The 70,613-nt window shown below is 45.7% G+C and overlaps 1 protein-coding gene across 3 annotated transcripts; it reads left to right on the top strand.

Annotated features, from left to right (window-relative positions):
* Positions 1 to 26,564: 26,564 nt before the first annotated feature.
* On the top strand, positions 26,565 to 61,614 carry LOC104280401 (serine/threonine-protein kinase PAK 3). 3 transcript variants are annotated; one of them, XM_009878039.1, is made up of 15 exons: positions 26,590 to 26,764; positions 32,510 to 32,610; positions 36,197 to 36,241; positions 37,369 to 37,522; positions 40,202 to 40,239; positions 41,671 to 41,802; positions 42,722 to 42,884; positions 47,222 to 47,285; positions 50,990 to 51,038; positions 52,290 to 52,402; positions 53,274 to 53,391; positions 54,216 to 54,315; positions 54,722 to 54,918; positions 59,719 to 59,856; positions 61,357 to 61,614. In XM_009878039.1, exons 1-15 carry the CDS (start codon positions 26,590 to 26,592, stop codon positions 61,444 to 61,446), a joined length of 1,677 nt encoding a protein of 558 aa, XP_009876341.1. In that variant the 3' UTR covers positions 61,447 to 61,614. The 3 variants fall into 3 exon arrangements, with proteins under 3 accessions (XP_009876342.1, XP_009876341.1, XP_009876345.1); XM_009878040.1 differs by lacking the exon at positions 36,197 to 36,241 and having other exon boundaries at positions 26,565 to 26,764; XM_009878043.1 differs by lacking the exons at positions 36,197 to 36,241; positions 40,202 to 40,239 and adding an exon at positions 38,324 to 38,329 and having other exon boundaries at positions 37,369 to 37,554.
* The last annotated feature ends 8,999 nt before the right edge of the window (positions 61,615 to 70,613 follow it).

Here is a 70,613-nt window from a genome sequence, read left to right as displayed (position 1 = left end):
GCAGACACGTGATGTCAAGTTGGCCTTGTATGGAGTCTTTGAGCTGGTAGGGAAGTATTGTCGGCTGCTCCTTGAGAGGCTGGAATTTGCTGCAAATTGTATTCCCTGCTCTAGTCCGAAGGCTGTCGTTGCTGTTCATTGCTATAAAAAGTACATTTCTCGTTGCGTACGAGCGTAGAGGGCACGGTAAGCTGGCGTATGGCACTGTTGTTCAGTGCAGGGTTTCCTTGGAAGAGTCTTATTTTTATAACAACTTCAATAGAATATTCATACTCTTAGATGAGTGACTGTTCCCGTGCTGACAAATAAAGCGTTTTGGCCTTCTCATATTCCTGTAGCGAAATGAAATTCGCTTGTTTTCTAAAGCATCGGGTGCCAATTCAGACTCAGAGCTTTCTGTGTCTGCTGTAGGATTTCCACTTGGAAAACTTACCAGACAAGCTTAGCATTCACCACTGGAAGTATCTGGGGTAACTGGAGGGCTTGCTTGTCCTGGAAACAGGACATGTAGCAGTTGCCCTTGGCAGGCTGAGACTTGCTAAATGCCTTTTATTTCCTGTTGGAAGCCTAGTTTTACATGGAAGGACTATATTACTTACACAACTGTAGTGTCTGCTGGTAAATATTGGCTTTAATAACACACGCTTCACTTTAGCAGAATAACAGCAGTGAGAGATGAATGTCCAACAGTGAAATAAGTGTGCTGTACTGGGGCAGTAACATCGGTGGTTTTTTATAGTGTTTTAAAGAGTAAATACCTATTATTTTCATAGCATTTGAAAGTTCATTAGAAACCAGTCCCTGCGAGGAACCTGCAGTCATAAATGTGATTCAATTCACCCGTGGAGTTTTAGTCATGGCGAAAGCTTCACTAAATGCTGTCTAAACAGAGAAAACAAGCCTGGCCTCGAGTTATTCTTTCATGGGATTGCCTCATATACAGGCAGCATGTTGTCTTCCTCCCTCCAGTTGTTCTGTGGGGGAAGAAAACATTCAAAGAAAGTAGAAACCCGAAGTCTTCGCAGGGGGCAGCTAAAATGGTTGGCTCGGAAGTAGCGTTTTGCCCCTGCAATGAAACACTGAAGTGGCTCTTTTTGCTCTGCGCGTTTGTAGGGGACAAAGGGGACTCTTGGGTGTTGAAGATGCAAAGGCATAGAAAGCAGAACAGCATCTCCTTTGGTTCAGTGTGATATGTGTGTTGGGAAAGAGGTTATACTGAGGCCAGTTGGGCTGAAGTTTGCTCTTTCTCTCTCCAGTTCACTGGACAAGTGTTTTACGTTTTCTTCAGCATAACTTTAAATGGACATTGTTTTACCCTGTTCTGGAAAGGAGCTGGTATTTCTACAACTCATGCTGTCATGTAAGTAACCTTTTTCTTTTCTGAACAAGGTCATTACATCATGATGCGGTAATCCTCTGCCTGTGGGATAAACCATGCTCTTTGTCTGTGTCTCTGTCTACTGCTCTTATCTGTGTTTGTTCTTTCTTAAAGTGTGCACGGAGGGGGGAGAAATGAGGGGAGAGCAAAAGTTTTGGCTCTGTCCTGTTAAAACCATGTTTAGAGAGAATAATGCATGGGTTGTGAGATGCAAAGGGCTGTTGTCTCACAGAGCGATTGCTTTGATACTTTATCCACAAAGAGAAGCTCCAGAGTCTCAAGTCAGGAGAGCCTGGGGATGAAATTACACCTTTGCCAGGCTCTGACAGGTTAAACTTTACAGAGATGCAGGTAGCAAATTATCCACAGACTGAATTGCAAAGGAGGGCTTTAAAATGGGCTTTAAAAACCTGCCGGGGAGACTGAGTGGATAAAAATAGTTAGTTCTTGTATCCCTCGTTTTGTCTGTAGAGCTAAAAGCAATCTGCAAAGGGAAGGACAGAGTTATCCTCTTGGTTCCAGCCCAGAGGAAGCCGAGGGACGGAGCGATGCTGCTGTGGGTGGCGCGTGTGCCGGCAGCAGGACCAAGACGTATCCCCCTGCCTGTCCCGTTGCCTGGCCATTCAAGTCCCCTCCTCACTTATTGCAGTTTCTAATTTGTCTTGAATACGTCAGTTTGGTTGACACCACAATATATCATTCACAGCCAGCCTGGGGTGTGCCCAATGCGGTGTAGTTCATAACTATTTTTGATTCATTTATAAAAGGGATTGGGTGACGTGGTTGCCTGGGCAGCGGGGACTGTACGTGGTGACCCGGCGGGTCTCTCCCAGCCCTGTGTTTCTGTGTAACCTGAGGTGATGCCATCCAAGTTGCATCAAGATGCCGGTGATGTAATTTCAAACTGTCTGGCCTGAGAGCCAGTGAAGTCGGGGAGACCGCGCGTGTGCAAGATGGGATTGGCGTTGATCCTGTCTGTTTTGCCCAATAAGTAGCAGATAGGCAAGGCTGGATTCAAAAGGAAACCAGACGACTGAGCAGAGAGGGTAGAGCAGATGTTATTAGTGGCTGATTCCATCTTTCACCTGCTCCAAGAGGAAATAGCCCGTCGGATTCTACTGTGCAGCTCCCAGGTCTGTTGCAGATTAAGACAAATAACTAAGTTGAGTCATCAGGTTGTAGTGTCTCAACAAACTACTTAAAAAGATGTCAGGCCCTCACCGTGGGCGGATGTTAAGGTGGCAGAGCGATCCAAGAAACGCATCTAGAATCACGTGAAGGCTTCGCTGTTCCTGTCGTGCCATACTTTATAGCTGTTCTGAGCACTGCTGTGATAGAGCACGTGTCCCCCAAGCTGGAAGTGATAGACTCCCGTAGCTGTCAGCAGGACGGGACTGCGATGGACACCTTGCAGGGCGTGCTGGCGTGGGTACAGCCCCGCGCTCACGTGCCTTTACAGCTTTCCAAACGGACACGTGCAGCAAGGTGCTTGGAGCGCAGGCAGAGGAGCTCAGATTGGGCCGTGCCGTCTGTGGAGACTGTGCCATCCCTGAGGAGGCCCTGTTCTGGTGAAAAGGGATGCCAGGAACAGCCACTATATCCTCATGATAATATTTCTATGCCTAGTAGTTGTTGCTAATTTATTATATGCTCAAATCCAAGAGGTTGTGTTGCTGACAGCGTCTTCATCCCTAGTTCCTTGGTGCTGCCCCCGTTGATGAGGAGATGAACTCCACAGTTGGGTCCAATGTCAGAGTGTTTTAATGGAGAATGGGAGATTTCTAAATTAGATCAATTCAATATGCTCTTTTGTCATTGTCTGCTCCTAGAAAAATTCTAGCAAATGAGTTTGTACTACTTCATTTGTGCGTTATTGGTTTGCTTCTGCTTAATTCTGGCAGAATCTTTGGACACAGATTCCACGGGGATGACTGTGTTGTAAGGGAAAACATGGTCACAGCAGAACTTCCCAGCCATTAGTTATGACAGCTTTGGCTTTTCTGCTGGGCTAAATTTCAGAGCAGCATTGATTTTTGTTTCTTCATGTAACTTGTGATTTACTGAGTTACAGCTGATAGCAGCTTTTCCCTGTGCTTAAGTGGTCATTCTGCATATATATATATATATGTGTGTGTGTGTGTGTTTGAAAACTGCAGGACGACATCTAAAAAAGCAGGTCCTCTAAACATGCTTAGCTGAGTGTAATACCTTTCCCTTTACACTTAAAGTCAAATGTCATAAAAACAACTTCCAGGGCTTTGATGTGGGCTCATAATTTTCTCATTGATGCTATTAATATTGCATGCCCACTTGCTCTGCAGTGGGTGTCAGCGCTCGCTACCAGCAGCCGTCTGCGAGAAAGGAGCTGCTTCCTGACACGGAGTAAAATTTAGGCCAGCTGTGGATGCTGGAACGACATCGGTGTCTCTGGGCTCTCCCTTCCCTGTGCTTTGCCTGAGACACCGCACTGAGCAGAATTTCTGGTACCCAGGATCCCACAGCCTGTGGAGCTGCGTTTCTGGATTAACGTCCACGTTGCTTCACACGTGGTGCGACTTATTACTGCGTTGGGCTCGTGCTGTTGTCATTCCAGAAAGCTGATACCCCTCAACTCAAGGGACTCACCCGTTTCAATCCATTTAACAAATGATGCTCTTGTTCAGTTTGGGCAACACATGAAATTCAATGTCTCCCCCTGCAGCCGTTCAGCACGAGTGGGGTTTTGTGGGTCTAGTGAAATGAGTGAAAATGCGATTGCAACCTTGGTCTGATAGTTTAGGGGAAGGCAATTTTTCCTGCATTTTTTCATATTTGTTGTTGGAAAAATCTCTCTTCCCCTTAGCTTTAATTCTTGGAAATATAAATGGTTAGAATTGAGAGAGCAGGGGAAAACGACAGACCCCAAGCAGCATCCCAGGTAAGTCATACATATAGAGGATATATGTTTTGAATTGTTTTACAGTCGAGCTTCTGGGGTTGGAATGGATTTTCAAACCTGTGTCAGAGCTCAGTGGAGAAACTACTTTCAGCAAAAAGTAATCTGTCAGTATTGTTCTGTTAGTATGCGTTAACCATCTCACTAGGGGTTTCATGACGCACCTGCTATCCCGGAGGCTGGTCGTTATGAAAAATAATAGCCTTCGGCCAAATCCTGCTGCCAGTTGTGTGATCTGACCTCAAGTTTTCATTTAATTTACAAAACTGAGGTTTGTAAAATAGTTTAATAATTCTCACATCAAGGTGAGACCTGATGCACTTGCAGCACGAACAACAGTCTGAAGATTTCTGCCATTTTCCAGCACACGTTCAGCCTTTCTATAGCTCCCTTTTAAAGTCCGTCCTTTCCCTCTCACAAAATTCCCTTTCTCCAACAGAGCTCCTGGGATGGCAGTTTTGCAGAAGGCTGCAGGCATAGACCAGCTGCTCAAAAAAGGGCTTCTGCCCTGGAGGTGCTTCCTTACAGGCAGGGAGAAGAATGCACGGTTCTTGCCGTCCAAGCGGCCTTTGTAAGAACGGGAACTTGTTTCTTTGAGGGCAACAAACCTTCTGCAGAGGCTTAGGACGTGATTCTTCTCCATTGACACAGTCTGCAGTGTCAGCTTGTCAGACTGGGATCATATGTTGCAATTTATGATATAATGCCCCCGAATGTGAATCAGATTAAGGCACTTTTACAGTCTGCAGCAGCCAAAGCTATGTTAGTGCTGGTGATAATTACTAAAAGAGCGTAATGATCTACCCGTGACTGAGTTCTATCAGCAACACTGAACGCTCACCTTCTGTTAAAGACCCTGACTTTGAGCTTTGCTGTGATGGGAATGGTACAAGCCCCCCAAAATGGCACAAAATTGGCCTTGGTGGCTGGTCACATACTGGCCACGTGTACGTATTGTGTGGTATCAGAAGACAAATTAGATTAGGACTGGGTTTATGCTTTTCTTCCTCAAACTTCTTTGTCATAGAAATCAGTGGAACTAGTCAAAGGCAAAGGGGCAGAGAAACTTCCCTCTTCGACTCACAAGCCATCAGAGATTTGTATTATCGGATATGAATCCTGTTTCAGGCTTAAAGGAGTCTTGGATACTTCAGCAGCTCCCAATCTTTCCACTGCAAATACAAAAACAACTGTTCAGCCCCTGCTGTGGTGACCTGTGGGGAGAGGTGAGGTCCCGAACGGGCTGTAGAAGCACCAGTGGCTGTCTCGGTCATGTGGGTGGGTTCTTGATATTAAAGACGTTAACTTTGGCCAGGCCCTGAAGGTAGTGCACAGGAGTATGTGCTCGATAAGCGTAAGTAACTCCTGTTTGGCAGGTGAGTAGGAGTATTTGCTCTCCTCGAGCCACAGCTTGATTCTCACGGGGGCTGAGCGCTGCCTTGTCTGTGCACCTGAGTTACTGAATCCCACCATGTCTTTGAAAACAAATGAAGTTGTGGCGAGAAATTTATGGATAAGATGTTCAGCACAGGATTTTGTTCCGAGGAAGTCCAAGGAGCAAATGCAGGGGGAGCCTTGCAGACAGGCTCTCTAGTGAGGTCTGGTTCTGTTTTCTGCTCAGGCTGACATTTCTTTCTGAATGAAGGTTGAGATGAGCTTTGTTTAGCCAAAGACAACGTGGAGGCTTTCTTGTTTCGTTGGTAGGTGCAGTTTATCCTCTCCTTCATAAATCCTTGACAGAAGAAAGAATTCTTAATGGTGAAAAGTGCTCACACCAAGTAACACAAGAGGTGGTGGCTTGAAATAGAGTTCAGTATTTCTAGAAGCACAAAATGTATTCTGTTTTCAATGCATGTCTTAATGCCACATCTGAGATTTTCATTGATAGCATTTCTAATCAGCAGGCCCTTATCCATTCTCCACCAGTATTAGCTGCAGCTTAATGACTTATAATTATGTTGGTTCTTTGTCAGCTCACCAAGTCATTTATCTCTTGGAAGGAAGGATAGAGAGCAGAATTCGTTGCCTTTCTATCTCTTGACATTCCGCAACGCAAATGTATGTTTTGCCAAAGCCTTGGGGAAGGTACATTATCTGAAATTGCCGGCGATCACACACCTAGAAGCTGAGGTGTTACATGCTGCCTGCGCTGATAATCCAGCCAAGTCCTTTTAGTACTACATTGCCCTGTTTCCACAGAGTTTCGTAAAAAGATTAATGAGATGGCTGGATGATGAACAGTAATTTCCAATGCATGCACATACAGCACTCACATGCACAGAAATTGGAATTTTGACAGCTGTTGCCAACAAGTTGAGATTTTTTTTACTGAGGATGGATAGGTAAAGGGTAGAGGTATGCAAGTCCTGCATCAGCAGAACAGCTGCAGCGTTCCTTGCAGGGCATGAGGTGACACTGTAGCTAGAGGAAAGGACTTCTCGAGCTTCTCCATGGAAGCCAGCGTGGGCCGGTCACTCGCCCAGGCACTTGCTGCTGGGATGGGGCCATGTCCTGTGCTGATGTGCCCGCTCGAAAAGCAAACTTGGGCGTGTCTTTGTGAACTGCAAACACAGCTTTGGTGCAGGGTAGATACTTCTTTTGTCTTTTGACTTACAAAGAAATGAAAATAATCTGTCCTGTCAGTCTGGGTGGAGGAGGTTCTGGGTTTGTTGGAAAAGTGGCAGTGGCTTAACTGATTCGGCCATAAATCACCTGCTTCGAGTGCCGTGGACACCCAGTGTAAATGTGCTGGTGCAAATTCCAGCCTTTGCTTCGATCGATTTTGTGCAGTTGGACTGTCAAATTAAGTAATACTGGCTGTTTTAAGTGCTTTCATGTTAAAGTTTAGGTTGTAACAAATCATTTTCTAAGGAGAATCTGGCCAGTGTCTTCTGTGTTGTCAGCTGGGGTGAAGAAGCTGAAGGGAAGGCTGATGAGTTCCAGTAGATCTGAATCGTGGTGTTCCTTTCCACCCCTCAGGTGAGAGTTGCTGTTCTTAAAGCCGAGCTGCAGGAACGTGTGCCGCAGCCCTTGTCACTTTGGGGCTGGAAAGTTACCCCAAAAGCCTAAAATGCCGCTGCAGGGGAAGTCAGCAGATGCTACATGCGAATGGTTTGGTACAGACGCATCTTCCTTTGTGCCAGCTTTTCTGGGTGAACAGTGGCCCTTGGCAGAAGGGCTCCTTCGCGGGGCCGGGCGATGTCACGCGGCTACATTCGCGTGTTACGAGTGCGTGGCCCCCTGCCCACCTCCAGAGCTCTCTTAAAAGGTTCTAGGCCAAGATCATCGTGCACATGTTATAACTCACATGCTGTGCTTGGAAGGACTGATTCACACAGAGTCCAGCGTCACAGAGCCGTCACAGCTCCGAGTTGCCTGTGGCACGTGTGTCAGAGAGCCACGGCAATCATGGGAAATGACTGCAATGCCTCACCTTCTACCTTCTCCAAGCACTCTCTGCCCATTAACTAATTAATAACCTGCACAGAATCCCTGGGAGGTGGCCAGCAGGCTGGCTCTTTGTTGGAGGGAGGTCAGGTGGAGATTCTAACATCCTCGTACTCTTGACAGCTCAGCTCATGTACACAGCACCACTTGCAGGTAAGTGGAACCTGAGCAACTTCCCTGTCATAGGGCCAGGCAGGAAATGGTTTTCTACATCTTCCTGGCACTAAGACCTTTTAAAGCTTTTCAGAAAAGAGTGAGAGTGGAAGAAATGCTATTATGAAGTTTTCACAAAGGAGTGGAAAAACTGTTCTTGAGGAATCTGGATCCCCTGACAGGCTGCTGCCTGCATTGAACTTGGCTTTCCCACTCCTGTTACCAGCCCCAAGTCCACACTTTCTTCAGCTGGGAACCAAAATGCTGTTCCCCCTCTTGTTTCATCCAGACGTGTGTCCTTCTGATGAAGCCTTCCAGAACAGCGGCATATTCCCATGAAAAGATTGTCTTCCAAGCCACTGACATGTAACTTGCTGAAAAATTCATGACCAGCTCTAAGTCGGAGACCTTGGCTCTCCCCGGAGCGCAGCCCGTGCCTGTCGGATTGCGACGTGCCTGCAGGGAGGCAGAATCCTAAGCACAGGATCAGTCCCAGGTGACCGAGGATTTGTTACAGCATAATTGTAGCCACTGAGAAATGAGGGAATTGAGGCACGTGGTATTCGTGCAGTTGGCCGGAGTCACTGTGGTAAGTCAGCGACAGCACAGAAGAGAACGTTAGATTCCTGACGCTTCCTCCTGTTCTCCTGCTCAGGGAAGCAGGATCAGAAAAGCCCTTCCTGATTTTTCACGTTGATTCGGCTGTATTTTTAAGAGACTTGAGCGCCCCTTAAGAACAGCAGAAATTATGAGGATGTCGGCAGCAGAATTAATCACTTTTTTTGAAGGAACGCAGCCGCTAAGTAATGTAGCCGAAGGGGATCAGAGGCTGCAAACCTGCAGAAGGGATGTGGTCAGTACGTCTCACAGAGGGTTATTCAGTAAGTGGTGTGACCAGGTACACCTGCCCCTGTGACCATAGACAAGTGTTTGAATGTCAGAATCTCAAGGTAAACATAGCAGAGGGTATGCACCTTTACCAGGACGGGACAGCTCTGTGGCAGGTAAGACTTAGAACTGCAAACCTCCTGATGGCTCAGGGGCAGAGTGCTGATAAAACTGATTTTCCATAGACCTTCGTGTGGGCTGGGCTGTTCCGGGTGGTGGATAGCTCACAAGTGCAGCAGTACGCTGGGGCAAAAGATGGTTTTGCCACCGTCGTCTTCAGCTGGCAGTGACTGCTGTTCCCTGGACTACAGGAGACGCTTTGTACCATTTAATTTAGAATATAGGTTTGATGTGTTGGGTGCTGTGTGTGTGTGGTGCAGAACCAAGGAACTCTGGCTGCGTTTCTCGACCGGAGAGCTTGTAACCGCTGGTGGTGAACGCAAGGCAGCACGAGGAGGAGTTTGGACTCTTGGGTGTATATCAGGGACAGGTGGCGGCATGTTTGTTAGTTTATCTCATTTTTACATGCGTAGATTTATTAAGGCAATTTGGAGGAGTAATTTAATCTCCGTGCATTGATTTCCTAATTTGTAAGTGCTTTGCGGGTGGGTGCCTGGTGTTTCTGGCTGGCTCAGGTAAGCTCTGTTCAGCCTCTGATGCCGAGGGGGAGCTTTGTCTGGCATAGGCTGTGTAGTACCCAGTCTGCAGTGTCTGGCTTTAGTGTTTGGGGGTTTTTTTTCCTCATTTCAGCTGAAAGGCTGAGATTTTTGGCAGTGGGAAGTCCAGGATTCTGGCCCCGGCTCTGCAGACAAGTGTGTCATATGTCTAAAAAGAATTCATTTTTCATTCTCAAAGTGCTTTGAGGTTATTTGAGTTAGGGGTGGGTGTTACTGAATTTTGCCTTCATGGTGTCAGGGGGTTTAATTAATTGTAGCTGGTGAAGGGCTTTGTAAACCGTGAGATAAATGACTCTTCAGATGCACAAAACGCCATCATTCTGCACAAATATTTTCTAGATAACGGAAGAAAAACATTTCAAAACACAGAAAGCAGTACAGGAACAAGATCTGTAAAGCATTGGAAGAAAAATACTTCAAAACACAGAAAGCAATACAGGAACAAGATCTGTAAAGCGTTGCATTTATTTAGGAGCTGTTGCGGGCCGACTTGAATCTGAAGATAATGAAATAGTAATAAACCATGATGCATGGCCCACATTTTTCTGGCAGAGGGCTCATTCGAGTGTGCGCACCGTTCTGCGCCCGCCCAAATTAGACTCGTGGGTCCCGGGATGAAACGGAGGAGCGTGACCGCTGGTACAGCAGGGCTTCCTGGCGCGTACGGAGAACGACACCGCGCTGCCCGGTCTGAGCTGTGGGCTTTGCTGTTCCACCCTCCCTTTCTTCCCAGGGTTTGTGCATTTACTAGCCGGCGCCTTGGCGTTCGGCCCCAGTGTGGCAGCCAGCCTGGTTTTCGGCGTGCTGAGCCTGGGAGATGCCCTTGACTTTGGTGGGAGCAAGAGGGAACTGAAGTCCTTTGCAGGATTGGGCCAAGTGTGTCTGAGTCAGAGGAAGGGCGAGCAGCCAGGGCGTTCTCCTCACAAAGGCGAGGAAGTTGAATTCATTTAGTTCTCAAAACGGCGTTTTAGCTCCTCGCGTCGGAAGGGCCCAGAGAAACTTGATGCGGCGTTGCCGGAGTCCGTTGGGTGGCTTCAGTGGGAATTGAATGAGACTCTAAATGTGTTAAAGTCTTTGCACTCGTAGCTGCAGCGGTGATGCTGATAAGCAGAATTGAATTAAAGATAATAGAGGAAGGAGCTGCCTTCCCTGTGCTGTTATCTGGTTTCTCTTGGTAGAGATGCCTGTGTCTAGATAATTTTAGGTTTTGTTTTGTTTCCCCGTGGTATCGTCCTCTCTTTAATAAATAATTTGTGGTTCTTTGTGACAATTTTCTTTGCTCCTGAAGAGAGGAGATCCAGTTTCATGTCCCTTCTGGCTTTGAGGTGTGTAGTTGCAAACAGCTTCTACCATCTCTTTTCTTCTTAATGTTTCCTCCTGTTTACAGTTGTGCCCGCACCTTGGGAAAAGTTTCCTTAACGCAAGGCAAATATTTTCTCTTCTCTGGTGCACAAAGGTTTTATTGTCTTATTTTGTTTCTGATGGCAAATAAAAGCTGTTTGAGCTGGAAGAAACGATTAATTTTGCAAAAGGACCTCCATCTCTTGAAAGCGAGAAGATGCTTTCGTGCAGGTACGCAGAATAAACAGACAGGACAGGTGGTTGTCGTCTTATTTTGTAGAGCCTGCTCTCAGATTTCTCTCTGAAATTTATCACAAGGGGGGAGAAAAAAAACTGAACTAGCCGATCTTTGGTTAATTTTCCACTGTAGCTTTTTGCTAGCCCAGGTCTGTGCATCTCACTGGTGAGATGGATCTCAGAGCTGCCAAGCAGAGCTAGCGAAGATTGGGGTGTAAGCAGGTATTTTTTGTTGCTCTGATTTATTTCGCCTGGGACGGTGTCACTCTAATGAGAATGGTGTGTGTTCGCAACAAAAATTCTGAGGACATTGCTGGCTGATACATCACAATATGTAGTCCTGCAAAGAGAAAGTAAGTATATATTTTTTTCCTTATGATCTGGCCCATCAAGGAGCTGGCGTTGTGTTCCTGTCAGCAGCATTCAGAAATTGCTTGGAGTCTCCTGTTAGAGTTAGGTTTTAATTTGATGTGCTGATCTGCACGTTGCATTCTGTAAAGTTTTCCTTTCTGTGTGTGTTTGCTGCCATTTAGTGACCGACCGGGAAGCACTGCACGCTGGTTCTCTCTGAAGAACATGGGCAATTATCCCTTGGACATGTGTTTTTGTGGGTTTTTTTCTCCTGCCTTATGTCCCAGACAGTGCTGGTGACTAGTAAGGTGTGGATGGAAATGTCACACTCCGAGGAGCGTAGCTGGTGGCTCCTCTTCTGCTGGAGCAAATGTACTTGGACCTGTTGGGCACCGGCTGAGCAGCATCGGGTGGGACCCACCGTCTGTCCCTGCTCCCTGAGGTGACCCTGAGCCCACCCTCTGCTGTTGAGGACCCTTGAGCCCCAGGACGGAGGTTCTTGGTCCCTTAGTGCTGTCTGTGGCCGCAGCGTGCGCTGATGGCCTCGGCTCTTCCCAGATATCATGGTGATGGTGCAGAGTCCGCGGAGCTCCTCCAGCTCAGGATGCTGCACGGTGCTCATCTCCTGTCTTTTGCCCTAAGAATTTCTTCCTAGGGCTCAGGGGTAAATGCAGGATAAGGAATTAACCTCACTAGGAACAGGCTCACTCAGTGTTAGATCACAGTTAGTCTCTGTTACTTAGTGTGGCTTTTAATTGGTTTAGTGTGTTTCTTGTTTTCTTTTCTCTCTTGTAGTTTTTTAATCAATGCCTCTTGTCTCATAAGGCCTTCTAGGGACATAAGTTTCTGTGCAAATGATAATATTTCTCTATCAAATATGTTTATTATTTCATGTTTTCACAGCCCTGCTGGCAACCTTCCATCAACTTCTGTCAAGCTAAAGCGGTCATGCCTCTGGTTTTGTCAGGGGATTTTTATCAACAGCTTGTATTTGCCCATTGACCTCAGAACGTTTATTTTTTTTATTTATTATTCTATGTTTTCAACTTTTGGTGACATTTCTCCAGTCTAAGATTGCCTCTTAGCATTGCAGCTGGCTCTACAACCAGCTGGAATCAAATTGGTCTTTGATTTAACGGCCCAGCAGCAGCGTAGCTGTGGAAGGGTTGGCAGCTCCTTGTGCTGAGCCTCTGTACTGCAGAGATTCTGCTTTTCATTGGAGCATCCTCGGTCACTGTGTTCACTCTTGATATTTTCTGGAGAAGCTTCATCGCAAAGGGGTTCTGGTTTGTGTATGTGTTTGCCCCGTTGGCTCTGAGCTGAGCATTCTTTTTGTTTAGCTTTCTGTACCGTGCTCTCCACCACAAAGCCTGTATTTCCAGGTAGCCTGTCTCTCCGTGCTTCCTGGGTTCCTTTAACCACATTCTTACTTGGTTTTGGACCTCACAGGCTCCCCTTTAAGCCAGAATGGTGCGTCTCGGGCTGTTGTTACCTGTTTTGCTAGGGGACCTCTGGTATCTGCAGAGTTACGCGCAGACACGGTGACGCACGGCTCTGTAACCAAAGCATTTATTCTTTTCTCTGCTTCGTGATTTTGCCTAAACAATAGTGCATTTAGACAGGTTCGTTTTGTCTGAGATCAGACAATGTATCAGCTGTTCTGGGTTGGGTTTTCTTTTTTCTTTTGATGCTGTCCCTGGCAACAGTGTCTTCCTCGTTTCTCGTAGTTCTCTGCCACTTAGTAAAAATCATTTCAATCTCTTTTTTTTCTCGTCGTTTCCCCCTCAAGGGCAGCCTCTCCAGGTCTGTGCCCGCCTGTGGGGGTATGCCTGGGGAGAGCAGTGCACCTCCAAACTTTTGGCCCTTATTTGTAATGACTGGAGGGTAAAGACAGGCAGAGGAGCTCTTAAGATCCTCTTGGGCATCTTCTGTCCTTGGATGCTGCTTCTCTGTTGTCCTCTGGTTGTCAGCATGTTTTGCTTCTTAGAGAATATATAACAATGCAGCTGTTGTTTTGTGCCTCATAAAATCCTCAAGTGATACACCTCGCTTTTCTTTTAAGGCCTAAAGTTGTTGTAAATAGAAAGTCGAGGGTGTCAAGCAGCGGGGTAAATGCTGATGAGCTGTTTTAAGAGCAATTTATTTGCAAAGCTTTTATGCCATGAATCTGATGTGTGCCTGGCACAAGGAATCTATTTTGGGTCCCGTTGTGTCCTCTTTCCTTGCTTTTTTATTTGTTTACCTGTTTCTGTGCTTTTTGATGGTTCCTTATTTTTGATGCTTTCTTTAACCTGATAACGAGATTGCATTAGTGTCAGCTGCTGCTCTGGGGGCTTGTGCTTTTGTAGAGATTTGCATTAGTCCCTCGGTCTGCTTGGAAAACACTGAGCAATGGAGGCATTTCCCATTTAAAGGAGCACGTACAGGCGGCTCCGCACGTTCTGCACAGAGACGTTCAGAGGTGGGAGGACCCTCATGAGTTGGGAACAGGCTTGAGTTGGCTCTCATCTGCCTGTATCTAAAGATTTGATTCTTTTTGCATCAACGACTTGCAAATGTGCTCCCAGGTTCTTCAGGCAAGGCATCCGTGGTTGTAGGGAGAAGCTAAGTGGCTTGTCCTCATGAAAATCTGCAAGAAATGGGAATGAAACCCAGAAGGGTTGCTCTGACTGGGATTTGTAGCTCGGACTCGGTGCCATTTCCAAACCCAGGATGGTCCCTATTGACTCAAGCTCTCTCCCTCCAAGCGATCAGGCTGGGATGTCCTTACTCCTGGATGCCACCACCTTTTGAGGGAGTTGTTTTGTCTGGTGCTGGGCCCAGTGTTCTCATGCAGACTCTGTTCAGGAGGCTACGGACAAGCGCAGAGGAGTTGTGAGTAATTCCCCAACCCCCTTTTACTTTTTTATTTCAGTGGTAAGAGGATGGTGAGCTGTTTCCCTGTTGTAATGCGGAGTCGAGCAAGAGTAGTAGAGCACTACTCCGGAGCAGAAGATTATTTTCTTGAGCAATGAGGCGTTAATTGCTGAATCCCTGTTTTAGCAATTTAAAAATATCAGACCACCGTGGTAGCTGAGAAAACAACAGATTGAGTGTGTGGCTCTTGTTTTGCTTTGTGCGTGTAGGTGCCATTTCTTCCCTGACTTATTTAAGAACAGCGTTTGTACGTTTGCCCTCCTCATCTTCCCATCCTGCTGCTCTGAAGCCAGGGTCTAGTTGGCAACTGGAAATAAATAACTGCACACAGCGACTGCTCCATTTCCCCCTTCTGACTGCTCCAGATCCATAATACCCCCAAGGTAGATATGCCATTACGCACGATAAGATCACTAACGTAGCAGGTGAATATTAGATATATGAAGCTAGTCAGCTGTAAATAAAAGGCCTGGTGAAGAATAAAAGGCAAAACGTTGTCCCCGAGGAAGTAAATGGGGATATGAATGCCTTCCTGTCCTGGTGCCTTGAAGAGGTGATGCAGAATGTGGGACGCATCCACCTCCCGGGAGAAAGGCATGTGGCAGCCTGGGCTTTGCCCTTCCCTTTCCTGGAGGCAGCAGCTGTGTCCTTCCAAATGTACCCATACGCCTTGGGAGGATCGGTCTGGCAAGTCTTCCCATGTAGTCTTAGTGTCTGTCACTGCTTATGGGATTTCAGAGGAGGCCACAATTATGATCCAGGGGCGGGAGCACCTCTGCTACGAGGACAGGCTGAGGGAGCTGGGGTTGTTCAGCCCTGAAAAAAGAAGACTCTGGGGGGACCTTATCACTGCCTTCAATACCTGAGAGGAACCTACAGGAAGGCTGGAGAGGGACTTTTTACAAGAGTGTCCAGTGACAGGACAAGGGGAAATGGGTTTAAGTTAGAGGAGAATAGGTTTAGACTGGACCTTGGGAAGAAATTCTTCAGTGAGAGGGTGGCAAGACTCTGGACTAGATTGCCCAGAGAGGTTGTGGCTGCCCCTCCCTGGAGCTGGTCAAGGCCAGGTTGGATGAGCAACCTGGTCTAGTTAAGGGAGGTTGATCTGTAAGGTCCCTTCTAACCCAAGACATTCTATGATTTGGAGACCTCAGGTCCATCCCACGCTCTCGTGGTTAGAGATGCTTGTCTTCAGCCCCAGTGGCAGAGCTGGAGACATCCAGAGGACTTCTGGTGTTTTGTTTTTTAATTCTTGGATTGGGTTTCACCTCACAACTCTGCCTGGCAATCCTGGGGTGGCCTTGAGTTAAGTTTTCTAATGTCAGATTTGTCCTTCTCCTCTGTCGCAAGGTTTTGGTGGTGTTTACTACAGCAGGTTTCTCAGCTCCCAGCCTGAGAACTCCAAAGGCAAAATGAGCTAAAAGGTGACTGAGAGGTGCTAGAAAATGGCCACTGCCTGTAATTCTCAGTTACTGCCCTAATATTGCTGCTTCCTCATCTCTTCTGCTGTTGGGTATTTATCATGGCACGTCTTCTGTATGTCAAGCAGAGAATAAACTGTGAAAAAGCAGAGAAAGCACCAAGACCTGCGGAGAATATGAGGAGCAGGAAAAATGGTCCTTGTTTCTTTTTTTTTTCCCCCTGCTCTTTCTTCTTCCAAACCTTGACTCTCTCATTTTTTTTATGTAAACAAAATGAAAAACGTAATAGGCAAGATGCCAAGTGGTTTGTTAAAAGCAGTCTTAATGCGCTGGCTGGAGTTCACTAGTTTAGAGTGCCCCAAAAATACGAACTCATGGTCTTTTTTGTATGGAGAATTTTAATTATGGAAGTCCAGGCAAGAAGAGGCTTCCTTTTGATACTGTTTACATGGTAAGAGAGAATCTCTTGTGAAAAACAGACCTCAGGTCTCGGGTCTGTTTTAAGATGGTGCAAGCGATGGTTGGTGGACAAACGTGTGTTGCGCTGCTGAACAGATCTGTGGTGCTGTGCATGTAAGGTGGAGAGAAACCTTGCACAAGAAGAGGTAAAGAGGTGGTAAAGAGCCTCCCAAGCTGTCCAAGGACAGTGGAAGAACTGGCAGTTCGACCTGCACGTCCTGAAGCTGCTTGAGGACAAGAAAACAGCATCTTCCTGCCGGTATGAAATGATGACATCACCCTTCAGTGGTTCCACATATTTGGTGTAAGGGAGCTTTGTGTCGTCTTCTGCAGAAAAGGACATGCATGATGTGTGAAAAAAGAGACATTTGCATTAATGCAATACCACGGCATGAATTTTCCTGGGGTATTTCTCAGCTAGGAGTGAAGCGTACGTGATAGCCTGGTACCTTGCTAGGCTACTGTAGATTCACCTTAACACATCTTCACCAGAAAAGATAAGAGGTGAAATTCTTGTGCTGAGTTGCAACAGTTGTGCTCTTTGAACTTGGTGGTAGTGTGCTCCCCACCATGTAAATGCGATATTGCTCAAAACCTGTCAGATTAATATTTCAAGTGTGTAGGTGCTGTAGCGCTCTGCTCTAAGGAGCAAGCCCAGCAAGAGGACGATGGCTAAAATATAGATAAGTGGAGGCCTGGCAGGTTGGTTATATCACACTCAAATTCTCAGGGGGATTTTATTTTGGGTGAGAATAGACAATAATTTGAATTTTATGGCATTAATTGCTATATAATGCTGTTGCTATATGCCGTATCAATGCTATTAACAGTAGAAATTACTCCAATTAATGAAGAATGAATTCTGATGAAACCAAGCAAAGTGCAGCGGAGATGGAACCAGAACTGGCTTCAACCTGCAGCAACCCAGTACCTTGCCCCACCTCTCTTGCCCAGGAGCACTCTTAGGACTGGTGGCCTGTCATACCAGAAAATGTCGGTGTCTGAAGAGCATAGATCCTTCTACTCTGTACTGGGGTTGACTGGCCAACTAAACGAGCCACCAAGTGTTCAGCTTGAACCTGCAAAAAAACCCAGCAATATGTTTTATGGAGCCGTACTTTGGCTGAAGGATTACTGCCCGTCAGTTGAGCTGGCGGTCAGCAACTGGTCCATATTAATTGTCAGGTAGAAAGCATTTAAATTGCTTTCAACATGGAAGAAGAAAAGGACATGAGGAGGCTTTGTTGTGATACTCAAAGGACTCGTTAAGTCACAGCGAGTGGATTGCTTGTGACTGCCTCTCCGTGGGCAGCTTGCAGGAGGGGCTGGCTTGTCCCACCTGATCTGGACACAGCTCCAGGGTTGGCTTCAAGTTGCCGACTCAGATTAGAACACAAACAAGTTGTCTTGGCTGTTTTGATCCAAATTCAGGTCATGACATTTCTATTGCTGCAGTTGGGATCTCGGTGTCTCCAGTAAGTAGCTTTTCTGGGTTTACGTTTGACTCCTGGAGAACAGAAGTGAACCTGAGGCTTAAGCTCTGAACTAGGAATAACAGAGTCCATATGGAGAGTTATTTCAGTCTGTCTCCACTACCTGAAAGCCACACTTCATTTCACATGGACACTTTCATGTGTAGACAAGGGCGAGGGATGCAATCCTGTGGAGTGTGAGATTTTTGATAGGCACAGTTGATTTTGAGACTTCCTTTTCTGCTCTGTGGAGTCCTTTGGCTGTGTAAATAAAAAGCAAAAGAAGGGCTGATAGGATTTTTGTTTGTTTTTCTCTTGCATAGGAATGCCTTTTCTGGATACTTTTTAATTGTTTCTTATCAATCCCAGAGAAGTGTTTCCCACTACACAGTGATCCACCACGTTTTGGTGTCTTTCACTTTTTCCTCTTTTAGCTCCTCCTGGAGCGTGCATTGCTCTGACAGTTAAGGCATGTATCCAGCTGCAGGGGCTTAGAGCACAGCCATTCTGTTTCAGACCACGATTCAAAAAAACATGACAAAAATATAAGTAGAGCTGTCTGAGATTGGGTGTGAGTGGGTGGAGATGCTGGTGGCTCTTCCCAAGGCAGCCAGGGGCATGGAAGCTCTCTGCTTGCTCTCTCTGGGTGGCAGAAATGTCCCAGTGACCCAGCTGCCTTTTCTGCGTTGTCAGGGTGCGGTGTGTCCTTTGGCAGATGAAGTTAAGTCACTTTTCCTATCCAGAGTGGTTACCCAAAAGTGTGGGGTTTAATGGTTTAAAATCCAAATTTTAAAAATCATAGAATCATTCAGGTTGGAAAAGACCTTTGGGATGATCGAGTCTGCCCTTGCTCCACTCCAGCACCTCGAGATCTCTCTTGTATTGAGGTGCCCAGAACTGGACACAATACGCAAGCCGTGGCGTCGTTGCAGGGGGTTGTTGTGGCCCAAGTGCAGGACCTGGCACTTGGCCTCGGTGAGGCCCATCAATCCTTGGCCCATCAATCCGATCTATCCAAGTGTCTCTGCAGGGCCTCCCTACCCTTGTGCAGATCAACGCGCCCACCTGACTCGGTGTCATCTGCAAATGTGCTGATGATACGCTCTATGTCCTTAATCAGGATCATCAGTAAAGATGGTACACAGAAACGATCCCAAATAATAATGACCAGGAGGTTGCCTGGCACAGGATTAGCGCAGGGGCTTTCCTGGCAGCCAAGCTTTGAACGTGCCCCCCTTTCCACGCTTCCTTTGCCTTTTTCCGTTGTGTGACCGCGTGCGTTGGGTGGTTTTGCAACTGCTTTGCAGACCGTCTTGTGATGCTGTGAGGTGCTCGCTTAATCTAACTCATAGGAACGTGCTTCCTTTCCTTGCTGTGCTGTTATGAGGTTTAATTATGGGATGCCTGGACAAGGTTTTGCTGCCCCACACCCTCTCTACACCCGCTTCTTCCCCTCCCAAGTCATTTCACCATCTCAATGCTTGAACGGTTCCGTGAGCGGCCGGGATCCTGGTGTGGGCGCCATTGGGATGGATTGCTTTGGTTTTGATGGGATTGTAAAAACAACTGGAAAGAAAATACCTTGGGCTGGGGGCGTGCTCTGGGGCTCAGCTCTGTCTCAGTGGGTTGGGGGAGGAATTCTTGCTCTCTCTGGTTTTTCTTTGACGATCTCACAGTTACGCTGAAGCCTTGGCATCCTCTTCATGTTGTCTTGTACGTTAAGAACCGATTAAGCACAGCCCTTAAATATACACCTAAATTTGAACATCGCCGGTTTTAGTGATGCAAAAATAATCCCATGTTTTGCTTTTTGGAACCACTGCCTGAAGAGCTGTGGCTTTGTACAAAGAGGGAAAGTGAGAGGTGCTCTGTTAAAACCTGGGCAAGTCTCAGTACTTGTTGCGCTTGGAAAAATGAATCTGTGCGAGGAGCTGTGAAGATTTTGTCGTGGTATTGGGAGTCTGTGGAGCAGCAGCAAGTTTCCATCTCCTGGGAAGAGATGCTTAAAGCAGGTGGGTTGGAGGGTGTTTGGAGATGAAAATCAAATACAGTTTGTAAGGAGTCACTGGTGGCAGCATTTGCAGTTTGCAGAAAAAGAGTTGTGGGAATAAATGTAGTTAGGTAGTCTAAGCATTTGAAGAGGAGAGATCCTTGAAGGGTGTTTACTGAAAATGCTGTCAAATGTAAATTAAGCAAGGTAGGGGGGGAAACCACATTTTCAGGTTACTTTTATCACTTGTGACAAGCTGTGTCGCTTCAACCTACTCCCAGCTCTCAGCAATTGAACTGGGTGACTCTTGAGGTCCAGACAAAGGATGTAATAATTTAAATTTGAATAAATATTTAGTCCAAACCATTAAATTCGTGGCTGCTGCCTTCGCATCCCTCCCGTAATCGCTTTTTGATGCCATCGCTGCAAGTTGACTGTCAAGAGCGGGTTTTAAACCCCTATTAGTAAGTCACTTAGTAAAACTCTTAATGTTGCGATTCCTAACAGAAGCTTATTTATCCCGTCTCAGAAAACAAACAGTTGCAAGTCCTTGTTGACCCAGGGTGGTTTTGCTTGGATACAACCTGAATCCAGAATATCCTCCCCACTCAGGGAGCTGCTCGTGAAGAGCTAGTTCAGAGGCCAGGAGTTCTTGGAGCAAGTTTCGGAGGATAACTTCTGAATAAATGAATGCATTGAAGGAAATCCTAAGCTGCTTACAGGGTGTTTGCAAACAGAAACAGAGAGTACATTCATCAAAGAAATTACACAGTTTGAATAATTTGTTCGGCTCAGAGCGTGTTTACCTGCCTGTGAGGGGGACGGGGAGGCTCTGCTGGCAAACGCTGGTGTTGTGCTTTGAGACAGTTGTCTGAAAGGCAGGAGGAAAGCGCGGCGCTGTTGTTAGGGTTTCTAGGGCTGTAATTTCCTCCCGTGGTTTGCCGTTTTGCAGCATTTTATGAAGAAGGGACTCAATGGTTGTTCTGCCACATGAGGTCCCGGGAAGGCGCCCGTGCTGGCTCTGCCCTGGGGCCGATGCGGATCCTGAGTGTCCTGGCAGAGCTACGTCTGCTTTAGCTGATGCTAAATATGCCCCCCCTCTTTTTTTTTTTTTAAACAAAAAGGCATCAGTATTCTATTTTAACAAAGTTTTTCAGGGAAGACAGTGGATGTCTTTCATGTAAGTAGTGAAACCGTGGCTGCATCCATTCTGTGTGACTTTCAGACGCTGCTCTTTCAGATGCACTGGAAGAAAACTGCAATTAAACATGCAGAGGTAGAAAAGCAGACGCAGTTCTTCTGCAGCCGGGCTGGGAAGCGCTGTGTAAATACCTCGAGATAGTACTTAACAAACAGAGTGTCTCAATACTCAATATCCAGAGAGAATCCTTCTCAGTTACATCACCATCGATTGCTGGGAAATGGATGAGTGTCACGGGGAGTAGAATTTGGCCCGTGTCACTACGTAATAAAAATCTTTTTGCAGGAGGCATATTTATAAACAAAGAGCCGGCGTCGCGTCGTCGAGTTAGGTTAGCGAAGCTGCTGCCTGAAAACTGGCCTGGCTCCTGCCCGTCAGGGGATCTGAGGAGCAGTTTTGGTGCATCACAAGCTGCAATAGGATCTCCGAGGCTCTGAAAACGAACACCAGTGTCTCTGCAAACAGGATACTCTTTGTGAGGTTTAATTGGAAGCAGTCATGTCTGAACGCCGCAGACTTTGAAATAACGTGACTAACCTAAGAAAGCTATTGAAGAGCTCTCCACAGCAGGATTCCCCAGATCCAAGGGGTGAAGAGCTTGCTGGGCTAAAGGCCCAGCGTGAGGTTCTGCTCTGAACTTGAACCTAATTGAGCCAATTTTGGGGGGGCTGTGTGTTGTTGGGGTGCTTCAGATACCTTCCTTCCTCTCCTCTCCCTAGCTTGGCAGGAACTAGACACAAAAATATTAAAAAAGAAAGGCTTTTTGCGAAGCAGGAGATTAAACACACAGCATTCAGCTTCTCCATGACTCAGAGTTTGTCAAAACTGGTGACTGGAAGAGGTGGGGCTAAAGGGCTGTTGGACCACCATCTATAACCTTTTAATAGTTGTGGAGAAGATTTGGCTGAGAATTTGATTTCAGCTTTTGCCGCTTGGCTGTGAAGCCCTAGCTCACACGCTCAAATGAGCTTTCAGGTTTTGGTTCAACAGCCTGTTTTTCTAAAGGCTTCCGTAAAGCCAACAGGCGTTGAAAGGAATTTTCTCTGGAAGCAGGTAGTTCCTGGGTATCTCTCCTCTCCATGGGTGCTGTTACCTTCGGAATTTCTTTTCAAACCATTACAAGCGCTGCCTTGGTTGCACTCACGAGGACGGAGCTGAAGAAGATCGTGCACCCCATCCTCTCCCAAAAGCTGTTCCTGGTGACAACCCGAGCTGTCAATCTCAGTTCTGCTTTGTTAAAAAAAATTTGCTCTCTGGCACTCAGGGCTGCGGGAGGAATCCAAAAAGCGTGATGGGAGTGCAAACCAATGTGTCCCTGCGCTTGCGAGGGCTGGGGAATGTTAGCTCAGAGAGCCTGGAACTGCTCCCTGCCCTTCAGAGCCCTGTGGGTTTTGCAATCCTTTGGGCATAGAATATGTTATTTCAGCATTATTCTCCTAGAATCTGCAATTCTGTTGCAGGTAGGAATTGGAGAGGGCTTTTTTTCTTAGTCTTGTTGAGGGGTTTGCTTTGAGTAATTTCTTTGGGAAGAATAAATAAAGAAGTGACTTCTTTGCGTTCCAGCCTTTCGACCTTCAATCTTATCAGTATCCTTTTATTAAAACAATAACCACAAAAAAGGCCCAACAAAACCCTAAAAAAAGAAAAGAGAAAAGAGAGAGGGCACCTGAATTTTTGACTGTTTGACCAAATATATGGATATAGCATAGTCACTTCCAGTAGACAGAAGGTAAAACCACCTTCTTATGCAGATCAAGACTAGCAGGACCAAGGACTTGTTAGTACAGCAGAAAAACCTGGCCTCAGGATAGAGCTTAACTGTTGACACTTCTCTGCAATGCAAACCTGAGAAGTTCCTGAGCTGAATGGGTCTTGCTGGCCCTCTGTTCTTTACAGGTTTTTCTCTAAGTTAAGGTTGGCGTACAAAGCACTTAAAATCCGAAGCGTCATGTGGTAGTGAATGTTCTTTTGCTGTGATGCCGCGGTACATGGAAAATCTCAAAATTCGAATGAATCGAAGAGCAGATGGGCTCTGCTCAGGAAAACCGTAAATTGTAAGTCTCTTGATGTGTATTGCCTTGCGATTTGCTTTAGTTTTCATTTAGACCAGCTTTAGAAAGTTAATACCGACCGTTAAACCTTTCAGGCTATCTTCCTTTTTTTCTTTTTTTTCCTTCTTTTGCCTTTTTTTTTTTTTTTGCTGGTTTAGAAGTGAATAAAAGAGCTTTGTCCAGTTCTTGAAACCGAGCCTGAAACAGCTCTGAACAAAATATAGTGTTCCTTTCAAAATCTTGGAAATAATTACATCATAGGCAAATTGGGCCAGAAACCGTTAATAGTATTCTTTGTGGAATGAAATCCCATGGGAGGACCTATTTCAGCAAACTGGCATTGTTTACAAATAGATACAGTAGCAGATACAGTTGTCCCATTCTGAGGGACAGCTGAAACTTTGTGTCCTGTAATGGACTTCACAGAATATCCGTCTTGCTTTCCAAAACGAGCTGAAAAAGTATCTCGGTTGCTTCTGCTTCAGCCTCACGCCAAGCAGCTCGGGGAGCGAAGGCTGCCTTTGGCACTGGAAAAGTATTTGGAGGTGGGTTAGGGAGAAAATGAAAACCTCTGTTGCTGCGAGCTAGGCTGGGAGAACTGGTGGTGGGACAAGGAGGGGTGTCCAGGTGTCTCCGTAAGCCCTTGTGCAGAAATACCGGGGCATCGAGCACTTTCCCTTCACCAGGATAACACGCTACCTTGCAGTAGTTTTCATCACTGGCTCTTTTTTCTTTCTTTTTTTTTTTCCCCCCTCATTACTGGAAAACCTCCTGCGTTTCAGGGCAGGAATCACAAAGATTAGTAGTGTTAACTGTTTGAGCTAAATCTGCAGAAGCGTTTGGTTCTCTAGGTCAGTAGGTTAGGCTGCGCTTGGAAGGTAGGTCAGCGCGAGCCCCAGCCTGGGCAATTTCTCTGTTATCACAGTTATCGCTGGTACTGGGTGACACGGAGCGGGTTATTGCCTGCCTACGTGTTCCCAGGGCAGGGTGGACCCTGGGCCTCCATGGCCAGAGCAGGTCTCCCAGCAGGTCTGGGCTGGGTGGCCAGAGCCCTCTGGTGGGGACCAGGCTCATGGCGGGGACCTTGGTCTGCTGCAGTCACAGGGGCATTCAGGTTGGAAAAGAGCTGCAAGATCTTCGAGTCCAACCGTTAACCCGGCAGTGCCAGGTCCACCACCAACCCGTGTCCCTGAGCACCACGTCTCCACGGCTTTTACATCCCTCCAGGGATGGGGACTCCGCCACTGCCCTGGGCAGCCTGGGGCAGAGCCTGACAACCATTTCGGTGAAGAAATTTTTCCAAATACCCAACCTAAACCTCCCCTGGGGCAACTTAGAGCCCATTTCTCATCCTATTACTTGTTATTTGGGAGAAGAGGCCAACCCTCACCTTGCTACAACCTCCTTTCAGGGAGCTGTAGAGAGCGACAAGGTCTCCCCTCAGCCTCCTCTTCTCCAGGCTGGTGAACATCCTCTTTGGCTGGTGGACACTATAGTGATGTCCCAGCAGAGCAGTTGTTTGCTGCAGGTAAAATATGCCAGAATAGCTCAGATCACTAATTTAACACAAACCAGTTGAGGAAGTCAACTGGGAAAGGCACTCATACATGGAGGTGAGCAGCTGGGGCCCGTGACATCTGTAAGTGTGCGTTTATGAATCAAGATCTCCAGGATCTCCTGCTTCATGCTCTGTCTGCTAAGGAGAGGGCTGGGGTTTTCAACCTGGGGTGGGTCCCTGGAATCTTTTGGGGATCCAGATGTTCAGGAACCCCCACTTTGTGGACTCAGTGACCAATGCAGAACAGGGATGTGGTGGGATATTTTCGTTTATTGTTCTTGTTGATGGGCAGATGCTTTGAATAACAGATCTGGCATTTTGGGATCTCGTTTAGATGAAATTAAAAATGTAAGTCAAGTAATTAAAAAAAGAAGAGCGATCGTTTGATGTGTGGTAATTTGAAAATGGTAGCAAAGAGTAAAATGCCCACATCGTGAAAAACACTCTAGAGTGAATGTCTCCAAATGTTTCAGTTGGTCATTTAATGTTTTACATGGAAGACATTGTCAGTTAAGGCAATGTGGGTTTGGCTGTCTCCTAGTCATATATCAGCTGGAAATCCTGGCAGAATTCCAGCAGTATCAGAATAAATGCATTTGTGAAAATGTGGTCTGGCCCGTGTGATAGTGTTGGGTCATAGGCTGGACTTGATGATCTCAGAAGTCTTTTCCAGCCTCAACAGTTCTGTGATTCTGTTAACCTCAGTTTTTAAAAAACAACCACTGAACAATCCCCAAACCCCTCAACCACGGCCGCTTTACCTGACCAAAGGCTCTTACCAGCTGAGCTTCAGGACCTCTTGGCGTAAGTGACGGTCACCAGGTTTGGCTGGTACTACTGAAAAAAACCCAAACACCCAACCCTCCGACTTCCCCAGCTGAAAAACATAAGTCACATCAGTTTAAATTTAAGAGAGTAGCTGATGACCGCAATAACTCGGAGGCTGTAAGAACAAGGAGAGATCCAGAGCCTGTGCTCAGGGGCTTGCACGTGCCTTCTGTTAAAGAAGCCCTGTTGATTTTAGGGGATTGGAAGGCAAGGTGCCTGTGGAATTGTAACCTTTAAAAATGCTCAGTATAGCCCACATCACACCTGAGCTGTCGGAAATCATGCTCTGTTTTCAGGTCTTGAAATAGTTTGTTTTACCAAGTGCTGCTTGTTTGCTAAACCAGCTGCTTAAGCCAGACTTGAATTTGAAATGTTTAAACTACACTGGACAGATCGGGAATTTGAAAAGTCTTACCTGCCTTCTGTTTTCCCAACTTAAAAAAGTTTTGTAAGAATTTCTAAGTATTTTTTTTTTCTTTAATCATCCCTACACTGGCCAGTCCTTGCTGAGCAGCCACACCTGGCGCTTTGTGGTGCCGTTCTTCAGAGCTGCGCCACAAACAGCCCTGCAGGTAACAGTCAGAAAGAGGAAGGCTTGAACTGTTTTTAGGATATCATCATTTTTCTGCTCACGTTTTGCTTGATTCTGAAAGCGAACATATGGCTCATTTTTATGTGCAAGGGAGATAGTGTTTTGCTTTTTTTTAATTGGTGTTTCTGAATGAATTTCCTTTGGGAAGGTCATTCCTTTTAAAGTCCCACACTCCCCTAACTAAAACCTCCCCAAGTGCAGAATGGGGAGGGCACAGAGATCTTGATGCTTGCTGTCCGTATCCCCCCGCCAAGCACCCCACTGCTTTGCTGTGATGCCGGGGAATTTCAGGAAATGGTTTAAATTTTACTTTGGAAATCTGGTTTTAGACGAAAATTTACATTGTAAACAACTACAGGAAAAAATGGAAATAAAAACATAGAAAAACCCTTCAACGGGGATTAAAAAAAAGCGCTTTATTTTACTGGTAACACGGCGACTGGTTGGACTCGATGATCCTAAGGATCTTTTCCAACCTGAGTGATTCTGTGATTTTTAGGAATTGGCCACTGCGTTTATTTCTAGCGCCGGGCAGTAACCTTATTCAGAGCCACCTTCTGATAGAGAGGCTTTCCTATTCCACCAGAAGGCTTTCCTTGTCCTCTTTCCTCCCCAGGACACCAGCATCCTGACTTGACAGGGTTGAGTTTTTTTTATTCTGCTTTTTTACAGGAGGCTGTGAGGGCTGCTGAAGATGTCCGATAGTCTGGATATTGAAGAGAAACCTCCAGCCCCGCCGTTGAGAATGAACAGCAACAACCGCGACTCTTCAGCGCTAAACCACAGCTCCAAACCGCTCCCCATGGCCCCCGAGGAGAAGAACAAGAAAGCCCGGCTCCGCTCCATCTTCCCAGGAGGAGGGGATAAAAGTAAAGTATCAGCAGCGCGAGCGGGTGGCTCTGCCGCGGTCGGTCGTTGAGTGCCGCGTTTACTTTCCGCCGCCGTTTTCTTTCTGTTTTAAGTTGCAGAGCGTGGTGAAGTCCTTCCAAAGCTCTCTGTTGCAGTTGCTCTAGTAAGATGTTTCAGAAGAGGAGGAGGTGGTCAGTTGGTTGCTTTCTTGTCTACGAAAAGCCAGTATAACACGCACACATCGTGCGACTTGCCTTTTAAAAATAACTTTATCATTAAGCTGGGGAACCCTTTCCTTTGGATTTTGCTTCGCGTTTGCAAGAAAAACAGAGGTGGCATTGCGTGCTTTTGAAAATATGTTTGCAGAAGTGAGGAGGCAATGTGCCTGACACCTTTGGGGTTGTTTTTTTTTAAAAAAAGCACTTATATGCCAGGAACAGGAGCAAGGCATTTTTTGCATGTGACCTCTGCAGTGAGGATGGATGTAGAATGGCTTGGTTTGAAACCTGCTGGGTGTGGTTAGAGCAAGAGAGGTTTTTTTAAACACGTATTTCAGTTCCATTATTTGAAAACCGTTTGCAGAAGGGAGTGCGTTGGGAACTTGTGTATTTACAGAATTAATTTCTGCTTTGGTAAGGTGTTCTCCCGGGGTGTCCTCGCAGACCAACTGGTGGAGTACAGTCTAGATAAGTGGGCAGTGAGACGGACTGAAACACTGGGCTCAAAGGGTTGTGGTCAGCAGCACGAATTCCAGGCAGATTTCCAGGGGGATTCTGCCTTCCGTGTGCTTCGCTCTTCCTCCGGGGAGAGCTCAGAGCTCCTTCTCTCACAGCTCCAGCTCAGCCGCGCTGCTTGGCTGCCCCTTTCACGAGTCTCTTCCACAGCAGTTGGAGGTAGTGTGAGGCCAAAACTCCTTCCAGACAGCAGTGGAAGGCACAGTTTTAGCCTTGGTCAGGGTCAGTCCTGATGACTCTTCTCATGCAAAGCCTGTGAGCGGATGGGGCAATTCCTCAGGAAGACCTGGCTGGTTCACTCGGCAGAGCGCTTCACAAAAAGTCCCCTTCAAGGAAGAAAATTAATTTTCAATTGATTCTTTTTAAAGGCCAAAATTAAAATCTCTCCCAGCTCGTTTAATTCCTGCAAGGGGCTGGGTCGCTTCTTCCCCTGGCTGCCAGCAGGATGGCATTATCCTTCTCTGAGGGAATATTTCTGAAGTAGGAGGTGCTGTGTGAAATGCCTGCAGAAGCGGGGAGATGCAGAAACAATCCCTGCTGGAAATGATCAGTGACATTAAAAATATAGTTCACCGCCAGTCAGAGCAGTCTTAGGAAACGTGCAAGTATCGTGATTTTAAATGTGATGTGAGAGAAAGAAAGCTTCAGATTTATAGCTTAATTTTGTTGGGCGAAATAATAAATGGAAGAAGTTCAGCCTGGCTGGCCAAGCCCCTTGAGGTGGTTTCATCTCGGGCTTGGTTTGTGGGTCAGGGTATCAGCTGGCCTGTGTGGGCTTCACAGACTCAGCGACATGTTTTTGAGAGCCCTGCTTATAAAACACAAAGTGATGGATGGGCTGCTCTCGTCTGCTGCAGCGCTTTGCAGCGTCCCAGCTGTAGATTTAATAGTCCACCACTGGTGCTGGCAAACAGAACGTGAAGAAGACACTGTGGCACCGTGTTTCTGCCCAAACCTGCAGGAACTTCGTTGCCTTTTGAGTCGCTCGTAGATTTTGATAATCACCTGGATAATATCCGGAATGACTGGACAAACCCCGAGATCAACAAAGCTGTCCTCCACCTCTGCTAGAGGGCTTTCTACTGACTTGTTTATGGGCGTTCCCACTATGTACTGAAGAGAGAAAAATGCTATTTTTGAATGTAAATAGAATAATATTCGGTACCTTGTGTGGAAACCCAACTGATTAACAAAACCCAACGAACAAGTAGCATGTCACATGGCACAGTGACGTGTCCATAAGCTGTTGAATCTTTTTTGTGAGGTTCCTTGGAAGAACTGCAAACTTCCCTCATGGACGCCTTCCCAGTTTTGTAGTGAAAGTTGCTGTTCTTTCGAAACCAGAACGACTGCTGCTTGTCCCTACCGTTGGTGTTACAAAGTTTTGACTAAGCTTTTCTAATCTTTAGAGAGATTACTTTATAATGATGTATGGAAATACCTTTCAAAAGGTATTTTCCTCGCGGGATGGGTGGGCTGGATGTGCTACTTGATGTTCTCTCCAGGGCACCAGGAGTGCTGTGCTCGCGGAATGGGAATCTTTCACAGTTGTTCCTCTGTCGGAGTGTAGGGTTTTCAGTCAAGGTTTGAGCCTGTCTGTGTTGTAAACCTTGTTTTAGGAAGCCACTGACGGCTCCTCACCTCCTTGTGTTCCTTGGAATCAATAAGGTTGGAAAAAACCTCTAAGATCATCTAGTCCAACCGTCAACCCAGCATTCCCATGACCACTAAATTACATCCTGAAGTGCCACATCTGCACATTTTTGAACACCTTGGGGTAGTTCCTCTCATCCTCATCTTCTGGGGTGATGCACCCTGTCTTCTGAGGGCAGGAAGCCAAGGCACACAACTGAAATGAGTTTCCAGTGTCACGTGGGTGTCACTTCGCTGCGGATGGGAGCGGAGTCTGGCCTTCAGTCCTTTAGAGAAAAACAAGAACAGAGGGAAGGAGGAAAACCCAGCGGGGTTAGGATTGATGGAGGAGAAGGAAAAGAGCAAAGCTGTGGGGAAGGACAGGAGGAGCAGAGATGGAAGGAGGATGGGAGGACAGTGTGAGTGACAATGGAAGGGGGAGGGGATGGAGGAAAGAGTAGCATGAGATGAAGAGGAGGAGAGCAAACAGGAGGGCGTAAGCAAACAGGAGGGCGTAAGCCTGAAGTCATAAACTTCCTCCCTCTCTGGAGAAGAGCTGTCACTTAGCTGAGTTTTCCTGCCAGACCACTGCTCTTTTAACATAACGGTGATGATGATGATGATGCAGGCTATGGAAGACAGAAAACTCTTTCCTTGCTCTCTTTTAATCTGTCAGAGTTGCTGGGACAGTGTGGGTGGCTGTCGTGGCTGAGTGCTGGGCAGCAGGAACGTGTTGTGAGGGACGGTTGTAAGAAAATCGAGTAGAAATGTCCCGTGTAAAACCCTTGAATCCAGTCAGTCATTGGCCTCCTCACGTCCTTTTGCCAGCTTATGTGAAACAGCAGCGATCTGAGCCAGAAATGTCACAGTTTTTAGACTGGGGTGGGGTGAGTGTCTTGCAAGGAGATGTTTAAATGTGTATTTATTTTAAGGTTTATCAGTATTTGGACCATAGGTGTTAATAGCCACAGTCTCGTAGGCAAAGATCTGTGAAGCAGACAAGTCAAATATTTTGGAATGAGGCCTGGAATGGACAAGTGTTGCTTTCGATGGAACATTTTTTGTAACGCCTTATTTCCTTTCTAAATTTGAGTGTTGCTTTGAAGTGGGTTTGATGATCCTTCAAATCTAATTTTCACTGCATTTGCTTGCAAGTGATGAGGTAGGAGAAGCCAGTTTTATTATCTGCAATAAAAAGTTATACATGCAGAACAGAGATGACATAACTGGCAACTTCTATCCGAAAAATTAAACATCACCACCTTAGAGATAAAAGAAGGGGGAAAAGCCTTTGCGTTTGTATTTGATATATTGCTGCCATCTTTGCTGAATGAAAATAACTCATCAGTTAAGATTGCAGTACAGAGAAAAGGTGACAGTTAATTATTTAATGAGGATAAATGCAATATCGCAGAGAAAGGATTAGAAACATCCAAAATACTCTAATTAGGAAGAGCAGAGGCCTCGTGGATTTACCGTGTGTGAGCAAAGACAGAGCCAGGCTGGGAAGGTGCTGCTCCGTGGTGAGTTCAGCCTTGGGATGAGACCCGAGGTGTGACAAGCATAATACTGAAACACCGAAGGAGAATATTAATAAAAAGTCCCTGGGCATAGTGATGCTTTGTGTTAGAAGACCGATGTGGCAGAAAATAGATTTTGCAAAGCTGCGTCCTGGTTGATATTGGTAGAAGAGGGGGCGCTTGCTTTTCCACGCGCAAAATTGTCTTTGGATCCAGCTGGTTTTGCTGCGCGTGTATTTATTTTCATGTTGTATTAATAAATAATAATACATTGGCCTTTAGAGATCCTGACGTAGAGTCCCATTGTGAGAGGCGCAAACCTCTCGTGTGTCTCTGGGCTTCTCACAACTCTTGGTGTGAAGCCACATCAGATCCACAGAGCAAGCTTGCTCGGGACCGCGATGGGGCAAACGTAAACCAGAGACACATGAAACTGTTAAGAAGTAAGGTGGGATCCTGGGGTGCAGAACGCTTTCTGTAAAGATGTGACATGATGTGGCTTTTTTTTTGGATTCTAATGAGCGCTTTCCGCGTGCCCTGTTTCCTGAGTTTGTGTTAATAACTCTCTCCTACTGCAAACGAGCTCTGTAATATTTGTTCTGTTCCAGCCATTAGCTTGTCATTTTTCCACCAAAATGACAAATGGGTTGGGTAGAATGGCAGTTCCCCTCTCGGCTGTTACAGATAAACCACTGGCACTGGAGAAGATCCTACAGATAGCTCTGGACTGTCTTATTCAATCACGTAGTAGTTAGTCTTGCAGCGTTCTGGTTCTCTAGGGAAGCCAAATATTTCAGGTACCTGCCAGCAGGATAGATGTTTGAATGCGAGTTTACGCTGTGTTTATCTGAGTGTTTGGGAGTTGTCCAGAACTGGCATTATTGTCACCATTTTTCAGAGAAAATCTCTGTCGAACGTGAATTCTTGATCCATCGGAGTGAAGGCAGCTTCTCTCAGCCTTTATTCTGTTCCTTCTTTATTAGGGTCGATAAAACTGGGCTGAAGTGAGATTTGTCGCTAGTAAAAAGCACAGGAGATGGATGACTGCAAGGGATGCTACTTTCAAAAGGTCTTAAGATGGGAGGGGGATGAGAAACGTAGGCGGATGGACTGACTTCCAAGTCTGTCTCCTTCACTGAGATGCTCCTCACTCTGTGAATACTGGTGCAGTAATTTAAAATCAAAGAATTCCTGGTGACTAGTAAAGCCCGGGGTTTGTGTCTTAGTTCATTGAGAGCTCAGATGAAGCTTTTCTCATGGCATTTTGGGGATTTTATCGCTGTGCAGGCTCTGGGGTTTCTAACACCGAGCTGCTGCTTCAGCCTTTAACTCGGAGGAAAGATGGAAATAGGATTTTCGTCTTCTCCTGAGCTGCCTGCTTTCACAGAACTTGTAGGAACCTGGTTATATTAAAATAAAAGACACTCTCCTCTCTGATTTGGTTGAGTTTGACGGGTTCAAAGCATGTTGGAGAAAAGACACACATGCAGAAAGACGTGAATGCGTGTGTCCTGGGTGTTTTACATCTGCAGGGGGCAAAGTCAAACAGGAATTAGTTGCTAGATACAAAACCCTGATAAAAAAAAGAACTGATAATAGAAACCATCCTGGTTAGAGATCGTTAAGAAGGCGACTTCATGAAGAGCTTGTTTTGGCAGCTGTGACACTGACTGGAAGAAAGAAAAAAAGAAATAACACCTTCTAGACCTTCCCAAACAGGGCTTGACAGGCTGGTGCTGTATTAGCTTGGGTCTGTTTGCCAAGTAAGGTGAATGTTAATTGATTTGTTTTCCACCTCTAAAATACTATTTCAAGTACACCTGATTGTGAAAGTTTCTGCTGTGCGGAAAATAAGTGCGTGTTAACGTTTTGCCTCTAGCCAACAAGAAGAAGGAGAAAGAGCGTCCTGAGATCTCTCTTCCTTCAGACTTCGAACACACCATTCACGTGGGATTTGATGCCGTCACGGGAGAATTCACAGTAAGTAACCGCTGTGTTGTTGTGTGCTTACCAGAGCTTCTGGTTTCTGGATGGTAAAATAACCTCCTGTTGCCAGAAAACGTCAGATGACAGCAGCCAGGCTGTGAAGAAAGAGACTTTTATTTGTTGGGCTTAAGATTTGGAGTGTTTCACTTCTGATTCAGGCTGCTTTTTTTTTTTTTTCTCTCCAAGGATTGTCAGCAGAGTGTCTGTGGAAAATGAAAAATAGGAAGAATGTAGGTGTATGCTTTTATCCATCCCGTGAGCTGCTACAGGGGTTGGTTATTCAGCATCTTTGGAAAAACCTACAAAAAAAAAGCCCCCACGAGCATGTGTCGTGTACATTTTGCTGTAAAAAGCAAAAAGCACAAAGTCCAGCTGCTCTGCAGACAGCCCTCGGAGACACCCAGAAAGTGGCAGCGTTGCGGGAATCTGTTCATTTTGAGTTAATACCCTTCAAAGCACATCCATACACTAGGTGATCGGAAACTTTTTTTGGCCATTATGCATTGATCATAACTGACTGAGCAGTCGGCTTTTTCGACTTCTGTCACGACAAAGTGCATGAAGCGTTGGGAAAAACGCGTCTGGTGGGAGCTCCTCGAAAGCGTGTAGGTGGCTTCAGACCCTTTTCTCTCAAGACTGCTAGTTAGGTGGTGAAACCATTAATCCTTAAAGCTGAGGTGGCAGTAACTTGGCATTTGTTGGAGCTGTGGCGGTGAGAGGGGACGTTAGCGAGTCCCCGTGCCAGCAGCAGTGCGCTGTGAGCTGAGCGGTCAGACTGTGTTCTCACCCTGCGTCAAACTGTGACGTGTGCTCGTCCAGACTGGCTGCATACACCAAACAGGATGGGACAAATCATTTGCCTGCACAAAGGACGGTTCATTTTGAGAATTTGAGCCCTAAATGCGATATCATCAAGGGTTTTTTTTACTTGGATCGCTGCTTACTGTTTGTCAAAAACATTTCAGAAAGCTGGAAACTTTCTATATGTAGCAGTAGCAAGAGTAATAACAACAATAACAATAGAAGAGAAAAAAATACCCATTTAATGACAGCGTGTCTTCAAAGGAGTAGTGAAATTGAATTATCCTTAATAATTAGGAAATACAGCTATGTTTAAAATATGCAGACGAGTTAATTAGCCTTTTTGAAATAGATGTCACTTACAGAATCTTACTTCAGAATTTATTCTGTGCCAAACCCTTAAGGCTTGATTAAATGCTCGTGTAAAAAGCCCAGACGTGGTCAGTTTTGATCAGCAACTTTCCCGTTACGATGGGTCACACTGGTAGGTTCTCTCACAGACTGGTGGTGAGGAAGGTCCCAGATAGTTTCACGTCCCTGCCAGCTGGAGCAAAAGGGAGGGACATCGAGGTTGACACACTTCTAAGCACAACCACTCTTTATCAGAACTTCAGAGATCACGGATTGGATCAGTTTGAATGTTACTCTTATCCAGTGTGTAAAAACAGTCTCTAGCATCAGAGGTTTTTTGGTGTCAGATGCCACCAGCACAGGTCCTGACCTCTTGTACCACAGAGTGGTGGCATATGGCAAAGTGTGCCCAGCTTTACCGCTATGGCACAATTTCTTTTTTAATAATGGACATTAGGTGGCTGCTGTTTCGCAGTTACACAGTTTTTCTACAATAATAGTTGTTCCTAAAGCGTGGAAGCTGGGAAAGGGCTTAGAACACAAGTCGTATGAGGAAAGGCTGAGGGGTCTGGGGCTGTTGAGCCTGGAGGAGATTGAGGGGAGACCTCATCGCTCTCTACCACTACCTGAAGGGATGGTGTAGAGAGGCAGGGGTTGGTCTGTTCTCCCTTGTGGAGAGTGACAGGACGAGGCGAAATGGATTTAAATTGCACCAGGGGAGGTTCAGGTTAGATATTAGGAAGAAGTTCCCTACTGAAAGGGCTGTCGGCTGGTGGCACGGGCTGCCCAGGGAGGAGGCTGTGTCACCGTCCCTGGAGGGGTTTAAGAGACGGGTGGATGTTGCGTTGGGGGACCTGGATTAGTGGGTTGATAGGGCTGGGACAAAGGCTGGACTCGATCATCTTCTAGGTCTCTTCCAGCTGAAACTATTCTATGATTCTAAGCGCAGCGCTGCAGCTCAGGAAGGCTCTAACTGAGTCAAACCAAACCGAAGGGACAGGGGACCTCCCCCGTGCCGCTTGCCAGCGCAGGACTTACCGCTTCAGTCCCTCCTGGAGCACAGCGTCAGTCAGAGCGTGACATCCTGCGTTACGTTAGGCACGTTTGATTTGTCCCACCCTGGATACAACCCGTGTATCAGCTGAGCAGTGGTGTGGTAAGTGTGTCCTGCCGGAGGGGCTGCCACGAGCCGTGCCGTGTGCCGGTATCCCCACTGCCCGGTGATCACGCTGTCTGTCTCTTTCAAAAGTTTGGAAGTGCTGCGGGAATGTCCGGTAAACATGCAGATATTTGAGTGGGGTTTTTTCCATTTCGAATTATTACACTTGTCACGCCGATAGCGTCTGCCCCGCTGGTTTCGTGCGATGCATCGGGCCGTTTTCTGACACCCAGCGGTCCCCTCCCCGAGCTGCGTTCCCTGATTGCTGGTGGTTGCATCTCAAATCAAAGCTGCATGGGCTCCCGAGCTTCACCTTTCAGGCTGGGTCATTGCTCATGACCATAAAACTCCATTTCACTGTGCTTGGAGCAACCACATTTGCTAAAGAAGTCGGACTTTTAAAGCTCCAAAGAAAATTGGTTGGAAGCTGTTGGGTGGGAGCATGCTGCTAGAGCTTTATGTTGACTTTTTTTTTTTCTTTCTTTTTTTGAAGAATTTTCTGAATGGAGGAAGGAGCGTGGTTTGCAGGGCTTTGGGGAGGGCGTTTTTGACACAGTTTCCTGGTCCCAGTCTGGAGCAAAATGTGGTCACGCACCAAACTTTTAAAGTTTCAAGGTTATGCCATTAGCAAGTGGGAGAAAGTTGTGGCTGTAGATCTAAAGAAGTTGCTCCTCATTAATCCAGTCAAGCATTTCTTTAGAATTGTCCTGATTTTCAGTCTGACACACGTAGATTCTTTGCGTTATGACAATTTGCAACCTCCCAGTGTGAAATCTGAGTTGGACCAGCTTTGTTGACTCATGCACTGGCCAATTGTGATCTTGGGGCTGGAAAACCATTGGGAAAAACTTGTGTTAGAGCCACTGAAACACACCAACCTGGCTTTCAAAACTAGACAAACAGCAAAAACCCCGATCTTTCTCTGTTATTTCATTTTTTTAGCCAAAAAATCCCCCAAACCAAAAACCACAGGTAATTTTTCCCGTCGCTTGCTGTTAATCCTCAGTAATGTATTTTTATGAGGGGTTGAAAAAAACAGAGGAGGGGGAATGATGCTTCCAAACTTTGGAACAGTTGTGATTTTTCTGTTTCCCTAAGCCTGCCTTCCCGAAACCTGCCCATCACCTAATCTCTTTGGTACCTGCCTCATAACTCCCATTTGAGATGGGACTTGCCCATTCCGGCCCATCGGTTTCCTCCTACCACCTTCTGAGTTGTCCCACATTCTGTTTTAACTTTCTTTTCTTTCTTTATTTACGTCCATTACAGCCAGATCTCTATGGCTCACAGATGTGCACAGGGAAGCTCCCAGAGGTGCGTCACAGGCCCAAAAGAATTCTTGCATCCCAATGCTTCTTTGAGATGTCATAGCACTGCAGCAGCAGCAGGTCCATGTGTGTGCAGTAGATTTGTTGCTTGGCTTATCCCACTTTTTTTTTTCATTAATCCTAAACTTTGGAGGCCCATGTCACACATTGTTTTTGTGGAGAACGTAGGGAGACGCTGCATTAAAGCGTTTTGCCTAGGCTGGGGTGGCACCGAGGCTGAGTTTAAATGTCCTTCAGGCGTAGTTTTTCGTTCAGTAAAGCCCTGGTAGATGTTGGCTGTGCAGTAAATGGGGAAAATTCCAGGCTTTCGAATTTAGGAAATTATACTGGATATTTAAAGCAATCTTTCATCGATATAATCTCAATGCGGAGCTGCGGCTTTCAGCAATTGGATCGATTTTTTTTTTTCAAATGCCACCCTCCCTTGTAAGATGTCCGAGGATTCGTGCAAGGCTTTGGCGCTCTCAACCTGTTTTCGGAGTCGCTGGTTTCTGTATAGTTACAGCAGAGAATCTGCAGGAGGTCGAAAAAAAGAGACATCCTTAGCAGCAGTGGTACAAGTCAGCGTTACGATTTAGAGCATTTCAGTGCAGATTCTTAACCCCGCAGCATTCCCTGCTATGCTGAAAATTAATTCTATCAGGGTGGGGTTTACCTTTGAATCAGAGAGCAGTGATCATTTCAGCCAAACGTGTTTGCGTTACTAAGCATTAAAAATCCAGTGTAAAGCTCCTAAAATACACTGTGTTGTCCACAAATATAGAATAGTCTTGTTATGTCTGCACTGAATCACCAGGAAAACAAGCTAATCCTTAAATCATTATTCCATGGAAGAGCAGAGTTGATTTAAAGATGAGTTTCATGCACTTTTTTTCCTATCACAGTCATAACTTTCTTTTCTTTTTGAAGTTGGATCCTGGTTTTGGCTCTGTATTTTCATAGAGAAGAGAATGATTGCATCTGATGTATAAGCTCCTAATTTTAATTGTAAAGTGTCAATCAAAATTTCTGAAAGTAATCTTGCAGGCAGCATGGGATCTTGGTAAAAAAGATCTGTGAGGCTGCAGCTGTTAAATATTCTAAATCCACATTCTTTCCACTTGATGTCTACAGGGCATTCCGGAGCAATGGGCCAGGCTACTACAGACCTCCAACATCACAAAACTGGAGCAGAAGAAGAACCCACAAGCTGTCCTAGATGTTCTCAAATTTTACGATTCCAAAGAAACAGTTAACAACCAGAAATACATGAGCTTTACGTCAGGAGGTAAGTTGACATCTCGCTGCAAAGAGGACAATGTCGGGCCCCAAAACGAGTCAGACTGAAGTTCGACGTTCAAGTGGTCAAGAAGCAACCGTAAAAAATTTCCACTTTGTAGGATGCCCCTGAGATGAAATATCTTTCTCCTTTTGTCCCCTAAATGTCATTGAAACTGATTTTTAATTTTTGTTTGCCGCTTGTATTTAAAATGAAATAAGATGCTAGATGGAACAATTATTAGGGTTTTTTTTAATCAGGAGCATTAGTTTACTTTTGTTTCTTTGCATCCTCATTCCTTGGCAGTGTTCAGATTGAGGTCCAGGGTGTTCTTCTTTTGTGTATTTTATGACTTACTCTTGGATCTGTTGAGCAACAGGTTATGGACAGTGAGGGTTTTTTTGTGATACTTTTTGATGGAGGACAATTTTCAAGGATTTTTTGGCCTTAGCTGTAGAGAAGATCAGGTTGTTATGCATAAATTCACTGTATTTGCAGGGCAAGGTTGTGGTAGGGGGGTTCTAGGGGGGTGTCTTCTGTGAGAAGCTGCCAGAAGCTTCCCCTATGCCCCATCGAGCCAACGCCGGCCGGCTCCAAGGTGGACCCACCACTGGCCAAGGCCATCAGTGGTGGTGGTAGCCCCTCTGGGGTAATGTATTTTTAAAAGGGTGAAAAACTGCTGCGCAACAGCAGCCAGACAGGAGGAGTTAAAATGTGTGAGAGAAACAACCCTGCAGACACGGAGACCAGCGAAGAAGGAGGAGGAGGAGGTGCTCCGGAGGAGAGATTCCTCTGCAGCCCGTGATGAAGACCATGGTGAGGCAGGCTGTGCTTCTGCAGCCCGTGGAAGTCCATGGTGGCGCAGATACCCACCTGCAGCCCACAGAGGATCTCACACCAGAGCAGGTGGATGCCCAGAGGAGGCTGTGACCCTGTGAAGAGCTGGCCTGGGCTTCTGGCAGGACTTGTGACCCCATGGAAAGGACCCACGCTGGAGCAGTTTGTGAAGAATTGCAGCCCGTGGAAGGATTCACAACAGAGGAGTTGGTGGAGAACTGTCTCCCATGGGAGGAGCCCCGTGCTGGAGCAAGAGGAAGAGTGTGAGGAGGAAGAAGCGGCAGAGACAACATGTGATGAACTGGCCACAACCCCCATTCCCCATCCCCCTGCACTGCCCAGGGGGAGAAGTTAGGGAAGTTGGGGATGAAGTTAAGCCTGGAAAGAAGGGAGGAGTTGGAGCAAGATGTTTTTAAGATTTGGTTTTATTTCTGATTACCTTACTCTGATTTGATGGGCACTAAATTAAACTAATTTCCCCAAATCCTGTCTGTTTTGCCCATGATGATAATTGCTGAGTGATCTCCCTGCCCTTATCTCAACCTACAAGCCCGTCGTCGTATTTTTCTCTCCTGTGTCCAACTGAGGAAGGACAGGGACAGAGAAGCTCTGGTGGGCCCCTGGTGTCCAGCCGGGGTCAACTCACCACATCCACAAGCAGATCCAGAACGACTGCTGGTGTGATGTGAGAGGAGCGTTGCCGCAGAGGATGAGAAGGAAGGCGTCAGTGCCCAGAGCACTCTCCGTAGCACGCTCATTCCGAGCAGATCCTCATGATTTAGGCATTTGTCCCTTGGTTGTGTCCAGTCTGCAGAATTGTGGCGTAGGGCTGCAAAAATGAGGTAGCAAGTCTGTGCTGCAGGTTTTTTTTTTCTTTGGCCCATTCTTTCCTTTTTTTTTTTGCTAGACAAACTGACTAGTGACACATCTAGCAAGTAAGCGAAAGTTTTTCCTAAGTGCAGCCTGTCTGGCTTTCGTATCTTTTGCTATTCCTTGTAACTGAGTCGATTTTTAAAGGAAAGCACAATTAAGATCCCATTAGTTCGGTAACGCTTATGTCAACACCTTCAGCTAATAAGGGGTGTCTCTGTCCAACAGGGCGCAGACACCATTTGGAATTTACGCTGCAGTGATTGAGTTCCCTGCACGTGATAGTCTGTAATTTCCTCAGTTTGCTGCTTCAACCGGTAGCACTTCCGCAGTTCAGACTGGGAGAGCTTCTCAGAAGTCTTTCTAAAAACTCTGGTTATCTCCAGAATCTGCTAACATTTCTCTTCTGTTGAGGGAAAGCATCTTCTTTCCCGAGTTCCGTAATTAAAAGATTGGGACTGTCTAACTTGACCCTTAATGTTGGCTAAAATAGCAATTGCTTTTGTGACGAAATGCAAAAACGGGTAGTGTGTGCCCCTGAACTCAGGAGCTGGGGCTGCGCTACGTCAGAATAGAGCTGCCACAGCTAAGGGGGGGAAGCTTTTGGCTGAAGAGAATCAATGCATGCAGTTTATTAAAAGGAAAAAAAACAAACCAAAACCAAAAAGCTGCTTCAGCTCGTGGGCAGAATAGAAGTATTGGCTTTTAAAGAACAATTTGCATCTTTTGAACCAAATTTCTGTTTATTCTATTTATTGGCAAAACAGGGCAAAAAATAGACAGAAGAAAGCGCAGGAAAAAAAAACAACCCACCCTAGTATATTGTCCTGTTACCTTGCTTGCTATGTAAAATAACTCTTGCTACTGGAGGGATGTTGTGAAAGAAAAATACCCTCTGTTTGGATTTACTTGTTCTGTGGGATTCCCCACAGCAGGCAGTTCTATGGCAGCATCTGGTTAATTTTCCCTTGCCCGTTGCAGATAAAAGCGCCCATGGATACATAGAAGCCCATCCTTCGGTGAGTGTTCCGGTCGCCTTTTCCTTTCATAGCATTTAAAAATCGTGGAGCAGGCTGTGGTAGAGTGCCAGCCTTGTCGGCTGAAAAAAAAGTACGTAAAATGTACATAAATGTGCATAAAATGTAGTGTCTTTGCAGCAGCAGAAAAGGCATCACCAGCTGTTTTCTAACGTTCTGTTTAAGAACTTTTAAATAGATGAAAGTCTGGTTTGGCCGACAGAAGATTGCTTGCTGTTCTTAGCGGTGGAATAAGTAATTTGCAACAATATGCACTACTGTCTAATTAGCCCATTTTAATTTAGTTTTAACAACTTAGAATCCATTTCTATTAAATTTTATGATTTATCCTTAGCACAGCTGGATATGTAGCTGAATATAAATAAGGTAGTAATTGATATGTAGCTCACTGAAACCATTGCAAGAAAGTTTTAAGTAATCACCCGCTCTAATTAATACTGGATTGCCGTAGCAATCCCAGCGATGTAGTCATGACATCCACATTAATATTGACCAGATTTATTAGTGTTAATGTTAGTGCATTAAATAGCGAACGACTGAATGGGGATTTGGTCTTTATTTTCAAGTGCGAAGCGACTTAATTTGAGGTTCCTGGTTACACAGCGGAGAGTGTGTGTAATGAAAGTAAAATAATCTTTGAGTATTGACACATCCGATTTTCAGGTGATGCCACTTCTGCTAGCTTTAATAAAAACACACTTTAAAAGGCAGTTTGGGGTTCGACAGAGCACGCACAGTAAGCCTTCCCGACAGCTTTTCCAGTGCATACGGGCACAGCTGCCTCTGAGCAGCAGCTGGGACTGCTGGAAGTGGGGAGTTAAACTCACCAAATTTTAAATATCTGCACTGTAGGCGTCAGTTTACGTGTAGACAGCTGCTCGGCCAGGCTTCCCTCGCCTTTCCGCCGCGCTGTGGAAACGGGCGGTGTGATCACCGCGCAGGTAAAATTGCAAAGAGTCAAATAGCCTTGCTCTGCAGACCCAGGTTGCCAGCAAGATGACGAAGGAGGCTTTGCACGTTGAAGTGTGTTAATTAACCTAGCCGGTAGACACCTGTTAGCTTAATTAACTGGTACCGTTTCTGTAGACACAATTGCCAAAGCAATTAACCAGCACCTCGATGTGATTTCTTGCGTTAACGTTCAAGCGCTGCATTTTATGAAATAAGACTTTGACGAAGCGCGGGAGCGATTTAGTTGTTTTTAGCAAAACCAAAAAACGCCGAGATGGCTTGACAAAGCAGCACGCTCCCTCGTAACCTTGACGGTGTACAGTGCCCTGTGTCACTTAGATCTGACGCCTGTGGGACTGTCTGGGTGGGTTTGTGCTGCCTCAGCAGACTGAACTTGTCTGTAATTCTCAAACCTCCCAAGTGCCGAAATGATGACTGTCACTACTGTCTGTTTGTCCGCAGAGCACAAAAACAGCATCAGAACCCCCGCTAGCTCCCTCAGTTTCTGAAGAAGAGGATGAAGATGATGAAGAAGAGGAAGACGACAATGAACCTCCCCCTGTTATCGCACCACGGCCTGAACACACGAAATCCGTAAGTCCCAGCTTTCAGTAAGCGCTGTCTTCAGTGGGATTCCGAGCTGCGTGTTTCTGATCACACAGCACTTGGCAGTCGTGGATGAAGACTCTGAAGGCTGGAGTCCTGCAATGACAGTGCTTCAGCCAAGCCACTGACACCAGGAAAATCTGGTTGGAATTTTCACATTTAGTCCTGAGTTGCCCGTGATTCTGGTAGGGACCATGGATTTCCCTTAAACGAGAGGCAGCGTTGTGCTTTTTAATGGCACTGGCGTGACTGCGAGCAATTTTGTTCACAGTGTCTTTGTAGGCTTCGGGTCATTGGTGGAGAGAGCGGTCATCAGATGCAGTTCACACCAGGATACGCAGGAAAAACCTCCCCTGGAGGTACCTGTCCCTCTCCACAGGCTGTATAAGTAAATGAACAGCTCACACTAGACTTTTAACGAGATGGATGCTGCGCAGCCATGTGTTGTGCGGAGAAGCTGGGTCTGTGAAGGACTGGGACTCAGTTCCTAATGGCCACCTCCTAAAGCTCAAAACACTCAGAAAGTCAGTTGGACAGTCGGGGTCAGAAAAGGGAAATGCTCCCTGCTTATATTCAGACACTTAGGTACATGTAGAGCCATTTTGGTACCCCTGCAAACACAAGAGCATCAAGGAACAAGGCTCTCAGGGCCTGGATAGATGTATTTATTGTTTTAATCACCTTTCAGAAAATCAATGAAAATTGAAAACGCAGCTAGCCATGAACCCATGTGAAAGTAGCCTTTTGTTTATGCCCATTCAGTTTGAGAAGTAGACAGCAAACCCAAACCTTTTAAGAGCCCTGGATGTGGCAGACAGCGCCTTCCTAAAGATATTCATGTGAAATATGATCTCGGGGACATCCCTGCAAGCCACCTTTCTGACTCGAAAATAATTTCTTGTCACAGATTTACACCCGCTCTGTAATTGAACCTGCCGCTGCACCAGCACCCGCTAAAGAAGCCACCACTCCCCAGCCTGAAAACTCAAACACAAACACCTTGTACAGAAACACAGACCGGCAGCGAAAAAAATCCAAGATGACAGATGAGGAGATCCTAGAGAAACTGAGTACGTATTCTGCGTTTCTGCTCTGATAAAGCAGGGGACTGCGCGCGTGTCTCGGGCTTGTTTGTACCTGTATGGGCACGGGCTTGCCAGGATTAGGAACTGCTTGGATGGCTGGATCCAAAGAGGTCTTTCCCAGCCTCAACAATTCTGTGATTCTCTGACTGTTCTCAGTTTGGTGTTACGGAGTCACTGATGACTCCCTACACCAACTGTTCTTGTGCTTAGAGGAAGCGAGGGAGCACTCTGGGTATTCCTTCTGCCTCCGAGGGCGGCTGTGACAGCGCTGGATTTGCCAGAGCTTCCGTCGACGCTAAAGGCAAAAGCAGAGATTGCTTCTGGTTGAGCAGAGGGCTGTAACCTAGTGAACGACCCAGTGAACTCCTGTGTGTTAATGGCCAAATTAAACCGAATGTTTGAGTTCCTAAATTCTCTTTAGGTGCCTGACTTCTCACCGGTCATGGGAGCCAAAATACTTTGCAGAAATCTGTTGGATCTTGGCTTTTTTTGTTTGGTTTTTTTTTTTTGTTTGGTTTGGGTTTTTTGACCAGTAGACAGCTACACCACTAAGCTGATTCCTTCAGCCTCAAGGAGCTCTCCTGCCCCAGATATTCTGCTTTTATAATTGTTGTTGGTACTACTGCTTCTAACACGTCAGAGTTCATCTTCCTAATAATTCTATGTTTTTTGTCAGAATTCCTTTGACAAAACATCATTTGACACCATGGATAGCGAGGAGTGGGTATTCTCAGTGTCATTGCTCCACTCCAAATACTTTTGTAACAATCCTCATTTTATTTCTTAGCTTTGTGCTTATAAAGATGTGTCAAAGAGACGCATCTATGTGGCGTGATCAGGTAAAACTGCACTGCAGGCATTTCTCAGAAGCCAGCTTCCAGCACATCCACCGTATATTCCTCAGATACGTGGCACTTTGTCAGAGCTAATTCCCAGCCCATTAATACTATTAGAATCCTAATGGTTGGCCCAAAAACCCCTGCGCAGATCATGCTCTGGGAAGACACATCAAGCCCTTCACGATTCTGCAGTACAACCAATTTAATCCGCTTCTTGCACGTAACGGCTGCCAGCGCTGCGTTCTGAGATAATAAATGGGCTGGGTTTGTAAAACAGCCCAGTTTACTCCGCATCTCCTACCACTAACGGACAAAAAGTGGCTTGATCCAAACCTCCTTGTGTCTGACCTCCAAGCAGGTAACGTTCTGGCTTTATTGGGGGCAGCTGCTTGCCAGGGAGCTGCACTCTGGCTGTAGCTTCTTCACAGAGGTTGTCGACGCTCGTTGTTGTGCTGGACCAACCTCTTTGTCGTACCTGCCCTACCGCTGGCGGCTGCTGCGACCGCAGAGGCTGAAACCTTCCTTGACTGTGGGACTTCAGCGGCTTGCGTCGAGTTTTCTGCACCCTTGGCAGGTTGATAGGACTACAAGGAACTGAATCTCAGCACCATTAGGGAGTATCCGAGGGTTAAGTTCAATAGCTTTAGCTGAGGGCACAGTGGAATAAATTCCAGAGCAGATACTTACCTGCAGATATGTCAGCTTATAAAGGGAGGAATTATTGCTTCTTCAGCTCAGGCTAAATGTTTGAGGCAGGCTTCCACCGCGTGATCTGCAGGTACCCTGCATACATGAACGATAAGTATATGTATCGTTTATTCAGGCTTCCGTGTCTGCCAGATTAGGACTGAGCCCTTGAGTTATTGCGGGTTTTATCGTTGAAACCTTATGTGCCTTCGTGCTTTTTCTTTCTTGAGAATTTGATACCGAGTGAGCAAGGTCTGATGGCTTGCCTTGGGCAAATTGTGATGTGGACAATGAAAATCTTTTTGTGCTTTCATGAAGCTGTCTGAAAACGGGGGTGATGCTCTTTTGTTATAGTCCTGGCCTAATTACATTTAAGCGTGCGTGATGGTTGCCTTTTTCTGTTTTGTTTTTGTTTAACGCGTACGACTTCGCCACCGTGCCTACTTTCCCCCTCCAGACAATTTTATGCTAGTTTTAGAAAGGTGTCCCCTGCCCCCTTTTATGTCAAATTACGTTCATAATTCTTTTCTGCTTGAAAAGAATTTTAGAGCCCCTTTCATTCCAAGTTTTACTAGGGAGTAAAGCCTGTAATATTGAGATAAGATCAAACACAAGTCTGTCCATAATGAAATGGTGAATATGTTCCACAGTAATTATAAAACAGAAATGGCCCAATTCTTTTTTTCTTATCCACCTAATTTAGGACTCGATAAAGTGCTTAAAGACATCAGAATAGCTGATATGTTTATCTTCTGTCCAGAGTGAGGAGTGCTTCTCCGAAGCGGAGCTGCATACCAGTCACTTTGGTGATTTTTTTTAATGGTGTTTTATTTGATATGGATTGGCTTAAGGGAATCCAGGAATCCAGCCACAGACAACTAAGTTATGAAAGCAGCTCCTCACGTTTTGAGGAAAAACTCCAGAAAACTGAACTGCAAAATCAGCGGAAAATTTGGAAAATTCTTTTTTTAAAAAATATTTGCTCTGCAGTCTTTTTCTTCATTCTTTTCTAAGGCAAACCTGCATGGCCTAGTGATACCTGTTCTCTAGATGCACAGTTCCATTAGCTAGCTGAAAATAGCACCTGGCCAGGCACCGACCACGCGCTGGTTTTCCTGTTTTCCAGCCCAGCTCTGGGTTACGGCAGCATTCGGTTTAGTGCTGCAGAGTCTCATGGGGATCCCTGCCTGCGGGATGGTTCAGCTCAGCGGCGTGAGCAGGAGCGACGCTTTCCCACCTCACATCCCTTCTTCCAGGTGGTTAAAAAGGAGTCCCAGAGTCCACTGGGTCGTGTTCTTTTTCACTGAAGAGTTATTTCATAGTGGAGATCCACTATAAAGAAGCAGAATGCAAGCTTTGTTTTACGTTATACATTTCAGTGAGATGAAACTATGAAAAATTAACCATCAAATTTACGTCCTTAGCTTGGACTGCAGGCGATCCAGTTGCTGTTAACCCTTGCAGGCGGGCACAGCGAGGTGGCACCGCTCAGCAGCGGGCGCTGGCTGGTGTTCCCGGCGTGCCGGGAACCTCTTCTCCTCCAGCTCCCATTAGCGACCGTGCCCAGGCCAGCAAAATCGGTTTAGCAGGGGGTGTACCAGGTGGTGTTGATGCCCCGTCTTCTTGCCGCGCTGGCAGCAGGTTCCTGGCTACGCATGCAGTCAGCTGTCCCCTTGGACGCTGAAGCCCTCAGCTCCAGAGGAGTGGCCTGGGCGAGGAAACGAGGCGTTTGTTACGACTTGTAGTGAATGGCACGTCACCTCGTTTTGTTGCGGATCCACAGGTGAACAGATAAGGATAAGCTTGGATTTGTGATGCAGGAATATTGCCAGATCAGTCAAACAAAATATGCTGCGAAACATTGGAACTCTTTCCTCCTGAACTAAGCTTCTTAAAGTAATTTCAGTGTTGTACGTTCCAAGTTTTCAGAAGTCATTTTGCTTCGAGCCACTACCTTGGCCATCAATGTTTGAATTTTATCCGGGAAACTATCAGACCGGAAAAAACACTATTGTTTTTTTAAATCTGTGTCAGATTTTGTCTCTCGTTTGACACAAACGCAGTATCCTAAGTACCACTTTCTTTCCTTCCCGTTCGGACTGCCTACACTTCTGAGTAGGCACGAAGGCCTCAAGCTTCTCATGCTTTAAATTTAGCTTTCAGTGACCTGTGAGCTCCGCTGTGCCGGCCGTTCCGGCTCTGCCTTCCTGCCACTGCAGCGCAGAGCTGCCGGGAGGCGGCAGCATCCATCCCGTCCCACCTTCAGAATCTTGTCCCCTGCACCCATGACATTATCAGCATCTTTTGTGCGGCCGTTCTTTAAAAACATAAAGGCATTCTTTTGGCAAACTGGTGAAAGGCTGAGATCTCCTCCTGGAAACACTTTGCAATGTTCGTGCTGTTCTGACAATGGCATCCGTTCATAAAAATGGATTCCAGGACCCAAGGTGCATTTAATCTTCAGAAGTATTAAATTTTTTTTTATATTATTCCTAAGAAGATAAAGGCTCTGTTGTTCCAGCTCTCATTAATGTTTGTAGACAACAGACACTTGCTCTTTTCTGCTGTCTCCTGTGAATGTTTCTCCATGTTGTTAAGTTTTCTGCCAAAGTAACTCTCCAAAGGGCGGTAGAAAATGAATCTTTGTAGATGCCACCCGTGCTGCGGAGCTGCCTGGGTTGTCGCTGTTACCCAACTGACTACAAGTGGCTCCTACCCCTGGGCAGTGAGGCTGAGTTTCTGAACAGCTGGAAGGTGGTATCTCCATTTTTAAATGAGCCTTTTCATTTCTTTCAGGGAGCATTGTGAGTGTGGGAGATCCTAAGAAGAAATACACTCGATTTGAAAAAATTGGCCAAGGGTAAGTCCGATCACAGTTATTTATACAGAGACACGGGCGGGTGTTTTGCTGGTGTAATCTCAAGTGGGAAGTCTGGCAAGCTCCAAACATGTTCAGACACTGGGTTTAGATTTTCCTGTTTCTCAGTACTGGTCAGAATTTATAACTGGTTAGAACAAATCATCAAAGGCAACTCGATTCTGGCAACGTCTTGTCTGCAGCAAGGAGCAGGACCTGGAAGATCTGCTGTCCCTGAAGTGTGTGGCACCTGTTTGCTTATTTTCTTAGGGTAAATATTTTTTGTATGTCTCAAGATAATATGGCCATGCAAAAGGAAGGAGAAAAAGCTTTATTGCCTAAAAGAGCTTCTTACCACCTGATAGGTGTCAGATAAATAACAGTTCTCAATAACATTCCTTTCAAGTGTTTTGCTTGGAAAATACTCGGTGATCAGGGTTATAAGCACATAGTTTAGAAATTGAAACCAAGAGATTAAATAATAAGCTCTCTTTCCTAGCAGAGTTAGTAAAAAACAAAAATTCAATAATAAACACAATGTCGACGCACAAAGTACTTGATGAGGAGATGATTTATCTGCCTGAGAGGAGACCAGTCGTGGATCCTGCAGGTTTTAGTTGTTTACTGAAAATAATAAACTGAGCTATTCCCTTTTGAAACCCAGCTTTGCCTACTGCCAACAGAATTGATTTGAAATATGTGAGGAGGCAAACCCAAAAGAAATTGCATCAAAATTAGGTGCCTGCCTTGCATTTTAAATACGGACAGACTCCCTGCTAAGTCAAAATTTCCTTGGCTGTGTTGTGATTCCAGGAGAGGCAGCACCGTCGGTGTAACACCAGGATCACGCTGCTGTCCGTGTACGACAGAAACTATTTATTGACATCAGGAGATTTTTTTTCTGCCTTCGCTGTCTCTGAGGTTTGAACTCAGGGTGGCTTGTTGCTGACCTACAACTGATACATATTTCTGCGGCAGGCTTTATCACAGATGTATCCTGTTTGGTAGGACACTTGTGGGAAGGTGTTTCTGCTCCATTCATTGTCTAAAAAATCCTTTCTGAGATTCCGGCTTGCTTTCTACCCAAAGCGTTGGTTCTTATTGTTGTTTGTAAAATGTCAGCGGACACTTAGAGCTGTGCCAGCTCTCACAAGATAAGTGTCAGCTGAAGAAGCGAGAGTCAGAATAAACATGTGTGTGAGGCAGATTGTTGCTGTCACCGTGAGAATACGACCATCACCCGCGCAATCTTTCATTTTGACAGTCCTAGGAGTGAGCTTGTGCAAAGGTGCCTCAATAACTTGTGGAAAGGCGAGTGGACTAAAAACACATCTAAACTGATTTCCTCCAGCTTGTAGTAACAGCCTGAAGATTGCATGTCCTTCTTACAGAAGAGTGAGGGTGCTGCCCTAACGAGCTCCCGCCTGTAGTGCCGCAGGTCAGTTTACAGTGATGGGCAAAGATCCTAAAAGGAAAAAAAAAAGTCATCACAAAGGTAATCGAACAGAATGGTCTGGAGGAACCAGACTCGGCGGCACGGCTGGGGATAGCACATGCGGCAGGGCTGGGCCGAGATGCGCTGCCTCGGACGGTGCTGATGTGCTTGGTTGATGCCGGTTCCTGAGCCGCCCGCCTTGGCAAGGAGCTGGGTACCCTCCTGCCAAAGGCGCCAGTCGTGTGGGAAGGGAGCAGGTTTGTAGCGGCAGCTCGTGAGAGCCCTGCAAGGCAGCAGGAGACGTGGCTGCTCAGAGGATTGCAGGTGGAGAGCAGCTTCTTACGTAAGGAAAAGCAGCTTGACCAGCACGTAGCACGTCCTGGCTTGGTACCGCTGGGGAGTTAATAAACAGCGCGATGATTTTACAGCTGCTTCGCGGTGAACGAGCGTCAGCAGTGCTTGTGCTGAAGAACAGGGCAGCTCTGGTTTGTCGGCTTTCTGCAGTTGAGGGCTGAAAATGCTGCTGACACCGGAGGAAACCTAGTTAGCTAGTGCTTGGTAAAGAGGCTGTGTTTGCTGAAGCAGTGTTAGCTCCTGCTGGAAAGGTGAATTAATACGGAGCTGTGAGCAGCCTGGCTTCAGGTTGGTTTTTTTTAACTGGTACCAGCCTGCATCGCAGTGCCCCCGATCTAATTGTGGGCCCTGGTGCTCTCCTGGCCACATTAAAACCAAGATATTGCAGAAGCGTTTAAGTTAGATACAGATGAGAAATGATAGTTGCTCAGAAATAGAAGTTCATAGCGCAGAATCACAGAGCCCTTGCAATTAATTCACAGCTTTATTTAAATTGCTCACCTTTATCTAAACTCCTCACAGATGGCCTGGAGCATACCAAAAGCATCTGAATTTAAATAGCTGTTTTTAAATAAACCCTGACAGGACTTTGCTCAGGAGGGTACAGCACAGTGTTAGCAAGTCTGAATAAATGGTGTTGGCTTTTTATGAAAACAAATTGGATTAATCTCAACAATTAGTCATAGGAAAATGCATTTGCATTTATATTAAAAGAATACATAGCGTGCCCAATGAGAACATTGTTCTTAACACTGACATACAGTCTCTGGTGCCTGTTGAATTAAAATGCTGCAGAAATATTTCAGCCTGCAGGTAAACAAAAAAGCCGAGGGATCGTGTGAAAACGAGCAAACCGATTTGGGCGTTTTCAGTCAGCGGGACTCTTGCCGGACACGTGTTCCTGCTTCTCAGAATTCCCACCCTGGCTCTCCCTTGCCTCCCTGCCCATGCAGGCACGACCTTCTTAAACAACAACAGCATAAACCTGTGGTTTAGCTCAGAAGGAAACCTCATCAGGATTTACAAGCCCACGGTTGCTTTTACACGCAAAAGGGTTTTCCTCTGATGGTGGCCTTTCCAGCCCATCACATTGTTACAAGGGAAGAACCTTGGTTTTTTGTTTCTTTTTAAGAAGAGGCAGGTGGCAAACAAAACCCCACAGTGTCTAGTCTGCAGGTGAGCTTGTCCTTTATTTCTAAACAGCACAACCTCGGTCTGTCACAGAAGCACAACCTAGAACCCATGTCTGGTGCGCCCAACAGAAGCAGCTCTTGACACACAAAGAAGCTTTTTAAGGATCATCTGTTTTGTATAGTTCTCCATCTGTGTGTGAAGCAATATATGCTCGAGCTGTGACTTTGAGGGTGGCTGGAGAAGGGTCTCCCTGCACGCTGGAAAAAGCCGTGTCTAGATCCTTTCCTCAAAGGGCTGTCACGTGCATTCAGGGTTCTCAGCATGACTGGGCGGTGCCGCCTCAGTTTTGCAGATAGATGCAAATAAGACGTTTGAGAAGGCACAACTAGACTGTACTTTACATTCCCAGGGAAAAGGAAAAAAAAAACCACAGACCCAAAAAGAAAAAAAAACCAAACCAAAACCGGATAAAATTGGTTAATATTTGTGGACATCCTCTCGTAAGGTCTGAACTGAAATAACGTAGTATTTAGTGATTTAGCACTAAAATACGTACATTTCAGATTTGCACCAGCCCTTTTTCTTCGTGTCGGACTTGAGTTTTCTCCTGGATGCCCTGCCTGGTTGAGGGCTGGAGGGCTGCCGGGCTGTGCGCTGCTGCCGGAGTGCGTGAACAAAGGCCTTTTATAAATGCTCCGGGCAGCAGAGATCTGGGATCTGGGCTCGCTCTCACTCACAGGGACTAAAACCGCTTCTCATTTCTTCGCTGCTGCTCTGTTTCTAGGGCGTCGGGAACTGTTTACACAGCAATCGACATCGCCACGGGACAAGAGGTAAGCCTCAGCAGTCCCAGCACGTGTTGCTCAGGGCTTTCCCCTCTATCAGTGCTTCACCCCGATATTTTAAGGCCAGTTGTAAGAGAATTGGTTTTTTACTTACTCTGCTGCCAGAGCAGGTTGGTGCTCTCCACAGTATTTTTAGTCCCAGCCTGGTACCGTGTTCCATCAGCTCCTGAATAGAGAGAAATCTGTCAAGAAATCCCCGCAAGCTTTCGGGCCTGGTAAAAACTATATAATTTTGATTGCCAGTGTAAATGTGTCGGTTTGGGAATTGTTGTTATCTTCAATCTCCAGTGTGCATGAAGTTGTGCCATCAGAGAGAATGTTGGTCTGTACATACCATCTGAATTTATACATTTAGTGCGTAAAATCTGCCTGTGGACCTGGCCATAGATCAGTTAGCAATACAAACTGTAAAATCCGAAGATCTGTGATACTGAAAGGCCTCAGGGCTGGTCACAGGTTCCCCGTATTGCCCTTTGGGGCGGTTTAAGTTCTGATTTATTGTTTCTGGCTGACAGCAAATACGTCTGAATCTTACTGATAGTTTCTCATTCACCTGCAGCGCTGGGCTGTGTAACTGCTCTTCGATAGAGGTCTGCGAGGGATCTAAAAGCCCTGAGCCCTGCTTAGAACCCTGAGCATAAAATACCATACTATGGATTATTTTTTTTTAAACGCAGAAAATAATTGCAAAACTAAACTATGCTAAAGAATGTTACTTAGAGTTGCCAAATCAAAATTTACCAGGTGAGGAAGCGCTAGGGTTGTGGGTTTTTTCCTGTGTGTAACCTTAATGATCTTTTTAGTATGGCATTTTATATGTAGTGTACGTACGTGTTTTCTTTTGGTTATGCGATCAAGTCAGGAACAACTGCAGTTGCTGAAATAACTATAAAAAATCCTATATGCGCCAAAGTACCGCCAGCTGTTTTTATCTAGTTTCACAGTAACAAAATCACTTTCCACTTGCAAAAAATGCATGAATAAGAATAGTGGTCATAAACTGAGACCATTTGAGATTTGTGCTTGATAGTTTAAAGACCGTTTTTACAGATTTTACAAGGCAAAACCATGTGTGTCCTGTAACTAGCACCCAAGCTAGCAGAGAAATAGGGTGCTGCCACCTGAGTTGCTCAGTTTGGCAGAGCTCTGCTACAGCATTCCAAAAAACAGTGACTCCACTTGCGTCCTGATCCCCTGCAAACAGACTGCTCGAGTTAATGGTCTTCAATGTCATTTTAGGTGGCCATAAAGCAAATGAATCTCCAACAACAGCCCAAAAAGGAACTAATTATTAATGAAATCCTGGTCATGAGGGAAAATAAGAACCCCAATATTGTTAACTATTTAGACAGGTAAGTTGTTCTAGTCTTATCACAGGAATGTTCATTTACATACTGCAAGGCACAGATTAAAAAAATCCCTTTGGTTACTGGCGGAAGACTGACCTCTTCATTACGTGTCTGCTCATTTATGATGCATGGGAGGGGATTGAATTTTCTCATTAATCTTTTCTGGCGTATATAGTTTGAAGACTTTTCAAAAACCTGGATCAGCCATATTTTAATAAACCAACAACTTGTAAGTTCACTACCTCCATGTTGTTCTGTTGTTGCTAGAGATTTTTTTTAAATCGATCATATTTTTTGTGCCTTAAGACAAGCGCTGATAAATCATCATAGAAACTATTTTTCCCTTGGGCTGTTCCCACTATTTTCCATTGCTGTGGATGCCAGGAAGATTAGGTTCTTGTTTCCAGAAACATGCAATTTGCCAGCTTTTAAATTGTTTTTTCCTGTTTCTGAATGTATTTTATGTAAGGTTTTCCAAACTGTTGACCAATTTCTGTCTTCAGTGGTACACACCCTCCTGCCGTGGACAGCTATGAACGTTGTGTTGCCTTGTTCCTGGAGTTAATCTCGGAATTTGTGTGTTAAGATGATGAACTAGATGATGTGATATGTCCTGGTTTAAGATATATCTCTGCCGTTACTAGACTGCATTTTTCACTTGCTGGCTATCTACGACATCCAATATTTCACTTCTGTGCCTTCCTCGTTTAGACTGCGCAGATTCTCAGTACTGTATAGCCTAGAAGGAATGTCTGCTCATTTTATTCTGGCTTCGTTTTGAAATGACCTGGAAACAAAAATCAACTGTAGTCCTTTTCATAAGGTAATTCAACCGCGCGCATTTGTCTCAATGTCATTGTTTTTCTTCTTTCAGCTACCTAGTGGGTGATGAGCTCTGGGTGGTTATGGAATACTTGGCTGGAGGCTCCCTAACCGACGTTGTTACGGAGACCTGTATGGATGAGGGACAGATCGCGGCGGTCTGTCGGGAGGTAAGGGATCCCACGTGTGCTTCCCACTACTTGGACTGGATGGTACTTCTAAACGGGTGGTAAGAACCCGAGTGATTTCATGTTCAGAGCTTTGTTTCTCTCTTGGTTTTATAATATGGAGGAGAAGCAGCAGCATCTGAAGTGAACTGCCTGCCAGTATCACTGCGGTTACACTCTTACATACTGTTATTCATTTATTTTTTTTTAGTTTTACTATTCTCAACTTTGCCTCTTTAAACATTCGCCTGGAGCATGTCTGTACTGCATTCCTTGCCTGTAAAAGCAAACATGCTGGTGGCAGAGTTTTAAAATAACAGCAAAGAAAAATAGAGACTCATTTATCACAGTCCTCAGCTTAAAAGGATACCATTCCACCCAAAATGGTGTTTGCTTCTGAAAAATGACTGATGTGCTATTTCCCAATCTGCGGCAGAGCCTAACAGTAAAATCTTTGTGATGAAACCTCCTGCCCGAAAGTGATCTGCCTTGTACCAAAGGAGAGACTTTTTCTTTTTTGGCTTTTTCTTTAGTCTGGCATGTGGATGGAGATAGCACACTGATTGCGGCAGCCGTCGTTCTGTCTGTGTTTTCAGGGGGAGTCTGTAACAATAATTGACATTCCTCTCGCAAAAGCTAATACGCCTTCATTTAGAAAGTTATTACTCTAATAGTGTTGAAGCAGCAAGCTATTCCTCTTGACAGCCCAATATTCTGCCATTACTCACCATTCATCTAGAAATTAAGTCTTTTAGTGCCATTTCCTTCCTTACGTGGTGAAACCGGGTCATTAATTTTTGCCCTCGCGTTTCTTTTTTATCTATCAGTGCCTGCAAGCTCTGGATTTCCTTCATTCAAACCAAGTGATTCACAGAGACATCAAAAGCGACAATATTCTTCTCGGAATGGATGGATCTGTCAAATTGAGTAGGTATCCTTGGTCAGGCACGGCGTTCCCAGGATGTGGTGTGAGGCTGCCTTTGAGTGGCTGCCAGTTACCCAAAAGCGATGCCCACGGTAGCGCTGCTGCAGGCGAGGAGCGTGATGCCAGCGTGCAGGGTGGTACAGGAAGGAAAAAGGTGTAAAGAGTGGCTTAGACTTGTGTATGTCCCTTCCAGAAGGAGTTACAATCTAAAGCTTCAAGAGTATAAAAGCCACCGCAAGAAACTTGAGGGTTATCTTAAGTGGCCAATTCAATATTTCCTTGGCTACAGCGTGGCAGCTCCTCCAGATCGATTCAGCAGCATGTTCTCAGGCATGTAGTGGGGATTTCCTCTGTTTGGTTTCATAATTCAAGCTGGCTCTAACAATACTTGGTTTTATTTCTCCTCAGCTGATTTTGGCTTCTGTGCTCAGATCACCCCTGAGCAGAGTAAGCGGAGCACAATGGTCGGGACTCCTTACTGGATGGCACCAGAAGTGGTGACGAGAAAAGCGTACGGCCCCAAGGTGGACATCTGGTCACTTGGGATCATGGCAATAGAAATGGTGGAAGGAGAACCTCCTTACCTTAATGAAAATCCTCTCAGGGTAAGGCACAAATAAAATCACATACCACTGTCTTTCCGAATTGTCCCGTGTTTTGTCCCCCGTGAGACAAAATCCCAGTCACACCAGCTTGAGGTAGTGCCACCAAGGCCCAATTCTGGAAACGCCGCTGGAGTCTTTCAGCAAATACTGCCGCTTTGGTTACAAATAGAATGGTTAAGGTTGGAAGGCACCTTGAAGATCATCTAGTTCCAACCCCCCTTGCTGTGGATACCTCTCTCCCACCAGCCCAGGTTGCTCCAAGGCCCATCCCACCTGGCCTTGAACACCTCCAGGGATGGGGCATGCCCAGCCTCCTTGGGCACCCTGTGCCACAAGAGAAGCGACATGTAGCCACTTCAGGTATGCGCCATTTTTGCCTTCAGTGATGCTTGCAATTTCTCTGGAGGTTTTTGAACTCTCTTTGAGTTGTACCTCTGAACGACAAGAATTTTCGAGCAGCAAGTTTCTCCAGTTCAGGAGTTTTTATGAAAAATATTTCAGCTGTATCCACAGGCAGAGAAACCTTTTCAGACTTAGTTCAGTGCCAATTACTTCCCTGAGCCTTTCAGCTAGTGCCGTTGTTACCTTTATTTTTCTAAAAGATTTGTGGTAAAAGAGTGTGTTTTTCTTAAATACTTATATTTTTAAAGTATCTTTTTAGCACAGATACTTGAGGAAATTAATAGATTTTTTTATGTTTTGAAGTTTTCAGTTTTATCCTAATTCCTTAAAATTAAATGTCCAGTTCTTACACCAAATGAACGTGTAATAGCGGAGGAATGTATGCCAAGATAAAACCTCATGACCGATAGCTGAAACAGAGTTAAATGCTGCACAGTTAATTCCTGATAGGACATTAATTTTGACCCGTGTATGTGCATATATTATATTTCTTAAGGCTAGAATTAAAATAGAGCATGACCTTTAGCTTTTCTCATAGTGGTAAGGCTGCGCTCTCTGGTTGCTGGCACCCGAACTCTGTACTGCAGGTTGAAAGAAGAAATAACAGAATGGTCAGGAAGCGCCCTGAGCCGTGCCACTTAAGAAAGAAATGCAACAGTTACACAAATTTCAGTCTTGCCAGTCTTACTGAGAAAAAATTCTTGAGTTTTCCTGGCAGACTTTTGGTTTGGTAGGTGCCCGGGGGTTTTTGGTCCCAGCGCACGCGTGTGGAGCCACCTCGTGATTAAGATAAGAAAAAAACAGGTTTGGGGTTCAGGCTGATGCTGAGTAAGTAGAGTGCACCGTAGGCCTGTGTCACCACAGCCCGATTTTACCAGCAGAGACTTCCGCACGTCACCAGTTTCGCTTCAGTTTCCTGCAAAGAGAGGACCCCATATTCCCCTTGCTTCCATGGAAGACCCTTGCAAAAGATGCCTTTGCCTTGTATAAGGCAGCAAAGCCAAAGAGAATTAGCGTTACTCATCTGGATGCTGAAAATTCCCTGCTGCCTTTACCTCGAGCGTTGATTACAGCTTCTCAAGAAGCCTTGGGTCAACTGTTAGAGAGAGAAGTGGATTTTTATCTCTGACCAAATTCACATTCAGCTGATCCTGCCCTTACCCGCATGACTCAAGCTGCTTCTTTTCTCCATATGTGCCTCCTCTCCTGCTGGAGTTAAGATCAACTTGAACACTTAGAGCTTCAAGGCATCTTCAGGTGTGTCTGCGTGAACTTGTAGTGGATTAAAATTAGGCATCTGAAGCTGGTACCACCTGTATTTGCTTCCTGGACTCTTTTGCAGAGGTTGTTGCCCCTGAGCTAGGAACAGTGAACAGCTTGTGATGGACAGCGTGAAGTTCCTCAGCTATCAGCTACTTTTACTAAGGTAAATCAACCTCGATAGGGTCAGGATCCATCATCTGCCGTTGTATGTGCAATCAGAGACTTCAGTGAGAGGTCTCAGCTGCATCCAAACAGGAGAGCTGAGAAGCAGGACCTGTTTTTACAGGTAAGGTTTTTAGCTGATGGCACACAGTTAATTGTCAGGTTAATAGTCGCATTTAGATGACATTCAGGGAATTCTGCAAAGCCTGAAGACAAAAGGTTGGTCATTCATTTTTATGAATGATTGTTGTAATAATGGAAGGCACGCAGGAGCGTCGGTTAGTGACACTAATTTAAATACATACATAAATTACAAAGGCATTAAAGGATCATCAGTCACAGAGTTAACAGCAAGTTTGTTTTCCACGTGTAGAGCAAACGTGTCTCGTGTTGCTCAGGTTCTTTCCAGCCCAGGCAGAGCTCGCAGGAATGAGCCATTTTCCAGCCATAAGCATCCTGGATATTTGTGTGAGGATATTTGTTTTCCCTCGCTGTGATTTTTCTTCCATCAGGCATATGCCTAGGGCCTGAGGGACAGACACTGGTGTGCTAAATATCTTTTGAAATGCAGGTTGGACCTCCCCGATTGCAGTTTAAAAAAAAACCCACGACATACCAAACCCTAAGCATCTCTGTTTGCTTTTTCATTTATTAAGCATGGCGCGTCGATTTTCCTCAAAACCATATAGAATATTTTCCAAATGCTGTGGATCTTCTGCAGTTTCAGGCTTCTAAATCATCTGCATATTGTTCTGTCGTGTGTCTGGGTGGCCTGGATAACTTTAGGATATCGTTTTCACAGACTGCAGCTACAATTCTATGGAAAGCTTTCTTGTTTCTTGGTATGTTAAACAAATTAATGAGCTCATTGCCGCTCTGCAGCTACTGCAAACGCTCATTTCCTTCGTACTGTACTTGTTTTTCTCTGCCAGCTGTATCATGGGAAACCAAAAGATACACGATAAAAAGGTACTTCAGCTTCCCATCGACTTTTTTCTGTTGTCATAGAAATATTTAAGAGGTGCGGTACCTAGCTAAAGATGACTCTTCCTCACGATTCACGCTTCTGTCAAGAAAGGAGCAACTACAAGAGCTCGATTTGTCCTGGCACTCCTGTTTCACAGTCAGGTGGATGTAGCTGGAATAAAATTCCCCAGGCTGACAGGGGTGCCCTATTCCTTTACCGCAGGGGAATTAACATCCCTCGGGCAACACAATTTACCTGAAATCAGCACGCCAGCTCCCCGTTGTGGCCGGTGACTGAGGTCAGCTGCAGACAGGCAGGATAAAACTGATTTTGTGATTTATGCTGTGGGAAAAGTAAAGAAGCTTGCTTTTATTGTTTGGACTCTAGGATAAGTTCATTTGCCTTTTAAGGCTTGGAAATTTTCCTCTTATTTAAGAAGATAATAACAAAGTCAATTTGGTCACGGTCCGTTTAAATGCCAGCGGCGCAGAGCTGTTATTATCATGGCAGACGTTTTTATGGGAGACTCCTAGGCCTATTTCTATTATTACTCTCTATTTTAGTCATATTCTGCAAGTTTAAGTGTGAATAGTTCAAAAGCATGTTAGACCTTGGTTACAAGTAAACCACATTGGATAATGTTCACCCCGTGTTTTTCAAACTGACGTTAGAATCCCTTGGCCTGAGGAATATTGGGAAGACTCACTGCGCCGCATGAATGCAGTCAGCTGCACAGGAGCGAGCATCCTTGGCTTTGCTCAAGAAACTTAAGCTTAGCTTAGGCTAGATGTTGTTAAAGATGAGTGTTTGAGCAGGCCTGTGTGCACAGAGTGACCGTGCTTTCAGGTGAGCGGTCGGACATTTATGATGAATAAGACTTCCGATTCTGCGATAATGCTTTGCTTTGGGTTTTATGTTGTTCCGGCTCTTCCACCTGTGAAGGTGACCTGAAAACACGAAAGGAGCATAATAGATTGAATGTTGTCTTTCGTTAAATAAACTTTCCTAAAGCAGTGGGTTTGAGGGATGGCCTGCCCTCCAATTCTTCTCACTGCGAATCCAGCTTGAAACATGTAGATTATAGTTAAAAGGCAACATAGTCTGTTCTGCTTCTTCTCCGTTTTTGCTGAAATACTTAGTGAACGTATTTCTTCCATAGTCCAAGCCACTTTCTCCATGCCACCAAGCCTGAGCTTTCGGTAACCCAAATGCCAAAGCCTACCATTTCTTCCTGACAATTTTTTGGGATGGAGACCTCATTAATGTATTTATTTGAGCATCAAAATTAGCACAGGGTTACCTTAGCTCTGGAATTACTAATTTTTCTGATTAGACCATTCCACGTTTTTCTGTTAACCACATAAGTGAAGCTGATCTGGAATTTGGAGACTGCTGAAAGACATAGTTGCGGGTGGCTCCTGTCTGCCCAGTTACACATTTTCTTCGTAATACATTTGTGCATGCAGCTCATTTGTCTGTGTTAAAAATGAGGTTCCAAATGTTTCTTTATCCAAGGAATAAGCTGATGGATTTACCGTTTTTTATTCATGCGGTTACCATTTTTATCAAGAACAGAGCAAAAAAACTTGACTGCCTTTGTTTTGTGGAAGCTGTACTTTAGGGACCAGTGAGCACTGCAGAGATGCATTGTATGTAATAATCCTTTAAAATAGTACAGATAGACCAAATTCACTCTTTAAAATAGCCTATAAAGCCAACGTCGATACTTGGAGAAGCAAAATGTGCTTTTGCTGATGCAGTTCATACTAACTAGGTCAGCCAATGAAATCAGCTGTCAAGGCAAGATCATTTTGATGTTGGAATAGCTGTGGCCGCATCAGTTGTGGGTTTGGGGGTTTTTTTTGTTGGTGTAGAAAATTCATCTCTAACCCGCTGCCAGGGAAGAAACTGCCACTGGAGACTGAACCTTAAAAACCGATGTGTCTGTATGAGCAGTTGTGGATATGAAAGAAAGGGGTGGACTCTTGTGTTTCCTTTTTCTGTAGGCGCTGTATCTGATAGCTACGAACGGGACACCAGAGCTGCAGAACCCCGAGCGACTGTCCGCTGTGTTCCGCGACTTTCTGAACTGCTGCCTGGAGATGGACGTGGACAGGCGAGGGTCTGCCAAGGAACTTCTGCAGGTAAAAACCGCGAAGCAGCCGCAAGCGGAAGAGCTGCGCCACGCGGCCGTTTCCACATCAGCCAAACTCGAAGGCATCAGAACCCCCTCATATTAGTCTCCAGTCCTGGTGCTTTCTGAGTGAGAAATAAGTAGAATCATAGAATGGGTTGAGTTGGAAGGGACTTGTAAAGGTCATCTCGTCCCGCTGCAGTGAGCAGGGGCGTCTTCCACTAGGTCAGGTTGCTCAGAGCCTCGTCCAAGCTGGCCTTAAATGTTTCCAGCGATGGGGCCTCTACCATCTCTCTGGGGAACCTGGTCCAGTGTTTTACCACCCTCACTGTAAAAAATTTCTTCCTTCTACCTAGTCTAAATCTACCCCCTCCTCATTTAAAACCATCACGCCTTGTCCTGTTGCACCAGGCCCTGTTAAAAACATTGTCCTTGTCTTATTTATAGGCTCCCTTTAAGCACTGGAAGGCCCCTAGAAGGTCTGCCCGGAGCCTTCTCTTCTCCAGACTGAGTAGCTCCAACTCCCTCAGCCTGTCCTCACAGGAGAAGTGTTCCAGCCCTCTGATCATTTTTGTGCCCTGTTTTGTATTTTGGTACAATATCCAGTTTTACGTGGTGGCAAAATAACCGCAGTGCAATGGCAGCAGGTGCGGAGGCCTGAAAACGTGTTGGTGACTACCCCACACAGAGAGACGACCAGTGGGGATCCCAGTGAAACCAGTTGGAGATTTGGCTGTGGGGAGGAAGGGGGTTGTGGGGTGCTCACTGGGAGCGTCAGAGCAAACCTCGCTTGTCCACCCGGGCCCACTCTTGGAGGTTTCTGCCACTGAGCCCCATTTCTAGAGATTTCTGCCACTGAAACAGGGACAGCTGAGTGCGACTTGTCCCAGCTCCGTTTGCTGCCCGGCACGGTCGAGGAGATAAGAACTTCTACAGATTTCCTGCCAGGTTTTGCGGCAGACAAGAAGTCGTGAGGGTCAGGGGGTGGGATGGCAACACTGCTGCTCTCACTGCAACCCCGAGCCGAGTCCGTCAGTGCTCTGCCACGTGTCTCCCTGCTTGTCTTGGTGCTGAAAACCTGCACCTCAGTGGCCTTCGGAACAACACGTTGGCCTACGTACTACTGGGATAAACATTTCCTTGGAGTTCCCCGAAGAACGGCTTAGGCCCTTCATTTTTTTTGACACTTAAAATAGCCCACGTCTTTAAAAAGTAAGAATTCTGAGTTCTCTGAAAGGAGCGAGGCCCTGGCACAGCAAGCAGCATTCCCAGAGCGCTGGCAGGGCAAAAATCCCAGCAAGCTGAAGACACTTTGATAAATGGATTAATAGGATTATGAGCCATGTTTGCCTGTGATAGCAAGGTACTGGACGTGAAGACGCAGGTGCAGTGGTCCCCTCAGTCCCATTTCTGCGTATTCCTGGTAACCAGAGGAATAGCGCTTGAGCCTGTGAGTAACTGAGTTTGGAAAGTAATGGTTTGTTTCTCTTTTTTTTTTTCCTTTGGGCAGCATCCATTTTTAAAATTAGCCAAGCCTCTCTCCAGCCTGACTCCTCTGATCATTGCAGCAAAGGAAGCGATTAAGAACAGCAGCCGCTAGCGCTTCAGACCGGCCTTCTCCCATGCCAGCTCAGAGCAGGACTGAGAAAAAAACTCTATAAAACCTCAACTCTTGTGCTGCAGGACAGATGGATGGATGAACAAACCAACGGTCACAGTCATGGTGGTAGGAGGGAGAACAACTCAGTCCCTCAAGAAGTAAAAAATTTATCATTTGTCTTCTTCCTGCTTTCTGGCTCCTTAATTTATTTTTAAGATGAAACAGGGCTTAAGACAGAGAGGTAATGACCGAAAATGCTTTGCTGCCTCAACCATTTGCAAGGTAAAGCAAATTCAGTTGGAAGATTCCCTTCCTTCTCACCCTGTGAATAAGCTGTACATTCACTTTTAAATTGTTAGTTGTTTCTTAAAGATGAAAAGTCCCTTTTACTTTCTTTTTTTTTTTTGGTATGGTTTGGAATTGGAGAAGGGTCTCCTTCATTCATAAACTCCAGACTGCACTGCCTTTTGAATACAGCCCACTCGCCTGTATTTGCCCAGTCATGGTACTTCTAGATGAGGAAGAAAGTGAAATTGCATTTCCAACCAAAAAGGAATCAAGAATGGGGCAGACAAAACATCCTGTTGAGATACAGGCTTTCAACTGTGAATATATAGTGTTTCAGTTCTTGACAATTTGATTTGTGTAACTCATTATAATCTCTTTGCCTGGATGAGAGTCTTATTAAAATGCAAAAAAAAAAAGGCAGAAGATCAGTCAGCGCGCTCAGGAAGGGCTCATCTGATGCAAAGCTGTAGAAGAAACGTGAGGTGAGAGCGGGTCCAGCCTTGCCTGGCGCTGAGCTCCTCACAGAGCCCAGAGCAGCAGCCGCGGGCTGGAAGCGGCAGGCGGCAGCAAACTGGCACTGGGTGCTTGCCTTTCCCCGAGACCGGACTAATCCTCCTGTGTCGGAGCCAGACGGGCAGTGGGGCTGCTCCCGAGGTGAGTCGTAGCCAGGCCGGTGGGATGAGCCGTCTTGAGTGTGTGCAGGAGTAGAGAAGGGCAGAACGGAGTTGTCGCTTCTGAGGCTGCTGCCTCTCCTGGTCGTCTCGTAGCTCCTGGGAAAGGTTAGTAGCATCCGCAGCGCTCTCGGCTCCTCATGTGCAGGTGAGCGTCCTTTAGGCACCGAGTTCTGTCCTGGAAGCTGAGGCCGACGTGAAGGAGTGACGACTTCCCCAGTTTAAGATGTGCATAAGCCAGCGCAACAGACAGCTCCGGAGGAAAGCGAATTAAAACCTGGAGTTCTGCACTGAGCGAGAGCAAACGGGTCGAAACGCGGAGTGGATTGCAGAAATATTTAGAGCCAGCCTGCTTCCTGCTGTCCTGCGCACAGCAAGCACTGCTGACCAGCTCTGAGCTGCTGGGAGAGAGGGAATCCTGGAGGTGCCTCAGGATTCACTTGACGAGTCAACTGATCTGTAAGGGAGCAGAACGGTTTAAGTACGCAATTTGTGGTTTATTTATTCGTTTCTGGAAGAAAAATGCAGTGTGGCTTCACTCGGAAAAAGCATTTGCATGGAGTATTTGTTGCTGTATGTTAGTAGTACAACTAATCAAAGTACAACTAATCAAAGACCTTCAGAGCAGCAATTGAAGCAACATCCACCTAGTGAGCAAAAAAAAAATAAATATTCAACCCAGAGTAAAATAGCTTTCTGCTGTAGATCTCCATGTTTAGGCCTGGTCCTGCAAAGGGCTAAGCAGTGTTTGTGGTAGTAACCACCTTCATGTTTTGCCAGTAGGAATGAAGGATCCTTGGGCTATTTTTGAATTAGGCCATTAGCTTGTTTGGCTTTGGCTTCTTATTTAATTACAGTCTTTGTGTTGCAGCTGTCATTAACGCTGCCAGCTAACCCAGCCTCGCTCGCGCTGTCCGTCGCAGTGTCTTTGGCTGAGGCAAGAGCCGGAGGCAGTGCTCTCCGAGCTACCACAGCTAAGTATGAATTAACCTCTCTTGATTTCCTGGGGAGCACAACAGGTCTGATTTTTGGATCCCCAGATAACATGTCGAGGCGAGCAGCTCCAGTTTCCCAAACCGGGGGAGCCGGGAGCAGGCCCTGGTAGGGCGCTCTGATGGCTGTTCATTAGTGATTTTTCAGGTAGTCAGTGATGATGTTGGAACAAGAAGTCTGATGGCAATCGAGAGAGACTTCAGGGCCGTGGGGACTGGTTAAGGGATCAGTAGTGTCCTCTTCTGTCCTTCCAGTTGCAGGGAATGATGAGGGAAGAAACAGGATCAATGCCTGGCTCTGAGCCTGGTGTCACCAGCAGAATTTTGGGGTTTTTGGTCGTGAGGCAGTTCACTTGACACAGGCAACGCACAGGGTGCACCTGTCTCAAAGGGGGAAAGGCACAGGATTTCGCAGGGCTTGTAGAAAGAGCTTTAAACTAGATTTGAAGGAGGGAAGGGCTAAAACCAGGCTCACTAGAGATAAGCCTGGGCATAGCACAGCAGTGTTTGAGGAACAGTTTTGACCGTCTAGAACTTGATGGCGATGATAGGGTTGAGTGTTTCTGGGTTAGAATCAGAGGAAAGGCCAACAAGGCAAATACCATGGTGGGAGTCTGTTACAGACCAGCCAGTGAGGAAGAAGAGGTAGACGAAACATTCTGTAAGCAGCTGGGAGAAGTCTCACTATCTCCTGCCCTTGTTCCTGAAGGGGTCTTCAAGTTCTCAGACGTTTACTGGAAATACAACACAGTGGAAAGAGCCCAGGAGGTTCCTGGAGTGTGTGGAAAGCGACTCCCTCCCTCATCAGCTGTGTCAGGAAGGTAACTGGGGAAGGTGCCCAAGTAACCAGACAACTGGAAACGGCGTTAAGTTGCTCCAGGGGAGGTATAGATTGGATATTAGGAAAAATGTCTTCAGCAGAAGGGCTCTCAGGCACTGGCACAGGCTGCCCAGGGCAGTGGTGGAGTCCCCATCCCTGGAGGGATGTAAAAGCCGTGGAGATGTGTGTGGGACATGGGTTAGTGGTGAACTTGGCCCTGCTGGGTTTAACGGTTGGACTCGATGGCCTTGCTGTTCTGTTCCATCCAGACAATTCTGTTTCTTCTGGGAGAGCCCATTTTCCTCTGTCAGCTCAAGCTAGCTGTCTGGGGATGAGACTTTCCTGAGAAAGCGAGTAATTTGGGCTCAAGATGGGCTGCCCTCAGTTTGTAAAGCATTCATCTGATTGTCTATATTCCATGTAAGAAGTGAAGAAACAAGTGGCAGTTTCCCTTTCCAGTAAAGCTTTTTTTTTCCTTACCTGCAAAGGAACAGACAGCCGTCCTTCAAAAGGAAAGCACTTTTTTCATGGCACATTTGCTTGACTTACAACATAAATACTTACGCTGACAGACAACACTATTTGATTTTTTTCCACCTATTTATTCTCTTTACCTATAAGTATTTCAGCTTCCTGCAAGAAAACAGATGTAAAAAAATAGGAAAATCAAATGGTAGAATTTTTTTTTTAATGTTTTTTTTAACCAGCGTGCACTTCAGCACACAGAATATTTTTGGAATTGGCTTTTTAAAGACAACTTCTGTAACAAGAGGCCTTACTTTTTATTTTATTAAATACTATATTTATTTTTCTTTGCATCAGCAAATCTAGATTTATTTTTTTTTTCCTTACTGGAAGGAAGGCAGGATTCACCAGAGATAATCTCTGCCAGTGGCTCTTTTCAACATGAACTGTAATTGCCCAGCTAGGACTGCCTGACACGCAGGGAAACGCACCTCTGGCATCTGTGGCTCCGTGCTTGAGATGGTCTCTGGCACTAAATCCTCAGTCACTAGATGCTGAAAGATGGCAGCTGCATTTACATCCTCCTGACTCTGATAGGAAATGTGGAAGATGCATGTTAATATAATTAAAAAAAACCCCAAACAACACCAAAACCATGAACCCACCCCAGTTCCGAGAGGGGCAAATCTTGTACATTATTTACAGGCTCACATAGTACGTCAGGACTGGCAATAGCGTTGCCCTTGCAGGAAGGCAAGAGGAATACTATCAGATCTCTGGAACCATCTTGGTTTTTCTGGCTGCTGTCCTCAGATGAAACAATTCGTTATATATATTTTTGGAAGTATTAGAAATAAGCTGTTTCTGTTGCGAAATGCGTGGGTAAATAGGTTTCGAACACTTTCATTCCAAGGTTTTAAAAGATCGGTTAATTGCCTTCATTTTTAAATTTGCTAAATGGAAAAAAAACCCCTCTGCAGAGCTTGACTGTGATTCCCATCCCTGCAGTGAAGACGTGTGAAAGTGGGCCAGGAGCGTGACAGCAGCAAAGTCAGGGAAGTTTAAGAAGCACAGAGAAGTTTATTTATTTAAGAAAAAAGAAAAAAAAAGGAAAAAAAATAACCATACCCATGCAAAATTCCATATAGCTCCTGCATGCACTCCTGGGAGCCTGCTTGGGGGTGGATCTTGCAGCACTCCCAGGATTGGATCACAAACTTGGGCCGAGGTTCATTGTCACTTCTGGTGTCCAGCGCTTTTGTAAATACGTGTGCGTTTATTCTCCGCCTTTGGCTACTGGTTGGCCGACTCGCGCTACATGCAAATGAACTCGAGTATTTTTTTTTTTTAGCTGTTTGTGCTGAATTTTCTTGAGGCTGATAGCTGCACCTCAGCAGGTCTTTCCATCAGTGTCCCCCCTCCATGTCCTGCCACCGAAAACGAAGCACATTCCAGTCACCACAAAACAGGCAGTAACTACCCGTCTCCTGTCCTCCAGCTGTAGGAAATGTCACCGTTCCCTGCTGCCTGTACAGCAGTTATTTCCAGCAGATAGTCATTGGTGAGGCTACTGAAAATTCCTCACGCTGAACATGTAAATGTATTTATTAGTCCAGTCCTAAGCAAATTCAGCAAGCAAAGAACCAGAGAGCGCTCAGTAACACCCACCGTTACAGAGAGGAGCCAGTGTTTCATGGCTTGACATCCAGTATTCAACTTTCTTTTTTTTTTTTTTTAATCCTCTCCCCCAACCAGTTGAATACTTTTAATTTTAGCCCTCAGTTTTCAGGAAGCAGACAAAGGATGACCTTTGTGTTTCAACAGAAACCATCCAAGGTTTCTTTGGGTGCGAGCTGTAATTCATGGTTCTTTAAATGGAGAGGAAAGAGTCCAGGAGTTTCCCGGAGCATGTGGAAAGCGACTCCCTCCCTCACCAGCTGTGTCAGGAAGGTAACTGGGGAAGGTGCCCAAGTAACAAGCAGCAGGACAAGTGGAAACAGCCTCAGGTTGCCCCAGGGGAGGTTTAGATTGAGTATTAGGGAAAATTTTGTCACAGAAAGGGTTGTCCAGCCCTGGCACAGGCTGCCCAGGGCAGTGGTGAAGTCCCCATCCCTGGAGGGATTTCAAAGCTGTGGAGACATGGTGCTCAGGGACATGGGTTAGTGGCGGACCTGATGGTGCTGGGTCAACAGTCGGACTTGATCTTAAATCTTTTCCAACTTCTTAAACAATTCTATGATTGTATCTGCCAGCTTCAGCTAGTTCTGTGTTAGCAGCGTTAGTTTTATCAAAAAATGTACTCTTGGTCAGCTCTTGTGGCCTAAGGCTTCAACTACTTCAGCTGCTGGTGCTAAGCTGCTAATGCTAAATGAGACTACGCAGAGGGAAGAATAGTTAATAAAATTTCTTCTCTAACGCTGAGGGAGGTAGCGTATCAAGTGAGACCATGAGTGTTCTTTGTGTGCCACCTCCTCTGCCCGTCGTTCCTTTCCGGGGCGAGAAGAGTTTTCCCGCGCAGCAATTCAGCAGCATGTCACCTCTCCCAGGGCTCGCCCTTTCCAATCTCTGTGCTTGACTGATTCCTGTCCCTCTGTCCACACCCCCCGTCCTTCCCGTGCTTGGTGGCTGATAACCAAGACTCTGACTCAGATTAAGCGCTTGGGATCCTCGTTTCTCTGCCCCTTGAAGTGCCTGTTTGCAGCAGCCTTTCAGCTCTCTGAGCTCGGTCTGGAGCAGGAGCAAGCACCTGTCTTTAGAGCAGAGCCTCCAAGAGCCCAGGGCCTGCCGTCTGAAGTTCACGTTTGCATCGAGGTCTCCTGGTGCCTCAGGCTGGTGTGACACTACTGCAGACAGGAGGGAATAGCGGCAGGTGGTTGTTTTTTTGAAGTCTGGTCCTTGTGTTGGTGTGTGTCGTTTGCGTCATTTGTCCAGCCCAGCCATGGGCTCGGGGATCAGACACGGGCGCTGCTGCTGCTCCCACTGAAGTCAGTCAGGGTTGGATGGTGACAGCAGAACTGGTTGGTTAGTAAGCGGGTGCTGGTAATGCCCTGGGTCCTGGTGGCTGGAGGTGTCCCTCGGCCGAGTGGGTGCAAGGGAGCTGCCCCTTGTTCTTATCCTCCGTCACGCGAAGCCGCTGACCGTAGCAAAGTGAAGCACGCGATTCTCTCACAGCCGCGTCTGCCAAGATTTATTTTTTTTATTTTTTTTTTTGGACCTTGTGACCTTAAGGTGCACAAAGGCAGCTGCTTTTCATCACTGTTGATATTAGCGTTAAGCAACGCTGCTGAATCAGTCTGTAGCACAGCAACGGGATTAAAAAAAAAAAACAAAAAAAAGAAGCCTCTCAGCTGTTCAGGTGCTGCTCTCCGAGCTGTGGTATCTGCCGTAGCAGTGAGCCGATGCGCGGGGAGCTGCCCTGGCAGCCAAGGGCTGCGCCCGCCGCGACCCCCCAGTGAAGGGAACATCTCCCTCTCGGGCAGAGCCCGAATTCGGTACGGGAATAATTGGGAGTTATTCTGGTGCGCTGGTGCTGCGCGTGCAGGCGTAACGGTTCGGGAAGATCTGCAAAAGAATTCTGCAACTCTTGACTGGGTCAGGATGTAAGCGATGCTAAACTCCAGTTTAGGCTGAAGCAACCAGTTTACACCTGCGCTGGTGTCTGCTAGATTTTTTTTTTTTTTTTCCTTCAGGGTATCCAGACAAAAGTAAACGGAGGAGGAGCCTACATTTTCATTGTTTATCGGAAATGTATCTCATTTTGCTGTACATTCCTTTTTTAGGACGTGTTATCTGTTTAAAAAAAAAAGAAAAACAGAAAAAAAAGAAAAATATTAAAGATAAAAACAACTGTGTAGTGAAAAAACTTCTGTAACTTTGGATTAAGAGGTAACTGATCTTTTTAAAAAGAGAACTAAGTTATTTACTTTGTAAATGTGCTGATGGCATGGATCCATCTTACTGACCTCAGCATCCTTTTTTTTTTAAGATTTCGGGTTTTGTTTCCAATATTAAGTTATTTTAAATTGTGGTTGAAGCAATAGAAAATTGAAATATGGATTGTGCATGACTGTGTCTTGAGTGTAAAAATATTGCAGTTTGAAACTTGGACCTAAAGTATTGCAAATAAAAGTTATAAATACCAAAGGCTTGCGTGACTGCGGTTTTTTTCCTATAGGCTGTGCAGGAAAACAGCGTCGGGGCTGGCAGAAGCTCCAGCAGCTCGCTGAGCTGCAGAGTCAGCCCGTACGGCCACGTGTGCCTGCAGCTCTGCCCCGTAGCATATGGTGTCATGAGACAGGACCGAACCTGCCCGGTTTTACCCAAATCCACAGTGATTTTTCCAATGTGTTCTGCCTCGTTCCATAAAGAACTGACCCCCCCGCCCCCACAAGAGATACAGCGAGTTGCGCAGATGGTGATTAGCCGCACCAGAAACCTTTACAACTGCTTACTAAGCACTTGTCGCTTCAGCTCTTGTACTGCTGCTCATGCAAAGCTGTGAAAAAAATATAATTAAAATAAAAAATAAAAAAAAAACCCACCCGGTCACCGGCTGAAAAGTTAAGTGATGCTGCAGGATGTCCTGGCTCTGGGCTGCACTGGCTCCCACCCGGCAGAAGTTGGGATGGGGAAAGATGGGAGGAGGGCTCACCAGTCCCACCAGGGACACGTTGCTACGGGTGTGTATGGGACAACAGCCCACCAAGGGATTGGCCACAGGGAAGAGACACATGGAATAAATGTCAGCCCATGAGAAAGCTCTTTGTGCAGTGGGGTAGCCCACAGCCAGCGTGAGGTGTGCTGGTCATGGATAGAGGTACGTGTACCTCCCCCTCGACAGTTATAGACTATTTTATAGTGTAATTTGATTTGCCTACTTTTATTTTTATATATATATATATATATACACACACACACACATGCATTTTTAAAAATGTGTGCACACACATGTGAGAGAGACCCTTACCTAACTGTAACTATATGTATGTGTACACAGAAAGCAAAACTTAGCTATACATACTACAGTGTGCAATATATGTATTTTACAACTGCATAAAAATATGTATACCCAACATATTACAAAAAATACTTCTTATGAATGGCAAGAGAGTAATGTCATTATGTACTCTGTAGTATAAGACAGCTCTAATACCACTATAATACTAATAAAAGCAGATGGTGATAGAAAGCATGTGGTGTGATTATAATGGCTCTCAGACAGACCTTTATGGAGCCCTTTGTGTATACAATAGAGCTATATATTAAACATGTCTATATATTGAGAGAAAGTGCACCTTATGTGACTAACTCTATCCCTATCTATGTATGATATAGATATACACTGAGACCTTTAGTTAACAGAAAAAGCTCACATCCTCACTCCCTGTAGCACAGCATATATATATTTTTTTAAAATGGCCTATATAGACATATATACACACATACACATATGTACAGCTATGTGAGGCCCTTACACTATCTCCCTAATGATCTATTTATAAATGTTCTTTTTTTTTTTAAATGTATACACACAGTTACAGTGAGACACTTCAAACTATGTAACACCCTCTTTCTATCTAGATATATGGTATGGAATATATATCATAATTTAGTAAGTATAACATAGCTGTGTATTTATGCAAATATACACAAATTTATAATTAAACATATTCATAGAGCTATAAACTTATATGCCCACCTACATATTAATAAAATATATGATATTGTATGTGGACAGATTGTATTAAACAACTATATGCTCGCCATCTACATATACACAGAAACTCTTCTATAACTATATAATTATTTATTTCTCAATCTACATATATTTTTATGCATGATATGTCTAGGTATATGGGCGTAGATGTTTTTTCACAGTGCTACATATTATACATATATAAATACAGTTCTGAAATAGGTATGCAAGATATA

Source organism: Apaloderma vittatum, unplaced genomic scaffold (genome assembly GCF_000703405.1).
Source record: "Apaloderma vittatum isolate BGI_N311 unplaced genomic scaffold, ASM70340v1 scaffold9581, whole genome shotgun sequence".
Classification (NCBI taxonomy): Eukaryota; Metazoa; Chordata; class Aves; order Trogoniformes; family Trogonidae; genus Apaloderma; species Apaloderma vittatum.
Note: the sequence above shows the minus strand (reverse complement) of the source record. Positions and strands in the feature narration are given on the sequence as shown.

Coding starts and splice junctions, on each gene's coding strand:
- LOC104280401 (XM_009878039.1), top strand. CDS start 26,590: ATGTCCGATAGTCTGGATATTGAAGAGAAACCTCCAGCCCCGCCGTTG. Junction 47,286..50,989: donor TTTGAAAAAATTGGCCAAGG/GTAAGTCCGATC, acceptor CTCTGTTTCTAG/GGCGTCGGGAACTGTTTACA. Junction 59,857..61,356: donor CTGCCAAGGAACTTCTGCAG/GTAAAAACCGCG, acceptor TCCTTTGGGCAG/CATCCATTTTTAAAATTAGC.